The 71,908-nt window shown below is 43.5% G+C and overlaps 2 protein-coding genes across 2 annotated transcripts in view; both read left to right on the top strand.

Annotated features, from left to right (window-relative positions):
- Positions 1-10,055, top strand: part of Arglu1 (arginine and glutamate rich 1) — a 24,258-nt gene extending 14,203 nt beyond the window's left edge. The window contains exon 4 of the mRNA XM_052162056.1: positions 9,221-10,055. Coding sequence (XP_052018016.1) covers positions 9,221-9,385 — 165 coding nt within the window. The 3' untranslated portion in view covers positions 9,386-10,055. The remainder of the gene's footprint in view (positions 1-9,220) is intronic.
- A 6,137-nt stretch (positions 10,056-16,192) lies between these two features.
- Positions 16,193-58,295, top strand: Efnb2 (ephrin B2). The gene is made up of 5 exons (XM_052162273.1): positions 16,193-16,323; positions 37,966-38,249; positions 53,773-53,865; positions 54,575-54,688; positions 56,031-58,295. Exons 1-5 carry the CDS (start codon positions 16,193-16,195, stop codon positions 56,417-56,419), a joined length of 1,011 nt encoding a protein of 336 aa, XP_052018233.1. The 3' UTR covers positions 56,420-58,295.
- The last annotated feature ends 13,613 nt before the right edge of the window (positions 58,296-71,908 follow it).

Here is a 71,908-nt window from a genome sequence, read left to right as displayed (position 1 = left end):
TAGCAAGCTTAGAAAGAAAAAATACAAAAAATACGGCTTGAGTATTAAAGAGGCACCAGGAAGTGACATGGAGCTAAATCCTGTGTTCATGGATATTAAACTGAATTAAAGGTGTGACCTCGAGGCAAGATCTCACCCAGCTAAGTTTAGGCCCAGGTATGATAGGTAGTACTAGCCTTTAATCTCAGGAGGCAAAGCCAAGCAGATCTCTGAGTTCAAAGCTAGCCTGGACAGCAAGTTCTAGGTGAAGAAAAACTTCAAGTACGGGTTCTGTGGGCCACACCTTTAATCCTTTAGAAGACAGGCATGCAGATCTCTGAGTTCAAAGTAAGTCTACAGAGCAATTTCCAGAACAGCCAAGCTTGGGTTGTGAAGGGACTGGAAAACAGAAAGCTGTTGATAATGTCATAAAACAAGAGGCCATGTTCCAGGTCCCGCAAGCAGCAGAACATAGTAACTTTGGCCATGTGACTATGGCCTTGAGTCAAGAATAGAAGGGACTACTGGGACAATTAATGCTAGTTAGTTGGAGCTTAGGAAATTAGTGGTGATTAAGAAGAGACCAGCATCACTGAGGTGAAATCTTCTGGGGACTATTTTCTGAGAGCACAAAGAAGCTGTGTTCCAGAGGTAGCCAAGGTTGTACCTCATGCTGCAGATGAACTTGGTAATGTGTAAGAATCACCCAGGTGGTACTGGTTTTGAAGGTATGAAGGGGTCATGCAGAACAGCTAAGGCTCAGCACTCTGAGAGGCCAGGGAAGGCTTTTGGTGAATATGCAGCATAAGTTGGAATTGATGGTCCAGGACTGAAGGGGTCATGCAAAAGTTTTAGGCTTGGCACCATGAAGAGAGGCGGTGAGAGGGTATTGGTGGAACCTAGTTGCAGCAGAAGACCCCAGTGTATTGGAGATGCCAGTACCATACAGTAATCCTTAAGAAAAGCATCAGTGGAGTGGATTAGTCTGAGCTTAGAGGGCAGGGGTAGAGAAGTGATGCCAGTCCTTTGGAGGAACTCAGATCAAGATTGGAACAAGAAGCTGTAACATTGAAGTTGCCTTGGAGACCCCAAGAATTTCAAGATTCCAGAGCCATGGGCTATCTGCTGAGGAAATCTGCTATTAGGGAGTGGAATCAGCCCAGGAGAAAGAAGTTTGTTGCAGTCAATGAAGATGAAAAAAGAGTTGGAGATCTGAGAACTGCTTTCACAGCATGCTGTAGAGATGCAGAGTTTAGAGTTTGCCTAACTGGTTTCCTCCTGTCTTGCTTTGGGAATTACAGTTAAGTGATTGGATGACTCCCAGAAGAGAACTTGAACTTTGGATTTTTAACATTGTTGAGATTGCTATAGACTAGGGGGGCTTTGGAAGTTGGACTAAATCTATTTTATAATGCTATGAGTAGGTATGGCCTCCATAGACTCATGGGGGCCAGGGAGTGGTACTAGCAGGAGGTATAGCCTTGTTGGAGTAGGTGTGTCACTGTGGGCGTGGACTTTAATACCCTCAGTTCTAGCTGGCTGGAAGACCTTCTCCTGTTTGTCCTTGGAAAAGATATAGAACTCTCAGCTCCTCCTGTTAATGTTGTTGTTGGTCGTAGAATCTGTTTACAGCAGTAAAACCCTGATTAAGACACATGCTGACTTAGACTCCAGAATAAAGCTTTACTTTGAGCCTCCTTTGGAATGAATCATGTAGAAACTGGAAGATTTTGAGGCACATAATAGGAAATGCATAGTTGCTGTTTTTTAAGACTGTAGAAATGTGGATTATTTACAGGTGCTTCATTAGTGTTCAGAAGTGTTAAGAATGTGTTATTGGAAACTGGAGGGAAGACTCTGGTCCTTAACTAGCTAGCTAAATTGTCTCCTACAGCTGTGTGAACGGTAGAACTCATTGGGATTCTAAACCAAGTGTAGAAGGTAAGGCTTCTCAGCCCCACAGGACATAGCAAAAAAGAGGCTGAAGAATAAGATAACTTACTAAGTTATTAAAAGGAACTAGCACACTTGGTTATTTAGGAGAGTATTGGGCTGCCCTGATTGCAAAAGATGATTACGGAAGGGGAAGGGCTGGATAGTTGGCTCAGTGGGCAAGAACAGTTTTTGCATCAAAGAGGATCTAGGTTCCATTCCTGGCCATTACAGTTACAGGGGATCCACTACCTTCTCTGATCTCAGTGGGTACCAAATATTTTGGTGCACACACATGCTTGCAAGCCAAACAAAAACCAAAATATTTCATTTTGCAAAGACAGATGAATTTGCTCTAGAAAGAAGGTTTTGCATCTAGACAGCTTTTTCCATCTCAATGAAACTCAGAAATGAAGATTATCTAGATGGGGAGGGGGTCCCAGTGTGGTAGGCGACTTAATTGGAGAGGAGACTGCTGTTGTTTGAATGCTTGATTTCACTGAATCACTTTATAAAGTGCAATTTACTTTGGTCTTGAGTGTAGGACCTTTAATGAAGTACTTAGGTCTTAAGGCTGTGAGTCCATCTTACTCTTTCTTAGTCAGTGCTGTTTTGTCAAGTAGTGCCATGTAATCACAGGCTCCTCACTGGATAGCCAGAATTTTGAATAATGACCTCCGGAACTGAGAAATAAAATCCTTTTTTACAATCTTCATGGTTCTAGTATAGCTGCAGGAGAGGGCTAGGACACTTAAATTAACAGGAAAATCAGCTAGGTGAGATTGAAAACTGACAGAAGACTGTGGGGGGGGGGGGAATGTTAATGGGAAGGTGAACAGAGATTTGATGATAGTGGTCTTAAAGGTTACTGTTAGAATGGAACAGATTCTTTCTCTAGCCAGAGGCTTTGCTCCAAAAATGCTGGCTGAGGACCTGCTGCTCTCACCCTATACTTCTTTAAACAGTACAGATTGGGGTGATTTTTTTTTTCTTTTAAACAATTTTTTTATACAGTAGACAGGAAATCGCACAACTAGAAAGAGGGCACCTTTAAGGTATAAGCATGCATATATATATATATATATATATATATATATATATATATATATTAAAATGTCACTTCAGACATCTTAGAGTAGGTAATAGTGCTGTGCATACTCCTCAGGAGATGGTTCCAGATGTGTAGTTTAATATGAAGTGACTGAAATCAGGATGGGGGATGGGTTTTCTGTATGTGAAGCCAGGGAAGAAAACACTGATTATCCTTCTGTTAATGTATTTAGAAACACAGTATAAAAAGCAGATGTTTAGCTCTTGGTGTATGTGTTGACATTGCATAGAGTGACTTGAAGAGACACAAAGTGAGAAGATGGCCTTATGTCCACCAAGTAGCAGTTGGATGCTTTAGAGAGAACTAATAAATTGGTAAAACTTGCCATGTGGGGCCCAGAGGGAGCAAGAAGGGGAAAGACCTTCTAAATAATGAGTGTGCCAGGGAGCTCAAGGCCTTAAAGGAAAACTGCAGGCATTTAGAGGGAAATGTATAACAATATACACAAAAAAGTTTCCCCAAGATAAAGAATTTGGGGCATAGAAGATAAAAAGAGACATACAGAGTTTTTTCATTTTAAATGTTTATTTGATTTATTCACATTCTTCTGTATGCATGTATATGTGTGCATCACATGTATGTTTGGTGTCTGGGGTCAGAAGAGGGTTTTATTTAGATCCCAGGAACTGAATTGATAAAGGGTTGTAAGCCACCCATGGTCACTGGGATTTGAACCTAGGTCCTCTGCAAGAGTAACAAATAAGTACTCTTCACTGCTGAGACATCTCTCTAGCCCTTAATGTGAAATGTTAGCACATAAAGTCAAAAGAAAACCCTGAATACATCATTTTTTCTGACAGTGTTACAGAAGCAGAGACTGACTGTTCCTTAAATCCCACACCTAACCCTCATTTTAGGCACTACAAAATATACTGAAGTATTTAGGATTGAAATTTCAAGCTGATTTAGGAGTTTATAAGTAGTTAAATTTGAGGAGAAAAAGTTGTAGAAGCAGTGAGCATGCCTCTTTTAGATGTTATGAGTAATGCTCTAGAGGAGATGGGAACATTTTCCTCAGGAAGATCAGGATCAGCGTAACTGAGGTGCTTGTGTCTTAGCCTGTGTACAGGCTTGGTACCCCATACCCACTTGCATTTTGTTTTGTTTTTGAAGTTCTGTATATGAAAACTTAGGAAAAAAGTGTACAAAAGTTTGACCAGCACATTGCATTTTAAACAGTTTTAGTTTGTGTGCTTTGAGAAACCTGAAGGTGACCTTGAATCCAAGATCCCCTTGTCTTGACCCCCCCATGTACTGATTCCTTTTTTAAAATTCCCTTGTCAAAAATGAGATTTACATTAGTGTACATGTTCCAGGGAGGAAAGTAAACACAGGAATTAGAAGTACAAATGGTAAAGCCAATCAAGTTTTATGCCTTAGAGGTTTTAAAATCTAGAATGCATGGTGCCTATTGGTACAATCTTCAATTCTTTCTCTTTGTCCCTTTAATCACTAAAAAGTCTTTTTTTAGATTGTTATAGAGTTTAGACATTGCAAGAAAGAATGCTAATTATGTTGTGTAGGTAGGCTCTGGTAAACTAGATTGTACAGAAGATGGTGCGAGGAACAACCAGGCCTTACACTAAGACAAATACTTTTAGTTTTGTGACTTCTTTTCACTAGCCACCTTAAGATAGTAGGATGCAGAGTTCTAGGCATACTGACTACAAACAGCGTTTGTAATGACTACAGTGTAGGAGACACTATCCTTGGCCTCTCAGATGTCTACTGAATAATCCTTTGTGGGTAAGGTGGGTATTGTGCTCTTCCTCGTTCAAACACTCTTGTTTGTCACATAGGGAACAAGCAGGGGAGAAGACAAGTTGTGTGGCTAGGCTGGAAAGTTAGAGGAAGTCAGGGCTTAGGAAAATACATAGCAAGTAAGGTATTAGCAAGGCTCACAGATAGATAAGATAGCAAACTAACTTGCCATCACTGGGGAGCCTGGTATTAAAAAAGGTGAGCTAGCCGGGAGGCAGAGGCAGGCAGATTTCTGAGTTCGAGGCCAACCTGGTCTACAAAGTGAGTTCCAGGACAGCCAGGGGTATACAGAGAAACCCTGTCTTGAAAAACAAAACAAAGCAAAATAGGTGAGCTCGCCTAATTTTGTCTTTGAGGATTCCATTTGAGAAGGAATGTGAAGCTAGCTGCGCTAGCATTAAGAAATGTGAATTCGTGGGTGGGGCATTTGCCTGCTTAGCTTATGTCTTAATTCACTGAAAAGGAAACACTTCTAGTTGTGCTTCTTCTAGTGCTGGAGATTAATCCTATTAGGTTATCCTGAGATATGGCAGTCCTCCTTGTACAGTTCATAAGGGCATCTTACACTTGGACTAATTGAAGCTGAGACTTGAGCTCAGTGCAGTATGATTTGCTAAAGCAAAATTTTTGCTACAGAATTTTGGCTTGTGTGATGTGATCACATTTAAAGTCTTGTTTTTTGGTTTGTTATTAAGCAACGTTAAGTACCTCTGTCTAAACCTTACCTGTCCACCTACAAAGAAGACATTTAAGTTGTGATTTTGTTTTTTCCAGAGTTCTTGAAATGCATGTTCAAGCATATATAAATATGTCATGGTTTTATTCTCCCCTGATAACACAAAAATAAGACATAAAAAAGGAGTGTGAGAGTGTTTCTATGTATTTTAAGAAGTAGACACTGAGTGTCTTATGTAAGCCTTTCCTATCATCTTAAGATGAGCTCTCTTAAGATCCTGGTACTAACCATTTCAGGTAGACTATGACTGACCAGTGAGCCTCAGAGAGGCTCCACTCATAGCAGATACTCATATTTGCACAGCAAGCACTTTAGCCTCAGAACAGTCTCCCTAGTTCTGTTTTTTGTTGCTTTTGAATAATATTCTATTTATGTTTGTTTGCCTGAATGTGTGTCTATGTACCACATAGGTTCAGTGTCCAAGGAGAACAGAAGAGGATATTAGATTCCCTGGGACTAGAGTTACAGGTGGTTGTGGGCTATCATAGGTGCTGGGAATTAAACCTGGGTCTCTGGAAATGCCAAGCCATCTCTCCAACCACCACTACCATCCCTGTTTTGTTTTTTAAGTATATATTTAGTATTGTTTTACAGGTGTTTTGTAGATTATTTAGCCTTTATTGTTTTTTTCCAAACTATACAATAAATACTTTTGTAAAATTATGAATCTGGGGTCTTAGGAACATGGCTCAGTCAGAAAAGAGCTTGCTGTGTAAGTGTGAAGATCCAAATGTGAGCCCCAGCACATGCATCCTTCAACATAAGCTTTTAATCTCAACCTGGGTAGATTGGGGACAAGGAATATCCTTGGGCCTGTTAGCTTGGCATGGTAGCGCAACCTTCCAGGCCTAACCAGGCCCATTGAGAGGGAGTCCTAAAAGCAAAGTGACGAAGTCACTGAGGACAACATCAAGTCTGACCTGGCTTATATACATAGAATATTTATAGTTTACACATTTACAGATATATTTATGAAAAATTCCAGAAACTGAAATAGCTGAGTAAATTTTAATAAAGTAGCTTTGAATCTAGCTGCTCTTCAATCAGTCAGCATATCATTGATGGGATCTAAGATTGTGTCAGTGATTTTTAAAGGGTTTTCATGGAATGGCACTGTTCTTTTCTGTTCACTCACAAGATCCTAATGGTTTTATAGGCTCATGCAAGTAGGATTGAGTCTGGGTGTTTAAATTGCCAAAGGTTTCACAAGTGCATACACACATGGGAGGAAACGCCTTTACTACATACACCTTGGCTCAGCCTCTAGCACTGGCACTCCAGATAGGTGATTTATTTGACAAAGCATGAAGGTTTTAGGTCTGAAGTTAACATGGTTGTCTTCTACCTGATGAACTGGGAGCTTACCCGTTTTCAGTTAGATAAAAATTGTTGCAGGTATTGCTGGCACATCTGTTTGGCATTTATGTGTGGTTTCTGAGAACCTAAACTGTAGTCCTCATCAATGGCTTTATTCACAGATCCATCTCTCCAGCCCCATCCTTTTTGTGTTGTGATCATTGGTAAATCTAGGAAAGATAGTGACTTGAATGACTTTCTTGATGTAGTTAAGGTTTTTAGTGACTGTCTTACCACTTACAGGGCATGGTAATTTTGGAAGTTCAGCTAGCTGTATTCTTTTTTTCCATAGAGATCACTGGGAATTTGAAGGCAAAGGGGTCTTTTAGTACTGTGTACCGGGGGAACAGTCTCAGCATTTTAGGTGCTCAGAAAATGTGTACCCTTTAGTGTGGTGACAGTGGAGATGAAAATACACTCAAAGCCAAAGAGAGTAAAAGAGTGGACAGCTTGGTCCTGAGCCAGCTGATGGATTGTTTCAGGGGTCAGCAGGACAGGACAAAGCCTAGGAGTTACCACAGTGCTTTCATGGCATTACCATGAGTTTGTGGTCAGCCTGGGCTACAGTTTGAGACCCTTTTCTCAAGTAAATGAAAAGAAGTGGCCAAAAGATGGGTAAAGGTGCTTGCCAGCAAGCCGGGATGACCTAAGGTTATTTGTTCAGAACCCTGGTGATGGAAAGAAAAAAACAGACTCCTATAAGTTGTCTTCTGACTTCAACAACCATGCTGTGGTATTCTTCTTTGTAATAAACAAACAAACAAATAAATAAGTAAATAAGTAAATGAATAAATGTGATCTTTAAAAATTAGAAAAGGGGATAAAAAGAACTTGACCCTCAAAGGATGGGCTTATTTTAAGGTTGGAATATTTTAAATATTGTCTGTAGAGTTTGGGAGGCTGTTGGATCTCTTCAGTATGTGGTTTACCAGGCTACTGCAAGAGTTACCTAGAAGGGGAGGACAGAGAATGCAGTGGCCACCATTGCTCTGGAGTTTTTAATCCAGCCCACCCTGAGTGCTCCTAAGTTCCTCCCATTTTCCTCTTGTAGCTATGATTGCAGGCCCACAGTGTAACACTACTGACATTTTGATCCATAGGACATAATTTCATTTTCTGTGTTCCATAAAAGGAATTAATAGTCATTTCCATTCTTTGCTAAAGGCCTCTAACGACATTGCATTTTACTTGAAAAATAGTACTGTGAGACCAGAGGAGTGATGATGAGTGGATAAAGTTACTGATTTGTATGGCACCCTGTGGATGAAGATAGTAGATTTGAGTGGACAGAGGTTTATAATCAATTAATGGGAAATCACTGGATTTATTGTTGGTTACCATTGTAAAAACAGCTTTAAGTAAAATAAGGCAGAAGGAATGACTGCAAATGTAACTGAAAGGAAGTGGAAGGAAGGGCTCAAAGGACAGTGCATGTTTTAGGTCACAATCAGATGAGAAAAAAATGGGAGAATGTGCTGGTAACTGATGGAGATAGTCAAGGGTTAAAACAGTCTATCTTTCTAATGACACTGTTGAAATTAAGGGTGCTGATTCTTTGTTGTGCAGGCTGTCATAGCACTGTCTCTGTCCTCTACCTTTTGGGTGTCATTCCACCATAATATCCAGAATTCCCAGCTAGGTGAAGGGGTGAAACCCACAAGAAGTGAGGAGATGGAAGGGTTCTTGGGCAGCTTTCAGTAGGAGAGTCGAGAGAGGAGCTTGACTTGCCATGGTGATGAAGGGAATTGTGTAGAGGTGTGCAATTGGTAAGTCAGCTGCTTGAGATGGAAGGTGCTGTTAACTCTACAGCTGATTTGAAATTAGATAGCATTTTATAATCAGCTAGGTCAAAACCTTTGCTAGTTGTTTTCTCTCCAAGAACCTGGGTCTTAGAACAATTCATTTTATCTTCCAGACAGGGTTTTCCTGTGTAGCCCTGGCTGTCCTGTAGTAACTCTCTGGAGTCGAACTCACTGCCTGGCTAAATTTTTGGTTACGTTGGCTTAATAATATAGAAGCATACAATTCTTGTATATGTTTAATTATAAATGCAGTAATTGAGTAGATACCCTATCTGCGACTAAGTCTGTGTCATGGATTTAGATAACTGTTAATATTGATGGTATATCAAGACAGAATCAAGCTTGTGATCAGGACATGAAGTCCATAAAATATAATTTTTATAAATTAAATAGAAAATATATAGGATTAACTAATTTTTTTCCTGACTTATTGTTCTTCTATTGGTCTCTGTATGTTTAGATAGATTTGTAGGTTATTACCTGGTAGCCGAAAGATACTGAGAGACAGGACTGACGGATCTTGCTTTTACTTTTAACTTTCAGGCTGAAGAACAATTGAGAATTGTTGAAGAACAAAGAAAGATTCATGAGGAAAGGATGAAACTAGAACAAGAACGACAGCGTCAACAAAAAGAAGAACAAAAAATTATCCTGGGCAAGGGGAAGTCCAGGCCAAAACTGTCCTTCTCACTAAAAACCCAGGATTGAATGGCAAACTCTGAACTTTTTGCAAAGAAAAATGAAAAAACTTCGTATTGTAGCTTCATGTTGAAGTGGTTTTTTTGTTTTTGTTTTCTTTTTTTTTTTTTTTTTAATTTGGAAAATCTGGAAAGTTAGCTTGTTCTAATAGGGGCTATGCTCTGCAATCCCTTTATTTTTCCCTCTTTTCCTCCCTTAAGTCAAGTCCTTATCAGATCATTGCTGTCTTCTAGAAGGGGTGTATTTTTGCACCTGTTGGAATTCTGTACTGGTTGGGTCTGCTGAAGAGCAGGTCACTTGGTGACTAGCTGGTCTGGTAAGGTGTTCACTGACCACTGACTTCGGAGTTATACTCTGTTTACTACGTCATAATGCTGGTTTTGCTGACTTTTTGTTTTTTTATGCATTTATAAAAAAAGAAAAAGTTGGTTAATTGCATTGCAAAATTCCCAGGGTTTTACTGGACCTGTGGTGTGTTGTTAGAGCAGTGTCCTTGTGATGCTGTGGCTCTTGAAGTTCCTGACAACAGGTAAGGAAACAGTTGGTCACCTGCTACAGAAATAACCTGCAGTGCAGTATTGTCTCTGTCGAACTTTTGTTTCTTTCATTGACAAAATCAAACCAGCATTCCCCACTGTAAATAAATGATTTTGCTGAATAAAGTAAAGTCTTAAATTCATATGTTTAAGCAATTTTTTTTTTAAGTTCTGTTAAGTCTGAAGGGTGGTTTGCTTTTAGAAGCCTTAGAGCTGTGCTATTTCCTCCGGTTTATACTTTTCGCAGGGTTTCTATGTACATCACATATACTTGTGAATTAGTACTTACTGGCTATTTTTACACACACTACTTTATGCTGATAAAAGAATTATAACATCAAGTATTATCTTCGGAAAACACTAAACCTGTGCCTCTGCTATAGAAATAATACAATTTATACTTAATAAATACTAGAAAGTATGTTTTAAAACTACAGAATATTATTACTTTGAGGGAGGGTGGACCATCAGCTAGAACTTGTCTTTGTACGTTCCAAATAACTACGGTAGTCTTCACTTTAGCATGTTGGGGGATGTTGATAAAACCATTTAAATTTTCTAGTTTTGGGGGCTTGGGCTTTGGGTATTTTTGCATGTGGAAATTTATATATAATCCAGTAGAATCTGCCTCATTTGGTCTTTGATTTGTTGAAGTTTACTAGTGTTAAAACACTCAAGGAAAAGCTATGAAATGCTATCTGAGTTGTGTAGGCATGGCACAGTGGAGAACAAGGATCCCGGAGAGTCATCCTTTTCATGGAAAATGTTGCTTGAGATGAATAATTGGTGGATTATTTTGTGTTTGCATGCTTTGGAAACTGCTGTTGCTTTAGTTTTAACTCTTCACTGTGGTAAAGAAGAATGAAATCATTTTAAATATTTTTAAAGATAAAATTTTAAGTAGCCAGGAAGTATATAGTGTGAAGGTTTTAGTGAACAGGATTAAGTACACGTCTGTTTCATATACCTGAATAGATTATAAAACTATAGCTTAGCATAACTTAGCTCAAATTACCTTCTGATTCCTATACTTTATTATTTTAATGTAACTTCAGTTCAGAGTCATTGTTGCTCTTAGTTGCGTAGCCAATGTTTGGACATGTTATTTAGCACTATCTGAAGAGTAGCCTGGGCTCCAAATACTTGAGATCAGCCTTTTTGTGCCTTTACCCTGTCACTCAGTTTCTTCTGCCACACGTGGAAAGAAATTACAGTTGCTAGGTGATGTCTGCTGTTGGAGACTCTGAGATACTAGATTGTTCCTGTGCTTAGTAACTGATTACTGTTGTGTGCCAGGCTACAGGAGAGAGGATGTCATTGTCAATAATATGCATCCACCTTTTACTGGGCTACAACTACACAATATAGTAGTTTGTTTCTTCATTTGTTCCATTGCTTTTGTGTACATATTATAAAAGTTAATCTTTCCCACTCTTAGCAGTTCAGATGTTCCCTAACTTACTAAATATAACTATGCCTTTAATTCAGTTTTGTTTTCTTGAGTTACTTGAAATTCTTGATGCATTATAGAATTATTGACTGTTTATTTTTATTATAGTACTTAAAATTTGTAGTCATTGCTATTCATATTGTGGAGTTTGCAGAAACCTCAACTGTATAAACTAAACCTTTAAATTAGCTTGGTGTGAGGACTCTTTAATGCTTCAAATAGGGGAAGGGAGCCCTCCATGAGGACTGCTTTAGTTTCACTTGAGTGTAGTAAATGAGCTTGTTGCTCTTCTGAATAATGGCTTGGTCAGTTAATTGTACATGTAGGGGTGTGGGTGTACACACGTGTTCCTGTATGCATGCTTGAGTGTATCTGCCTGCCTCCGTGTGTGTGTGTGTGTGTGTGTGTGTGTGTGTGTGTGTGTGTGTATGTGGCAACCTTTCTTCAATATAGTAGTACTTTAAAGTGTAAGTAAAATAGAATCTAGTACCATTTCACTTAGTGTCTATGAATCATGCTTTATTTAGCATCCTCAGTTTGTTATTGAACATTTCCCAGCTTCAAGCTTCTGGTATTACAGTTGCTTCTCACCTAGAGCTTTTTGTGTAATTTTGCATTACTGGCCGTGAAGATGCTGAAGATAGGACTAGTCCAGATACTAGTCCTGCTCCAGAAGTATTGTAAACACTTGGTATTAGGTTTAAAGGCGAGACATGCAGATGGTTATCTTCCCATTTGTTGGACTGCCTTTATCTGGTCTTGATTCCTTTGCCACCTGTGAAGTGTATGTTGATGGTTTTAGAACTGAGTTGTCCTGGTGAAGGATGCTGTCACCATAATGTAGGGTTGCACTGGCTAGTGCATAGCACCATACATTTGTAGCCAGTTGCCATTTGTTTATGATTGGGTCACTCTCCTTGTATGGTGTACAGTGAAGTTAATGGAGAAAGTGATTTTTGAAACAGCAGCAGAGCAGGTCAGAGTCCAGAAGATTCCAGTGTGGTGAGCATCTCAGCCCCATCTGGTAAAGCAATCCCCAGTGCTTGTGGTTTTTGTTTTTTTTTTTTATTAGAGGGCTCTGCAAAAATGCAGAGATACAACTTTGATATTCCAGACAGCGTTGGATTGACAAGCACTATTTGAAAAGAACATGGCTCCTCCTCCAATCCTCAGATTATTGGAGGATGTGGGAATGATTGGATTTTCCATACTTAAACATTGTTTGAAACCAGTAAATTAAAGAGCAGTGCATGTTGATGACCCAGCAGTTTCATACAATCATATTTTGTTGAATATCTCAGTACCTGCATGCTTAGAATGAAAGATGTTTCTTCACTATATATACATGTGGGTGGTCCTTCGTTCTCCTTGGGCAAATGGCTGTTCACTCTGGATTGATTGGCTGGCACAGAAAGGAATTAAGCATGGCACTAGTTGATTTTAAGTTCTCTTGGGCCTTTTGTAGCATGGAGCTCTCCCTATTACCTACGCATTGCCTCAAGGGTTTCATTTGTAGGTTATAAGCAGTGGCATTTGACTTTGCATGTTCCTAACCAAATACCTAATGAGTTCACAAAGCAGAGGCTTTGTTTTAGAGTAAAGCCAGTTAGTCACTTGGCCTTTGTCCACCACAATACCTAACCCAGTTTGCTGGGTGGCCCTTCATGGGCCTCTAGACCTCTCAGTTCACTTTACAGACCAGGCTTCATTTCCTACTAGCTACACTGGTTACAATATACAAATACAGTACCATTTGAAGCATACTGTTTTTCCATTACTGCAGAAAGGACAAGGTTGCAGTTGACTGCAGCTGGTTCCTAAGGAATGTGATCACACATAGCCTCCAAATCAGACTTTGAGCCTTTGGTGTGGTCAAGGTGCAGAGCATTCTGAAGACCAAACTAGTTAGCATTGGCTTTAAGGCATGCGTATCACCCTTACTGCCTCTGTAAGAAATCATGTATATTTTGTAATAGATTGTGCTTTTAAAATTCTCAAGTCTTTTGACTGAGAAACATCCTTAGCTTTAGAAATCAGTGACTTTGTTGTCCTTTGACATAGAGTTGTGTCCTGTTTTCAAAACAAACCCAAGAATTCATTTGTAAAAGGCAAGAAGTCCCTCTCAGAGGCATTACAGTGTGCTAGGTATGGAGATGCTTTAGAATCTCTTCTCTCATTCCCTTTTGTATATGCCTGGGGCAATGACAAATGTAATATTATAATGGCTTGAGGTTACATTTTAATTTCCAAAATGACTGGATAAACAGTTGAGCACCAAAATGTGAAGTGTCTGTCCAGTTACTGGTCCACAGGTACCTTATACCAAAGGTATCTGAAGTTAACTCCATGTCCCCTTTAAAAGTCACACAGTAGGAATATTATGTGTGTGATTTTTTTTTTATATATATAAAGAATATTTACATTGTCCCCAAAGTAAAATGCTTTGGGTGTTAGAATATCTGGCTTACTGAAAATGGTAATTTTAGAAGCTGGGTTGTTTTCAGACATTACAAGTTTTCTGTAGTTTACCAGGGAGATGATGTATGGGGAATTAAGAGGTCACAACTTAAATTTTATAACACATATTGAGCCACTTTTCAGACCATGACTTAAAAACCTTTTAACTTCACACTAGATTTCTATGAATTCCTTAAGTGAGATCTTTAAAAAACAAGTGCCTTTTTTCACTCCTCACCCGTAAAGGTCAAATTGCAGTGCCTGCCTGTCGGTTTTTCAGTCATGAAGTGTGTGTGTGTGTCCGTCCGTCTGTCCGCGTGTCCCTTGTTTAGCCTAGCATGAATCCCATCTCAGTACCCCACCCCAATCGTATTGCAGACATACTAAAAAAAAAAAAAATAGTAATTACAGAAAAGGTTTTCTTAAAACTGCATTTTTAGTGAGTGTGTTTTAGTGTTTTGGTCTTAGACGAGTTTCTCCAAACCAATTCTTAGTTGCAGTACACAATAACTTACATTAACGTTTTTTAAAGTCAACACTTTTTAAAGCTCGAAATTTGTCTTAAAGAAGGATGAAGGTGTTGGGGGAGGGGGAGTTAGTAACTAAATTGGATGTTCATACAACTATGTGGGACTTGTTTTTAAAGATGTCGGTGTGGAAACTGCTTAGTTCCATTTGAAAAAGTTCTGGTATTAATGGACAGCATTTTAAGAACACACGTGATTAATTTTTGTGATTAATTTTTGTTGGGCCATGCGCTGTACCGGTCTGTGCCTTCCACCTACTGTACTCTCCCTGCTACCGTGCATTTTAAGCAGGTGTTTTTTCGACTTGGGAGTATCTGGATCCTTAAGATCTGATCCAGTAACTGGTAAGCTTGTTCTGAAGTACTGAGCGGCAAAAGTGGGCGCTAGTGGGCGCTGTGGATCCGTAGAAGTCACAGTGGTCGTGCGGTTTCTCAAAATCGGTCTTGGGCAAGCTAGAGAATCACAACTGCCACTTCTGACTGATAGTCGTCCGGGTCACACCTAACTTCCTGGCCACTGTGGGGTCGCGGGGTCTCCCGGGAGCTAGTGAAGAAAAGTCCATCAGACCTTGGGAGTGGAGCTTTGAAGGCGCTGTACTTGCGGGGAGTGGACCGGAAAAGGAGCAGGCGCATAGAGTTGGGGCTCGGGGTCGGGAAGGGCGGCAACCCGGCTCGCACTGCCGGTGGGCTGCTATGGTTAGCAGCCTCGCAGGAGTCCTGCTTTGACTTGCATCGGACCAGGCCGGAACACTTGGTGCCAGAATCAAGCTAGAAGGCCCTCAAGTAGAGGCTCAAAGGAATCCGCGAAGGACCAGGGCACGCGTGGGTGGGTGTGGGGGGGCGGCAGGGAGCGAGCGCCGCACGGCGGAACGCTGCGTTCACCAAGTCTCGCCCTATCCTAGCGAGGGCACCCGCTAGCCCAGGCACTTGCCGGCCGAGGCGACCCTGCCAGTGCGAGTGGCTAAGAGGCGGCCATCCCTGTGCCCTGCGCCTCACCGGACCACTAGTGCGCAGTCCCCAGCGCCCAACGGGGCTCGTCCCGGGGGCGGGGCTCACCTGTCAGGGGCGCCCTACCTCAGGGTGCCTAGTGTGGGGTAGGAGCGGCAGACGGACGGAAGTGCTGCCCAATCAGTGTGCGCTCGCGGCGCGGCGAGCCAATTGGCTGCGTGCGACTGGGCGGGGCCCCGCGTTTATAGTGCTCTGACAGCGCGCTCGGCGCGCTGACTCTCCGCGGCGGGGACAGAGGCACCGGTCGGAACGCGGAGCTGTGCGCAGAGCGGGTCTTGGAGCCCTCCCCGCACACAAAGGCCCGCGCACGTCAGACGCCTGCGGGTGTCCCAGTGCTCTCCTGACTGCCTAGCGGCCGCGAGTTGCAAAAATTCAGGAGGCGCCCTTTCTCTCTGCGCTCCAGGACATGGAACCCCGCCGACGCGGCGCTCGCTTGCCCGGGCCGCTGCCCGCTGTCCTGGATCTATAGTCAGGCGGCCCCTCTCGGGGAGCAGCACCCGCCACCTCACACCGACTCGTCTCTCCGCTGCGGGCCTTTGTCCCGGCCCAGTGCCCTCGCCGCGCCCGCCCTCCGCGGCTGGCCCGGCACCCTGGAGCCGCACGGGAGCCGGCTGTCCCAGCTGCGTCCGACGCGGCGCCCCGGAACCCCGAGTCCGCCGAGCCGCCGCGCCCCGCGCGTTCGACCCCACCCCGCGCGCTGAGGGCCGCGCAGGGTGAACGCACCTGGCCTCGGCGACCGCAGGAGCCGCGCGGCGCGTCCGCCCCGGAGGATTGGGGGTCGCGGCCCGCTGCCGGTCCCATCGCGTCCCGGAGTGCGCAGAACTGGGAGCGGTTTGGCCATGGCCATGGCCCGGTCCAGGAGGGACTCCGTGTGGAAGTACTGTTGGGGACTTTTGATGGTTTTGTGCAGAACTGCGATCTCCAGATCGATAGTTTTAGAGCCTATCTACTGGAATTCCTCGAACTCCAAGTAAGTAGCGTCCACGATTCTTCCCTCTTTTGCGGTGTCCTCGGCCGGCGCCCGGGGGTACGCCGTATAGTCCGGGCGGGAGGAGGCCTTGGACCCTGTTTCTAGAACCTGAGGCTCCTGTGCCCCATTCCCCTCACCCTTCCACATTTCTCTAGGTGGGGACCCGCTGAGCCTGAGAGCGCGGGTTCCAAGAGTACTTTTCTTGGTGCTCCAACCTCAAGTGCTCTAGGGGGTCCCAAAACCCTGGCGACTTGGTGTCATGCCCGGGAAGGTGTCTGATTGCGTTTCCCGGCCCTCCCTTCTTTTTAGAGGACAGAGGACGTTGCCACTAACGGGGCTACAGACGCACACTGGCGGGCTCCGGAGACAGGATGCTGCGCTCGCAAGGAGCGCGGAAGCTACAGGCCGGGGCCCAGCGAGAAGGCAACAAGAACTGAGGGTCTAGGGTAGTGGAGCGTCCCTTTGAGGAAAGGACGCTGGACCCCGGGCGTCCCTGAGCCGGGGTGCCTCGGCGCCTTCTCGCCAGCCCGAATGTGCGCGGGGAGCTCTATGGTTCGGCCAAAGAACTCGGGCGGCGAGCTCTCTGCATGTCGGCCTTTCCCTTCGGGTCGGAACGGGTGGTCTAGCTCTCGTGCGGCGCGGTCCGCTTAGGTGGCTTAATTTTAACTACGCCTTCAGGGCACTACCCAGTCAACGCTACAGCATTTGCACTTGGGGAATCGAGAGTTCCTTGATCAGACTTGCTTTTAGCAAAGCTCACAGTCCGGAGAACACCAGGCCTGAGACTAACTTTCAGGTCTGGGCTCCCAGGGTGCGCTTCGTGTTTCGAAAATGCTAGCCATCTCTTGATATATGCAGCCATGGCCCCGGTAACAGCGCCTGGGTGCTGCCTCTTACCTCATTTTCCAACCACCGCCAGAAAGTGCTGTGCGAAATTCTGGACTCAGCCCTAGGAGAGCGTGGAGACGCGGCTGGCTCCTGGCTGGAGTCAGACCTTTCAGATTAGAAGCAAAATCAATGACCTAATTGGAGTTGAGCGTGTGGTGCACGGCTTCAGAGTAGAGGTGAACGAATTGTTTTTGAAATTACTACGTAAGCAAAGAATTGTACCTACTCTCTTGAAAGTGATAAATTTAAAATTCAGGAACATAATTGATCAAACACGTTTTCCTTCGAAAGGGCCAAAAAATCTACAGTTGTAAATGACCCAAAACATTTTATTTTATTTTATTTATTTATTTTTTGCGTACTGCCAGGAGGCCCTAGTTTTAAAGTTAGTGCGGCCCCCTCTAGGGTAGTCTTGATCTGTTAAAGATTTTTGTTTTGTTTTGTCTTGTCTTTTAAAGCAAGGTGTTGCATTTGCTCTCCTGGCATGGTATCTTTGCAGCCACACGGGATCTACAGGCACCTACTAGTGCCAGAAGGCGCCTGGCTGGGATCTGAGCGCCGCAGCCGTAGCCACTCCGCCTGGGGCCCTGGTGGTGGTGGCTGCTGCTGACGCTCGCGGTGCCTACAGAGGTCACCCTTCCCTGCCGAATGTTAGCTATGGGCGCGCCCATCCCCCCTCCCTTCCCCAGGCTGCCTGCCTCTCTCTACTTTGCACTTTCACTCACAGCCTCATTTTGGGAGGCTGAGTCTTTTTCTCCCTGTCCGGATTTAATATTCATATTTAAATCTAGTTTAAAGAAATTCCCACGAACCCTTTCTGAGCAACATAACCGTCTTTTGTGTTCCTAGTGACCACTATACTTGAGTGTGCAGCCGGAAAGATTAGAAATACTGATTTGTTTAAATACCACCACCACCAAGCACACCTAGTAGCACCTGGAGAATAAAGTCTTTGATTTGAGACGTGTTGTTAGGGGAGGGAGCAGTGACTTAATTTACATTTACTCACTATTTGATCTTAAACAGTATAGTTTTCAGAGCTGTGGCCATAAATGTGTAGAGAGCTGCTAGGGCCCTGGGTTTTGGAGGAGCAGGCCTCCCTGTACGCTGCAGTTGGTGTGGTTACTCCCTGGCCTCCACAATAAAATGTCTTAGAATTTTCCTGAGGATGGCTGGGAGTCTTTGGAAAGCCTGTGGCTGAACGATATCTGTGAGATCAGAAAGATTTCTTCCTAGGAAGAGTAACACAAAAGAGCCTTTTAGTTTTTAATGCCTGGCATTGCCTCCCTTGTTCACTTTTCCAGAGAAAGTTTCTATAGATAAAGTGTGGCAGGTAGGTAATCAGATGCTTGGAAGCTTCACTTCACTTTGCATGAACTGTGGGACAAGTCACTTGTCATGAAACAGGCATTGGTAATTAGATTTGTTTCATTCTGGGCTCAGCCTTTTTAGCAGGTGGTCGACACAGGGAGCATGCAGCAGCTGTAGCTGTGTGCGTATAGAGCCCAGAAAATCCTTTGTAAACTGGAGTCTCCATAACTACTTTAATCCCATTGCCTGCCATCCCATCCTGGAGAGTTTATGTAATAATCAGAAGTTCTGTGTACGCAAAGATTATGTGGCTGCCCGGTCAGATTAGTCACATTGTATCTGAAGATGCTGGTGCTGTTTAGGTCATTTCTCAATTATTTTTTTAAGTTCTGGAAAGAGGAGCAAAGCCTGGCAGCCATTTCTAATTAATGTTTCAGTAGAATCCCCCTCCTCAGTATAGTGTTTTAGCTATAATAAAGTGTCTGTTTGTTGTTGTTTTGATGAATAGTAGTTTCATTTAGGATTAACAACTCTACACTGGCACAGTATTCTAAAATAAATTATACCCTTGAATATTACCTTCCAGTATTAATTTATGTCTGGGATTTTTATTCTATAAGTAATACATACTAGTTAATTTACAAAGCACTGTGCTTTTCCCATGCAATGTTTTTCCACACATAATACTGAATTCCTGAAATTGATTGAGTTGATACAAAAGAATGGCTGGATAATATCCAGATAACCTGCAACACAGGCCTCTCCCTAGTCAGACTCTGAATAAATACAGGCCTGTCAGATTGATAAACTAAACTACAATGGATAGCACTGTTTAAATAACCGGTCAATAACACATATGCACCAGCCTACCTTCTATTGTGTCTGAAACTCCTATTTTTGTGGATAAACAAATGCAGATTCGGCCTTGATTAAATAGCCCCTTGAACTATGCTCCACAGTGTGCATTTGGGCCAATCTTGTTGGTTTTAATATAGAGAGGGAAAAAAAGGCAAACCACAAAGCACCGGGGTTGAAACTGGTACTGTCTCACATCCACACTCCTCACGCTTTGTCAGGACGATAAACTATAGGTTGTACATTGTCCTTGTTTCACAGCAGAGCCAGGCAGAACACAAAGACAAACGCAGATGCTTTTGCAGATGAGAATCTGAGAGTCATGCGTCCCGGGACTGAACTTCTTAACCTCCCGCAATTACAGCTTCCAGCCCCAAAAGGAGGCTTGAGGCTAAGATGATTTGCTGGGCACTTGGTTCTAAATCTTTGACAAAGCTTAGCTCTTGACACTTGTCCTACTAATGCAAAGAAATGCAAATGACCCCAGTGGTTCTGACTATGGAGCTGGAGCTTGAAGATAGGTGAATTAACCACCCCCAGAGACCACCTAAAAACCATGTGTTGGAATGGTTTTCAGTCTGCTGGAGAACTGGCAGATTTATTAGCTTTCCTAGAACCTCTTCTCACTTACTAAGATGAATCCTGTTGGTGGGTCCACAGGATAACCTTCAGACTAGCATTGTGGGCACTGGGGTAACTAAATCCTTGTTGTCTAATCTTCTGCTGAAATATTTTGGGTTGTTCTCAGGAGCTTAATTTGACACCTAACTTGAAGCTGCATTTCAGAAGACATTCTTGGAATAGGAGACTATTCCAGCTCGAAGCATGACTGCAGGGTATCGTCATAGAAGTGGGAGTGGCAGGGAGAGGCGTATGTAGACTGTAGACCCTGGGAAAAGAATTGTTTTAAGGAACAATATTTCTTTGGCATTCTAGTGAAAACTTTATTCTTAAAATATTTAATTACAAATTGGATATTAAGAAGCCCTGGTCTCCAAAAGATTATTAAAATGTCTCTAGTTACTGCCTGTCTTTGCTGCCTGCATAGAGAACCTGTTTTTCAGGTCACTTATACTTCTGCATAAAGAGAAGTGTTGGACTGTTTAAAATATTTTTGATTAAAATATGCAGATCCTGTAGAATTGTAAGCTTCTGGAGAGGAGTGAGCTCCCTCTCTAGGTAGGTCCCCTCCCCCCATAAAGGGGTGGATTAGAAGGGGGCTGGCAAGGAATAAGAACAGCCCAAAAAGAAGGATAGCAAAGGAGACGTGTTCCGAACAGCTTGGAAAAAACTCCTGTGGCTTCATTGTCTCCGTAAAGCCGAAGAATACAAAAGCAAGCGGTCAGCCCTTCTCCCATGACGGGAGATGCAAACCGTTGACGTGGCTCCCCTGTTTAACTTGTTTAATTCTCATTTTAAATTCAGCACTATAGCAGCCGTGTGAACTCTGAAGATTTCTTTAGTAATCCATTTTGTAGTTCGGAATCAAAAACAAAGTGAAAGGGTCTGACACAATTTGCTTTTATTTTTAGGCAAATCAACCCTGGTCATAGTTAATAAGGGGATTACAACCCAGACTACGTCTTTACAGATGTAAAGTAAATCAAGGCCAGAGCATAAAGAAACTGATCCCTTTTGATTGAAGTATGGTAAAAAGGCATAGAGAAGCTAGCGGCAGTAATCTGATTGTATGGCAATAAAACCACCATTTTCTGTCTTTCAGATAAAAATAATGTGGTAAATCCATGCAGTTCATAAGATGTAAAGGCAGATAAAGGGGAAGCCATGGCAACATATAGATTAGCTTGATGTTAGAAATGACACGACCCTGAAAAGGGTTGTGAGGAAGGCCCTTGCTCCAGGCTGTTTGGTATTATGTGAGAGCCACACAGACTTGGGAACCGGGATTAAGCATCATGAAAGCCCCACTTGTGGTCTGGGATGGCTGAAGCCGAGAAGGGGAGCTGTACAGTTCTTGCTCATTGGTGGAAGATAATATGGCCAAGGTAGCTTTCATTGACGGCCTTTTTATAGACCGAGATGGAGGCTGATTAAAACCCACAGCTCGCTGCAGTCCTTGGGGCCTGGAAGGTTTTCCTGCTTAACTCTTGGCCTGACAGAGCCAGCCATTCTGTAGGATTAACTGCCCTTCGACATCCTTGCCTTCATCTATTTGGGCTTCAGGCAGAGACCTGCTGGGCAGCAACAGAGACCAGAAGGAGGATAGGTAGGCCCTGAATTATCTAAAAAGAAAACAGAGGCCTTTTGATTTCAGCTCCCCCCACCCACCCAAGGGGGCATGGGGGCTGTATCTCTGCACTGCCAAGGCAAAGAAAAGCTTGGGCTATTGGCCCTTACCTGGGCCTCTAGCTCTTTCTGTGAGGTTGGTCTTTTCTTCCCCGGGGAAATTTAAGAAAAAAAGAAAAATAACAGGTGACCATATTGAAAAGGGTAAAAGTTTAGTTTAATTCAAATAATCCAACCAGTATGTCAAAACTGCAATTCCAGCGGTTCTGGGCTTCCTTGACTACTGTGATTGGCAACCTGCGAATTGGCTGGGACAGGGTCCCTGGTGGAAGTGACACGATTATAAAATGACGGTGCTGACCCACACTAAAGGCAAGAACAGGAACTCTTGGTGGTATTGACTGTCACTGCCCTCTGTCCCCAACAGCTTGCAAGGGACCTGGACTTTAGTGCTGGTCTTCCACACTACCCATTTTAGTCAATAGACAAAGTGAGCTATTGACTCCTGCTTGGGTTAGGTGCAGAGTGACACCCAGAATTGGTTCAAGCCACCAGAAAGGAAATATTTACTTTATCGCCATCTTTTGGCATTTTAAGAAAGTCTCACTATTTCTTCAGGACAAGGGCTTTCTTCATGGAGTGGGTCTTGGAGGTAATTTACACATGGAATCTGGGAGCTGTTTAGCGAGAACATGAGGGTTGAAAGCCTCTTCTAAACCTGTTTCCATACAGATGATAACAATCTTCATTAAATATTCTCTTTAGACCCGTTTTATTGATTTCCTCCCTAGTCCACACGCTGGATCGTAGTTTGGGGCTATAGATAGGCACCCTCGTTATCTCACTACTCTGAGAATTATAAGACACATTACTGTTACATACCACTTCGAGTACCCAGACATCTGCCACTTTGTGCCTTTCTTTCTATCTTAATTTTGAATCCATACCTAAAAGATCCATTGGATTTGCTGAGATCCGTCAAAGAGGAGGGACACCCCTAATTTACAAGCTGGTCACATCCTAGCACCTTTCATTCTCCATTTGACAATGATTGCTAATGGCCCATTCAACTAAAGTATTTGCTTGTTAGCAGGGAACAGAGAATGATAAATGTCCAGCAAGCTTGCCGCCTCCTTCAGCTTTTCACACACAGACTGGTGCATATTTATGGCAGGCAACCCGACAAAAGGAGAAGCTGAATCGCCTTGGCCTCCAGCTTTCCGTTAGGCAGAGGGTTAAAGTGATTAAAGAGCCCTTCGAGAAATCCCAGCATCTGTATACTAACCATCCACACTAACCATCCATGCGGCAAGCTCTTGGCTACTTTTCTGGGCCCTTCATTCTATGGAGTGTACCTGCGTGATCTGTTTAGAAGTGTCCTCTATCAGAACAGAGGGCCCAGAGAAGTCGAGAGGAAGCGGCGCTGGGTTCCCAGGGCAGCAGCCTTCCAAGGGTTGCAGTATGGAACCAGCAGTGGCTCATTCAAATATTTTCCATGTACAAAGTCAAACATATAATTCTGGTGCAGAGCATTCTGGGTCTGTGATACATACTTGGCTGATTTCAGATTTTAAAACCACAGTGGGGGAAAAGCTTTCAGAGAAAACAGGATCTTTTCTGCCCAGAGTAGTTCTCTAAACAGAACAGGAAGAGCAAATGGGCTTGAAGGAAGGAGGTAAGAGTTCATGCCTTCCATTCTCTTCAGCTGGCCTGGGGAAGAGTTGGAAATGTCCAGGTATACTCTCCAAGTGCTGTGGATGGGCCACTGGCAAGCTACACACTCAGAAGAGACATCCTTTTCATCGGCATTGTAAATAGATTCTATGCAGAATGGTTAAAAAAAAATCCAGCTCATTTTTCTCTGTTGAAATTCAGCTGTGTCAAATTTTAATTACAGTATTTGTAGCACTTGTCTAATGGTGAAGTCCATCTTGGTTCCAAGACATTCATCTGTACTTTTCATGGACACTCATCCTGAATCTCCCTAGAATACGTGTGAGTGCTGCTCCTAAGTTCTGCTCTTGTGTGTTCAGGGAGCGATGAGGTATGTGCTTTGTGGGGCAGCTTGCTGGCTGGGCTGTCCCCTTGCCGCTATGTATTTCATGGAGTTTCTATCCTTCCATCCACTCATGGGGTAGTTAGTAGATGAGCCCCAGGCACAGCATGGTTGGTCATACCACCTGATAAAACCCTTCAGTCCTTGCCTCCCCCACCCCCTCCACTTATGTTACCTTACTGAGTCCCTAGCACACTCATCCCCAGTTAGAATTGTCTAATGACTGAATGGAGCAGGATAAAACAGGTAAATTTCCAACTCAAAATGTATCCAACTGAAGAAGTTAGAAAATGTAATTTTTCCATGTAACCATTGTTTGGATACTTTTAGGTTTCAAATAAGCTCTTGTAGGCCTTGAATCTCCTCTTTCTGTGAGAAAACAGATCATGAGGGAAGACCATGGCTGTTCCTCTTCTGTAGGATCTCTACCAAACCATCTTTTTCCAGCCTCCCTTTGCATTCCTATAGGCTTGGTTGGCAGTTAACCCCAGGTCTGTACAGGGCAGCTTCCAGGCATGCTCTGGTGCTTACCACCTGCCGAATCTGTAAGGCAAGGGCAGACTCTGCTTCATTTTAACAGTTCATTCACTTCTGACCCTTGTGGGCATCCAGTAAGTATTTATGGGATGGGCAGGCACAACCCAGATTTATGTTGGTGGCTGCCCGAGTTTTTATCACCTGCTGTCAGAGATCCAAGATCCACCCTCCAGATCCAAGGCTCTTGAACTCAAGGGTACCAAAGTCAGTTGCCTTCAGGGATTGAGAAAGCTGGTTTCTGGACCCACCTTAGAGTTTCTGATTCCTGAGGGCTAAGGTGGGGCTGGGAGATATACACTTTCATTGCAAGCTCCCAGATGCTACCAACTACTGATGGTAGTGAGAAACCATATGGGAGAACGACCTTGGGTCAGCCTTTTCTGGAAGAGAATCTAGCCATCTTTCTACTTTCAAAGGCTGTTTAGGACTCAGGAGGAAATCTGGCCTTTACCCTGGCCTCTGTTCTTCCTTTTAGAGGTTACAAGGGCCCAAGACAATTGGCAGTGGTAACTTGGTTAATTAATTCCATAAGGCTCTACACTGAGAATAAAGTCAAGGCAGAAAAATCTCTTTACTTGATATTTTTGTTTTCGAGATTTCTCTGTGTAGCCCTGGCTGTCCTGGAACTCATTCTGTAGACCAGGATGGCCTTGAACTCAGATATCTGCCTGCTTCTGTCTCCCTGGTGCTGGGATTAAAGTCATGTGCAACCATTACCTGGCTTGCTCCTTGAGATTTGAAACCCAAGTAGAAACAGAAACATTCCATGCTGGGATACCATGGTGTTATATGTAGAGAGGGGGGACAGGAGGTGAGGGGAAAGGTGGCTATAGGGAAGCAGGCCAGGTGAGAAGAAAGTTGAGTTTTTAATGAGAGCAATATCTCTAACCAATGTCATGGCAGATTGCTGAAAAACAGTAGTGCGCAAGCCAGGACAGGGTCAGCCTAGAATAGCGTCTGTAATGTGTTTTGTGCCTCTGAAAACCATAGCACAGAGTCAAATCCCATGCGTGGAAAAAACAGATCCTGTGAGACAGCAACTCATTCAACAGTCCTTTGATGTGGAATTTATCAATACCCATTGTTTTAAAAGTGAGTGTCATTATGGGCAAGTCAGGCAATTGATTCACCAGGATGGTGGCTGATCAAGAGCAAGGGCTTTGGAGTTCACCTGTGTGAGCCAATCCTTGCTTAGCCATTTATTGGCTGTGCAGTTTAGAACAATATGCTCTGTGTTGTTCATTCACCCACCTTTAAATTAGAGACAATCACATAGTAGTGGTGAGAGAGGGTAATAAAACAGTGGTCAGGATTAAATGTGTTAAGGGCCTGGCTCTGAGCTTTACACAGGAAACCAGGAAACATCAGCTACTGTTAATCAAATTTACTGATGACTACTGACTACCATCCACATGCAAGGAAAAAAATGAAAACACTTTGATGAAGACTAACACTAGTATTTTAAGCTCTCTAATAATGCTTAGTTTTGTTCACTTGTCATTCCTACTGATTCTTTAAGACTTTCTGTTCTACAAAGCACCTTTTAATTCTCTTGTCTATAACCAGGCTGGACCCTCTCTCTCTGCTTTACCCCACCAGTACAGTCTTAGAACTCAAGTACATGAACAAGCCATGAGCAGTCTGGTTCAACTGTTCAGCTTCTTTGTACAAAACCATTTTGTGTATTCTGATAAGAGACGGCTGTCCATGAGTGAATACATGAATCCAACCTGGGTTCAGGGATGGGCAGAGTGACTCCCCCCAAGCCCTGCATTTAGAACCCTTGCTTCCTGTTGATCTGAATTTTATATAACAGCAATTGTATACAGCACTTTCCAAATACCAACCAGTCACTGCTCCAAGTGTCGGATATGTATTCATTAAACTTTCTTGCAGCTACCAATGGGAAATAGTCTTAATACTGGTTGAGGACACTGGGACCAAATTGGTTAACTGAGTCTTTCAAGGTCGTAGGAAGCTAAGATGCAGATCTGGCTGAAGTACTCTGGTGTCTGGCTATTCGGTTATCTTACACTGACACAAGAAGTTGGCTATGCATAAGTTGAGTATGTATTTGCTCAAAGTAATCTGCCCAAGGTAGAGAAAAGACAAGTGTTGAATGTGGTCTTCTACTGTTCTTCTGAACACCGAGTAACTCTTCTTTATCCTGGTGTACAGTTCCAAAGGGAGCCTTTGAAAGCGCTCACATCTAACAAGGTCATACTGATGGAAGCAGAGTCATTGTCAGTCCAACTAAAGGATGGCTGTTTTTATGGCATATCATATTAATTCATTTGTTGTGTATGACTCCTTTGACTATCAACATTTTCCTTTTAAGAATTTAAGTGATTGGTCAGTTCCCCCCTGGGAGAAAGTCTGGCTTCCAGAGTCATCGCCAGTTCGCTGCTGAGTGTGTGTCAAACTAAGGAGATAGTATGACATCTTTTTTAGAGTCTAGTCACAATTAAATGCCATTTTATTTTGGATTTTGGGAACTGTGCCAGCTTCCAGCTTGTCAGAGCTGAGAAGACTCAAATCAAGTCCAGGCCTATTTCTACAGCAAACGGGGAGTCTGGCTTCTTGCCTGTGGATTCATTCAGTTCAGCCCATCTGGCTTTTGATGTTCTGCAAGTTTGGAGCAGTTTGTTTAAGGAAGCCAGGCGGTGAATATTGGTGGGCCTGGGGTTCTCTGGACTCCACGGTGGCGCCTCTGGAGCTGCATTTTCTTCACTCTGAATCTGCCTACTACCAGAACAAACTGCCCGCCTGACAAAGTAACCGAATCTTCACTTCTAAGGCTTCCTCTGAGCTCCACCTGGCCCAGCTCGCGCGCGCGCTCTCTCTCTCTCTCTCTCCCTCCCTCCCTCCCTCCCTCCCTCCCCTCTTTCCCTCTCTCTCCCTCCCTCCCTCTCTCTCTTCCTCCCTCCCTCTCTCTCTTCCTCCCTCCCTCCCCTCTTCTTCCCTCCCTCCCCTCTTCCTCCCTCCTTCCCCTCTTCCTCCCTCCTTCCCCTCTTCCTCCCTCCCTCTCTCTCCCTCTCTCTCCCTCTCTCTTTCTCTCTCTCTCTCTCTCTCTGCCTCTCCTGGCCCAGTTCTCTTGCTCAATGGGACCCTGCTGCAGTGGCTCTGCAGTGCCCTGTGTTTGGGCAAAGGAAGAGAGCTGCCAAAAAGCCCCATTTGTTCATGTTTCCACCATGTGACGTGGCGCTGGGTAATCTGTATCAGTCAGGAACCAATTCCACTCATTCCTGTTACACACTGGGGTTCTCTTCCCCTCTCTTCTTTCCCTTCTCCACTGGACGTGACAGGAGGAAGATAAAACTCCTGCCACACCAAGGGGACCTGTGCCTGACCCCTCTCCTGGAGCCTGGGAAGGAGGAGGCTCTGGGAAGCCGCCATTTAGGGCCTGTAAAGCCCCTGCATACAACCTTGTAAACTGTTGTTGCTAGGCTTCTTAAGCTCGCCTGTCAAGGGGGTTCCCTCTGAGACTCACAGAGCTGAGTCCCACGCTCCCTTCTGTCTTTCCTAGACTTAACCCTTCTGTTGTGGAAGGCACTGTCTGAGTACCTCTCTCTGGGGGAAGACATGAGGGGCAGGTACACGGTAGGGAAGGGTTTCTGTCTGGACACCTCACAAAAGGGATGGGCTTCCTTAGATGAGAGTGGATTGATTTCCACAGAGGCAGAACACTTCGAAATGAAGAAAGAAATGTATGCTGGTGGGGATGAGGTGGGGAGAGGGATGAAGGGACAGTGTGCACAGCAGCACTACTCCTGGATGCCTGGTCTTGAGTGGCAAACCACTCACTCCTTGTTAAATTTACACGTGGCTTTTTATCCCTGTGACTTCACCACTGAGGTAAATGTCTCTGAAACAACAGAGAACCAGCTGGAGGTGCCCTCTGAACCTTTCCTCTGTGAGAGCCATCTTTCCCTCTAGGGCCTGCCCTATAAATAACATGGGGTCCACCTTTCTTTATAGACTCTTGCTAAAAGCACGGCTGGAAACATGACCGTACAGGTGCTAACAAATTACAGTTGGGAAAGAAGGCTGCAATGCCTCTTGTCACGGGCGTTATGAAATCTCAGTTTCAATCATGGAGCCGGCCTGGTTGGCTTGCCAGCAGGCCAGTCTGGCACATAACTTACCCCTCTGGCTTTTTCAGTGCACAGCCCCAGCACTCCAGCTTTGTGGTTTGGCCCTCGAGGCTTGCCTTAGCGGGCCACAGAATTTTTGTGAATTTTTCTTTTCTTAATTGAAGGGAAGTGGTATAGAATACGCAGGTAATACCCTTTGGTCAATTACATAAGTGAAGACCTGGATCTGTTCTTAATTCCATAGCAGATTTAAACACTAGTTCCTGTTAACTTGCGAAAAGAGAGAGAGGGAGAGGGAGAGGGAGAGAGGAGAGAAACAGCTGTGGTATCTGTATCACACAGCTGAAGTCTGACTTGGAGATGATGAGCAGAAACTACATTTTCAACCTCTGCCTGTTACAGGTGTGCTTCTCTGTGGAATGAAGGTGTTTAGACAGTTAAAAAAAAAAAAAACCCACATTGCACAGAGAGAATTGAAGCAAATACCTGTACTATTTTCCTGGGAGAGGAAAAGAAACTGTTTAAATGGCGAGAATACCATCTTTGAGTGTTTCAAGATAAAGTTTACTTTAGTTACCAGTATTTTGTTCGGCATCATATCACAAACAGAAGATTAACACAAAAAGGCATCAGTTTTCATGCAGTTGTTACAGCGCTGTGAGCTGTGGCATTTAATGTCACTGTGGCTCATTGGTGTAACTTTGGAGGGAAGTATCCCCCATGATATGACTGTGGGATGCAATGTGAGTACACCACGCCACACCAGCCACACCATCGGGAGAAGGAAAGCCCTCTCCTAGCGCTGGGTAACTAGCTTGGTCCCTTCCTCCTGTGCTCTGTCAGCTCCTCACCTGCTGGAGCTGCTGAACTGGTTCTGGGGCTGTGTGCTTGCTCCCGGGGTGCTTGGATTTCTTCTCTTCTCATCTTTCTGCTCCTGAAAAGGTTTGGCTTGTGGTTGGTGAGAGGTTTGAAACGCACACCCCACCCCTCGCTGGCTCCCATTTGGAACACTCTAATGGTCCCCAATTGTACAGCCGGCTTTCAGGCCCCTGTTCTTATCCTTGAATAAATCGGGCTCAAGTTCCACAGGGCATTTGTTTTAGAAAACCAAAAGAAAAGGGGCACCTGTGAAAACAGGCCACTGTTCCAACACACATGCACATTCGAATTAAAGCAGAAAATGTCAGTTAAAGCCTCCAATTACTACCTACTTCTTGAAGGTTTGGAGCCACTAAGAACATAGGGGTGTGCTTGCTGGAAGTTTCAGGGTAATTACTTGTTACTCTAAGCATGGTATCTGGTAACCTAGTTCTGTGTGAACCTGACACCTTAGAGCTAGCTATACACCCCACTATTTCTCTGGTTTCAGAATAAGTCTGTGTAGAAACTTGTTCTGATGTTAAAGTGCCAAAGGGGGCAGTAAAGTGCTATTCACTAAAAAGGGGAGGGGGACGATGTTTCCCAGGACTTTCTTCTGGAAGCTATTGCAGTGTCTTTCTTGGGCGTTATGTTTTTACTTATTCATCTTATAACAAACCCTTCTGTTGAAGGCATTTCTAGAACAGCTGATTAATCTGCAGCAGCACTCTAGCAGCAAATGGAACTAACACGCCACTGAATATTCTGCCTGTTTGTATCAAGTTCACACACTCACGACTCGAAGCAGTCATTCTTGGGGGATATTTATATTCTCGACTGCATGGGACATTCCTGAGAAGAATCTTCATCTGCTGTCATGCTGGCCTAACTGCATACGGAAATCACAGACACTGCAGAGTTGAGGCAAGAGACTGGCCTGATCCTTAAAGGCTCTAGGGTCCATACTTGGTGGAGGATGAGGCAGCTTACATCCTGCCATCTCCTCTTTCTTGTAGCCTTTACCACTGAGATAAAAAAAAGAACCACAGGCATTTTATAAAGAAAATATGTTTGCTAAAATGTGACAAATTCCAAATATCTTTGATATACAATGGTGGCTTAAGAATAATCTAGTGTATTAGCATGATTGGGGTTTTCTTCCTTCTAGGATGACCCAGTTTGCAAAACTGGTTCCTTAAAAATGTCAGCTCAATTCCCAATTTTATCAGTGATGAAATCTAATTGTGTTTATCTCTTATTTTTTGTTTGGATAAATGTCTGTTCTAAATTTGTGGGCTATAGGCCCACAGTGTCACCTTGTGCTTTCTAAGGCGTTGCATCAGAAAGTTAAAATATCTATAAGCCTTAAACATTTAAAACACTTTCCAAAATCAGAGCTAAGACAGCTAGCTCAAAAATATACTTCATGTTTTTACGTTTGCTTATTGTTTGAAGTTTTTGAGTCCTGGGAGTTAAACTTAACCTTCCACACGCTGGGCAAGCACTACCACAGTAAGCAATCTTCTCAGCTCTTTCTTCGCTTCCTTTTTTTGAGATATCGTCTCACCAAGTTGCCCGGTATGTACTCTGTAGTATAGGCAGACCTCAGGACTGTGACCCTTCTGCCCTAGTCCCCTGAGCAGCTGGGATTACAGACCTGTGTCTCTAGGCCTAGTAAGTTTAGTTTTTGAAGCTGTCCATTTAAAAGTAATGTCCAGTCCGTTCACGAAATCACTGATTACTGAGGAGAATTTGGAAATCCACAGATATCCAAAAATCACCATAGTCCCAGATGGTTATAGGTAACTGTCAGTGATGCAGCTGTCTCTGTATGTTGGTCTCTGTGGTCTGTCCAGTGCAGGGCATGTGGTTCACAGATGTGCCTATCTGCAGCTGGAGTAAGTCATCTATGTGCAATGGTCATACACAGTCCTGGGTTGCCTAACAGTGGGGTATCTTCAAGGACTATTTCTTTAAGTGGATCTGATACTATGGCTTGATGTTCAGACTATGATAATTGTGGTAGGAACCTTTCCATATGCAGTCCATGATTGACCAAACTGATGTTGCAAACTGTGGTTATAGTAGATGTCACTTCAAATGAAAAGAAGGCTAGAATGTTTTAGTAGGTACTATATATGATTTATGAATCTGACTTTGCAGTGTTCTGCACATAGGAAAACTTACAGTTTTCTGAGGCTATAACCTGGTTGCTTTATCTGCTCTGTGAACTCTGGGGCCAGAGTTCAGATGGCCTAATGGTGCAGAAATAGGAAACACTTAAATCTATTTGTCTGGTGAATTGTGTTAGGTACTGACTAACATTTTGTCATCAGAAGCTGTTGCTTGGCATTTTCTAAGACTTACAGCCCTGTCTGGAGGAGGAGTCCCACCTGGCCCGATTCACCACCAGACACGGAGACTGCCCATGTCTGTGTATCCTTGCTTTACCTGTGTGGCCACGGACACCATCAGCATTGAGTAGCTATGTTGTAGCTTCTACATTAGCCTTTGTGATTTGCCAGTGTGAGGTAACACATATGAAGTCATGGGGTGTCTGTACTGAGGTCCCTAATGTAGACACTAAGAGAGGAGTAGGAAAAATTGGGGTTTTCCTGGTGAGGGGGGAGCCTCAAAGTATCTCATCTCCTATGGCGCAGGGTCAAGGTCAGAGACAAAGTTGGCAATAGTTGCCTCCATCTGGCCCCAGGCTCCTGGTGGCATGGTTTGTTATGCCCACAGAAGTCACATGATTCAGCCTTCCATCCCCATCCCTATGTGTTCCAGCATTTAAAACCAGCCTGTTTCACACAAAGACTTGTGCATTCTCCACTACTTCTCATTATTAATTCTGCTACGTTCTCTGCTACAAACATCAAGGAATATTAAGTTATGTGATGTTAATAAAGGTACTTTTTTAACAATGAAAAGTATGAAGTTGAAATGTCTAAATTATTAGGGATCTAACTTAGATGACTGAATATTAATGTTTAACGTAGATCATTTGGGTAGAGTTACCCAAAGTATTCTGTGTAGGACACTTTGTCAGAGTCTAGTTTAGCAAAGCACTTTTTCAAACTTGAGTTAAATCAATAGGCAACCCACAGGTAAAAATAGATTCTGGAGTCATATCATTTTATACCAGGCCTCTGGCTCTGGAAAGTCAACTTCAGAGTTGCCTGTTTTATCCCGGTTCCCTTCTTTCCCTATCGGAGACAAAGTCATGGAATCTATTGTCTGACTGGAAATGATTCACTGGGGAAAACCATAGGAGTGACCTGTTTCTGTTCAGTGTTCCCCATAAGCCCTAAGGGACTCCCCAGGACAGTGAATGGGATGGTTGCGGAGGTTGCCTGGGTGGTGTGTGCTCTTGGCAGGCCGGCAGCTCAGCACTGATGCTCAGCGGCCAACACAGAGAGGAAAGTTTTGCTCTGTTCTCCTAGCTAGGCCAGAACCATCATCCAGGTCCTTGTACCCACATCCCTCTGCACAAGACGTCTGGTTTTGGTTGCAAGGTGATCCATACCCCGATTTGCCAAAACAAGTCAGAGTGTGACTCTCGCCTGTGGAGAAGGTTGACTAGCTTGATTTTAATGGGTTTTATGGCCTCGTGTTTAAGTATGATTGAGAAACGAATAGTATCTGCCTGAGTCGTTTGGAGTCAGCTGTAAGTTTACATCTAAAACTCAGATTCTAGGTGGTTGACTCATTTATTACCTTTCAGTTCTTGGCAAGGGATGCATGCCAGGAGGCCACCTCAGAAAGTGCTGCGCATCCCAGCCACTGCTTGCAGGGATGCTGGATGCCCGTAGTTCTCTGTGGGATTCTTGCAGGCCTGAGTGCATATTGACTTTCCCTCCATTCCCCTTAACTTCATAGCTTATCAATGAAAAGCTTGATTTAGAAAAACATGTATTTCACAAAAGCAGACTTAGATACTACTGTGAACACAATGGGAACTGAGACAGGCAGGGAAGGGGCTTTTCCTGTTGGATTTCTTCACTGTCCCCTATGGGATTTACCGCTTATACAGGTATACACTTTTGGCTTAGACTCTGGGGTGAGAGGCGCAGGGAGCAAGGCTCAGTTCTGCTTCAGACTGGCTCCATCGCCAGTGATTTGCAGCCCTGGTGTAAATGGTAGCTGCCTTGTATTTTAGACAAAGCAGGCTTGATGAAAGCTATGGACTCAGAGGTCTAGGGCAAGAAACTGCCTGAGGACAGTCGAGGAATGGCACCTTGGCTTGACTCCTCTATGTATTGGCCCTGGTGAAATGGCTTGGCTTCAGAGCTCCAGTCTTACCTGTGTCCTATCTTCACTTTGGGGCACTTTGACTTCAGCATGTATCGCTGTTAGCTTCTATTTGTTCACTCATGTTTTTCCTCTAGGACATTAATTTATTCAGCATTATTGTGATATGGTAACCATTGAGCATTGGACCCTCACTGTGGAATCACACATATATGGGAGCAGCCCAACTCAGCCCTGAACTGAGTTGTTAGCCCCTAAAAACTCAATCATCATCTGTTAAAGTCCCTCAGAACATCTGGAACAATATGCACCTTGATTCTTGTTTTATAATCCCAGCATTTGGGCCGTCGAGGCAGGACCATCAGGCTAGCCTGATGTACATAGTAAGTTCCAGGCCGGCCTGGGTGGACTCTTTCCTTGGGAAGATGTAAGCAAATGTCTTCTTGCTCCTCATAGGACACCAATGAACCAAAGTACGATTTTATCAAGCCTAGCTTGGGGGACCAACGAGGTTTTATGGGCTCATTTACAGACCAGGGAAAGGGATTGCCTACATGAGGATGACCCCAAAGCAGCCACACCATAAACAGTCTCACCTCAGCATGGACGGCTACTTCTCCATAGCTGCATTAATGGCATTTGCCTTTAGTAACCGTTCATAGTTTATAAACAGTAACTAGTACCTCTGGTGAGTACGAGGCCATAGAAAAGAGCGACACGCAGCTAGCTGGCAGGTGAAGGAGCATCCAGAGTCCAAAGGTGCATTGACCCTCAATGTCAGCAAGCAACAGGCCTGATCCAGGGACTCTTGCAAGTAGTCAAAGCTGTCTTGATGAAAACACTGGACATGCTTGGAGGACCACACTCTACAACACCCTGTCTCACACCAAAAGCCCCAATTTGGTCATTTAAGTTCTCTAGCTCTGGGAAGGCGAGGGTTCTCCAGAGGTCTGTGTTGGGAGATCTGTGATGGCTTCTTTTCTGCCCAGCTGCACTCCCTGTTTTACCAGTTGAAGAGATGGTGTGCTGATCTTCCACAGATAGACTTCAGATACATTTGTCCAGCACTTCAGTGCTGGGATCTTCCTTGTGGATTACCATGCAGACCTCCCCCCCAATACCCCTTCCCACCTTAATGAATACTTGGAACAGAAACTTGTTAGAGACAAAAGATCAAATTCTGTTTCAATGTTACTATATATTTTATCTTCCTTGAAGCTTTATGAAGAGTAGGTTGGACAAGTACCACACCATACGTGTGTACTAAAACTGTAAGGTCCCGCCCTTCCACCTGTCCATTCACAGGTTACCATGACACTCCATCATCAAACTGTGCACACTGAATCAAAACTAAACATCAAGGCTGATTTGCAAGGTAAATAAAAAACTCATTAAATTATTTATGTGATTTGTTCCTGCTGAAAACATCATCAAAAGCACAGCAATTTGTGAAGCCACACAGACTGATGCGCGATGTGCTCTTGCCCTCAGCTCATCGGCACCAGTGTTGGGTCTGGGGTATGGTGACCTGGCGATTAAAGAGGCTTATCTGAGTAAGGGGAGCCAGCTACCTGTGATGCCTTGGTTAAGCAGTGTGTGTGTGTGTGTGTGTGTGTGTGTGTGTGTGTGTGTGTGACAGAGAGAGAGAGAGAGAGAGAGAGAGAGAGAGAGAGAGAGAGAGAGAGAGAGTCAGACAGAACAATCCTCATAGAGACCTAGGGGAAATTTGAATGAAGAGAGAGCTTAATGAGCCAGATTTCAGACATAAGGAATGCTATGGCAGGAGTATGGGAGTATCCCCAAGACTCGAACAAAGACACTGGTCAGGTGGTCATGGAGTACCACTCACAAAGAACTGAATGGGTAGGTAAGATACACCTCAGTTAGAAAGAACCCTGACTATGAAAGCCTGGAAACTACTCCCTTCCACTGTAAGATGGTGAAAGGACTGTAGATCAGACTTCTGTTTTTATATAGGAGACATGTACCAAGCCTAGCTAGCACTTACATGGTTTCCCACTGTGTCTGCTACAAAAGGAGCCATTTCAGGAGAGGGCACATATGACACAGGATGGTAAGCCTTAGGGAGGAATTGGCCCTTGTGCTTATCTGTTAGTTTGTATAAGTCTTAAGGTTTTCCTTTAAAGGTTGAGGAATAAGAATCAAGAAGGTGAGCAATTTAATGTTCCTGAAATTAGTTTAATACCTGTTGATGCCCTCCTCCCCAGTTTGTCCTGCTAAAGCCACAGAATATTCAGAATCATTTTGGGGAGAAGGGGAGTGGGGTCATGTTCAGGCCTGGTGGAACTGAGTTGAATTTTATCTCTCAAGAAGAACCTACATAGAGAGAATGGCCTTTAGAAGTTTCCCGGGGAAGCTCTTGAGACCCTGGGGTTTTTTTTGTTGTTTTTTTTTGTTTTTTGTTTTTTGTTTTTTGTTTTTTTTTTTTTTTTACAAAGTCGCCTGAGAATTGTGGAAAATGCCAGGCAGGCCCTCAGTAATCACCTGAGTTTGTCAAAAGTCCTAGGGAATTCTTCAGCAATATACACATGGATGTTTTAAATTGTCACAAATTTATAAATTCGTTTTGAGTTCTGCTTAACAGAAAGAGTTCAATATTGATGGATCCTGTTCCTCACTCAAAAAAGTTTTCTTCATATTTCCAGAGGAGGGCTAGTACACATGACGGTGTACTCTAAAGTCAGAGGATGACTTGGTGATGTTTCCTCTCTCCTTCTACCATGTGGGCTTCTGGGATTACACTCAGGTCCCCAGTCTTGGTATCAAGCACCTTTATACTCACTGAGCCATCTTGCCTGTTCCACTGTTGTTTTTAAGTGAGTGAACAGTAAATATCATATGTTCTTGCTAAAGGGACTAATTTAGCTAAACAAACAGCAAAACACCGATGTCAGTAGACTACCCTCTTTTTGCCATTGTACAATAACACCCAAGGAGGTAACAAGCAATTTTGTGTGCATGTATTTGTGTGTGTGTTCACCTTAAAAAGTTTCAGCAAATTGTCATCATCGTCGTCATCATCATCATCATCATCATCATAATCATCGTCATCGTCATCATCATCCTCGTCATCATCAGTAGTTGCAGTAGTGGTTTTTGGAGACAGAGTTTCTCTGTGTAGTCCTGGGTGTGCCACTGCTGTATTTTGTTTATTTGTTTTGCTTTTAAGATATGAAGTTGGGGGGGGGAAAGGAACGTATATTGGGGGGAGGGGAGTACAGTGGGACCTGGAGGGAGGGAGTAGAACATGGGTAAGACCAAGATACATTGTATACATATATAAAATTAAAAAACAAAATTTAAAGTATCATTTTTGAATATGAGTCTACAGTGTGAACTAGGTTTTCTGCTACTTTGTAACCATGTAATACACTGGCTGAAAACTGGCTGCTGAAAACTGAAAACTGGTTACATAAATCACCTTAGTTGGTGTGGATTTGAACTTTGGGAGCCCTATCATCCTTTTCTCATCTGTTGCTTCATCCTGGCTCCAAGGGTCATCATGGCTGGTGGGCCTCTCTGGCTAAATAATGCCAGAGCCCAGGCTGGGAGCACTGGGAGGCCTTGCTTTGTTCCGGAGCTTTAATATTTTAATGAGCCTGCAGGCTTGGGCTTTCTCTGAGTGTGTTGTTAGTGTTAGCACTTGCAGAAGGATGTTCATTAGGAAGTTCTTGTTTCAGTGGCTCAGAGAAACTCCCCATTAAGGAAGATCTTTCAGCAACGTGGCCAGCAAGAGAGGAAAGGAGGAGAGCTTTTAGCTGGGAACATCCAAGGGATTTTGTATCAGTTGTCTTAGTTCTAAAGATTTACTTCGAAGAATTAATTGGAGCAAATACATCTCAAGGGAGAGGAAAAGGGAAGATTTGTAGAGCAAGGAGGGTACTTGTTGTCCTCACAAGGAGAGGGCTCTTCATCTTGCAGCTGAATCAATACGACACTAATTATTTCTGGTTATCTTTTATGGGTTTGTAAGACATTTCTTTTGTTCTGTGTAATAAAAAACCCATTGTTTGATCAGTGACTGACTAATTATGATAAGTAATTTGAAACATTCTTGATGAAACTTGTCTGTTAATTAACATCAACAGCACATGGAAACTACCAGGACAACAAAGGCTCCGTGCATGCTCTGTTCCTGGAATTGATGGGATCTCTCTGGCATGCCCAATAAACCGAGATGCCAATGGTTAAAAAATAACAAACAGGTGGGAAGGTCTGACTCACCACCGGGGGGAAGAGTTGCTGTAAAGTTGCACAAAAGAATATTGGAATATTACAAGGGTGGGGTGAAAATGGAGAATCTAGTTCTAATGCCTCAAAGGAAGAAGAGTTCATCCTTTTGTTTTTGGGGTTAATCCTAAGAGACCCAGGAAAGCTCTTTGTCCTAGAAAGACACCTTTGGTTAATCAGAGCGCAGTACTGAGCTGTCCTGGTTGGGGTGATTGGTAACACCTGGCTCTTTAATGATTGTCCTTAAGATGTTCACTTTTATCAACTCAGTGGCTTTTCTTTTATGCTTTTTAGATTTCTACCCGGACAAGGCCTGGTACTATACCCACAGATAGGAGACAAATTGGATATTATTTGCCCCAAAGTGGACTCTAAAACTGTTGGCCAGTATGAATATTATAAAGTTTATATGGTTGATAAAGACCAAGCAGACAGATGCACTATTAAGAAGGAAAATACCCCACTGCTCAACTGTGCCAGACCAGACCAAGATGTGAAATTCACCATCAAATTTCAAGAATTCAGCCCTAACCTCTGGGGTCTAGAATTTCAGAAGAACAAAGATTACTACATTATATGTAAGTATAGTTCTCTCTCTCTTTATTTTGTAGGAATTAGGATAAGCTAAGTGGTTTGTATTCATTTCTGTTTCCTTTAAATCACCACGGTAAATAATTTGTTGAGAAGCTTTTTTCATTTATTTTTCTTTTAAATAATTGAAATTTGGGACCCTGTAGTAACAGTATTAATTAAATGTAACTACTCAGCAGGGGTGAACCTGCCAGGATTCTTACAGTGTTAAAATAAGTAAATTACATGAAGGGACTCAGCATCTCCACTAACAAAACCATCTTTAAGGACCTTGGGTGAGGTTTTGATAGGTAAATCTGTGTAATGCTTTTTCTCGCCATCCATCCATCTGTCCATCCATCCACTCACTCATTCATTACTGTGCATTCTGTTCTAAGGACCGTGTTTCAGAGCCAGGACTCGAAAGAGCAAAGAGTAATAGTGGGACAATTTGCCATGACTGTCAGTCCAGACAAGCAGAGCTCAGAGCTTAAAAGCATGGGGCTTACAGAGAAGCGCCAGTGTGAGTGGTCACATTGAGTCCTGATGAGAGGGAGTGAAGCGGGCGTGCTGCCGGAATGACACCCCAGTGTCTGTCATAACACTGTAGGATTATCTCAGGAAGAGAGGTTAGATATCAATGGAGATATATCTGGAGTGTATTTGTGAGCTGTGTCCATCACGACACATGCCTACTGTGTGTACATTACAGCTAGTGCCAAGGAGCCTTGTTCACAGTGTCAGTGATCTTTGTACAGTGGAATCTAGCACACAGAGACAGCTGCTCACAAGATTTAAACAATGGATTCCGGTTAATTTGTTTGGGTTCAAGGACTATTCTTTGTGGACTTTTTGTTGTTGTTTTAAATTGAGGTGTTGAGGATGAATATTCTGATGCATGCTGGCAAGTACTTGACCGCTGAGCTACATCTGTAGCCCTCCAATTACACTCTTTGCTCTTTCCTTCAGTTCCTTGAGGTGCAGTTGGCCCCAGGTTGGATGCCTTACCAGTATCATTAGATTGAAAATCTGCCTTTCTCCTCTCTTTACAACATAGAGGCAGCAGTTCACTGTAAATTCATCTAGTGTTCCCTTGGTATGATTAGTGATTAAAGCAAAGGTGGTCACGGGCAGTAATTATCTTGTCTGTTGCTTCAAATACCACATAGACTACGAAACAATTTTTGAAGCTAACATGATACATAGAGAATAGATTTCTAAGAATAACAAAAAAGAGAAAGGAGAAAGTAGTAAGTTAGATATTTAATGGAATAATTACCATAAAATGAAAATAAAAGCATTCTGAGATGAAACGAGGCAGATGGGGTAGTAAGATAATAGGGCCATCTCTGAAGATATAAAGTAGTTACAAAGTAAAATAAATGGAAGCTAAACTTTTGAAACACACACACACACACACACACACACACGAGACTTATAATGGGTGCTATGATCTAGCGTGACATTTATAGAGAACGAAACTGTCCTCTTCAGAATCTTTGAATTGTACCTGCTCCAGGTGAGTGGAGAAAGAAAGGTTTAAAGAGTTCAGCCCTTCCCAAGCTGCCAAAGGAACTCCAAGGGAACCCACATTCAGAATGTTGTTGTTGAAAATCTTAGCTTCCTACCTAGGGCAAGTGGAAGCTTGGTAAACATTAAAGGTTTAACCTTCCATTTGAAATAATATACACAAAATGCGGCTAAATGAGTGGTTTACCAGCATCCCTCAGTGCATCATAGTGTGCCTGAGCCTGTCATAACTGCTCTTCATCAATGTGCAGGAGGTTTAGACTTGTGCATACAGTTTGATTTGTAGTTAAAATACAGTTTTGCTCACTTGTTTTTAGAGAACTCATTCGGACACACTAGCAGGTTTGTATATGCCTCTCACTACTCTGGCCCTGAGAACTGGCCTCTCAGAGTCAGGATCTTCCATATCCACGTGTGGGGTGGGCGGCTTGTCCCCCATGCTGAAGAGGCTGAAGCAAGAAGATCTCAGCTGGAAAGCCACTGCTCTACACACAAGATTCCTCTGTACTTTCGATAGCTAGAAACCATCTTTAAGAGCACTTGGCTGCCCTGTTGCGAGCAGTAAAGCACTGTGGGAATGTTTCTTGTGACCGTGTATTCCCAGGCCTATGAGTGGTTCAGGACTTTTCCAGGAAGCCAGTGCTGCTTACAGCAAAGTTGAAAGGCTTCCCCTACGTCACAGGCAGAAGAGAGCATTCAAATACTTAGCAACATGTAGAAGCCAGTTTCTCACCCACACCAGAGCAGCGTCCATGGCCATACAAGTTCCCTTGAGAGGAGGGAAATGATAAGATCAAATTTTAAAATAGTACCACAACAGCCACATGAAAAAGTCTTCAGTTTCCCTATCAAACAGATATGTGCAGGATGCACACACACACACACACACACACACACGAGTCACATTCTTTTTTTTTTTTTTCCAGAAGAAAAGTGTGTTCAGGCAATAATCTTTATACTAGTTTTATACTAGTACATTCATAAAGATGGTAGGTAGCACAACAGGAAAAGCTCAGATTTACAAGTATATTTTTAATATCGCAAGTGATTGATTTACTTTGAGATAGGAAATAATGTCAGTATTTGAGTTTCTGGCTCCAAGTCTTAGCATTCAGTTGGCTGGCACTTTGACCCCAGACAATGTCAGGAGCATCATGTGGTAGTCTCCATTAGGGGTGGTGGTGTAAAAGCAGTCATGGTTGGAGGCGTGCTTGGCATACCCCAGTGGGGAAGTACACACGGCTCTGCTGGTATTGGGCTGTCTCCCACGAGTGCAGAGCCTCAAGTCTGTTGCCTGAGCTTGATGGAAGTCACTTCTATTTCCATCTCTAAAACATTTTTTATCACTGTTGTCTGAACTGTGGTGGTCAGACCTACAGACTTCTGCCTGGTCACCAATACTCCCCAGTTACAGCTGACAAGATCTGGTCCCAGTTTTTTAATAATGATTTTTCATTTGAAGAATGTCACTTCATTTTTGTGTTTTATAATAAACACGTGTGTAATTGGAATGTATTCTATACTCTCACCATCTCTCCGCTGGGCTGCCTTAAAAAGTGACATGATGGAACTCCAGGCCTCTTCATTAACCTTCCTGCACACAATTGTTTGCTTTGACAAGTGGCAAAGTGACATATATGGGGTTCTTTGGTGTTTAGAATTGACTTCTCAAACGACCTATTTCAGTAATCAGCCTTGGGCTTAATTTACATAATAAACTCTTCTAATCATACACGATCCAGAGATGGGGATGTTATGGCCGCACGGTCTGAAAATCCCCCCTGCTCTTCATTACATTCAGATCTTTAATGGCCTGAAAAACAGAGCTTGGGTTTATATAACCTGTAGTTATTTTTACCACGTCTTTCACTTGTTTATGAAGTAACCACATCTTCTGATATTATCCGCTTGTAATAGACATTCCCAGTTGGATATATTATTTTAAGCAAAGTGTATGGTCTTTATTGGGAAGGCATATCTACTCACTGAGTGTCCAGCCTTCACCACTGAAGCTTTTATAGAGAAAATGTCCAGGTTTCTGTAGAGCTAGCTAATAGAGTCAGCAGGTTCCTCCTGTTGGCCCTGAAACCCTGAGGCAGGTGCTGTGTGACAGGGCCCAGCCTGAGACGAAGTCTTACAGATCCTATGTAGATTGGTAACAGGAGTGAAGATGGACGCTAGTGAATCATGCTCAGACTTCAGGTGCACAAGGGCCACCACAATGCTATTGGCTGACCTCATACTGCTCCTTGCCTTTGGTTCTATGTGGTTTATATGTTGTTTTATTGTATACCAATAGACAGATCATAGTCTCTTAGTATCATCTAGAAGTCACTATTTCCGACTTACTGTTACTGAAGTCACTGAGGGCCTTATCGAAGTCAGCTCTCCATGTCCAGCCTGCCTTGCTGAGCCAAGTCTCAGGGATCCTCCATTTCTTAGGCCTCTTTACTGAGAGAGTGCAAAACTGGAAGGCTCTGCATGCACTGCTGGAAATTTTTTAAGCATATATTCCATTTTAGGAGGGGAAAACACAAAATAAAGAAATATTTGCACAAGTGAAAACAAAAAGCAATATTAAAGAGTCAGTATAAGTTTGCTCCTCATTCTGATGGAGCATATGTTGCATATCTTTGTTTCTGGCTTTGATTTGCTCGTCTTGGGTGATGACTGTGGCAAGTTACATTAACATACTGAGTCTCTGTACTGTCTCAGAGCAGCTTTTTTAGATACCCCTTGCCATAAAGATAGCTTTTAGAACATGTAAGAGCACATGGCGGCCCTAAAGAGATTATGGAGTTTCCTCAGTGGATTATTTATGCATGGGAGATGTCCAGCAGCCTCGCTCCTTCATTGGATACTGGATGGCTTTAGTGACACAGAAACTACATCCTGTCTTCCTGTCTCCTGCCTTAGGGGCGAAAACTTGTGTTTGATAATGTCAGTGCGCCCAGTTGCTGAGTGGAGGCATTTAAGCACATTCCCAGTTTCCTCCATGGCTCTTCTTCTTGTAATGGAACTTTGCCAGAGGCCATACTATAGAAGGAACAAAAGAAGAGTACACGCCATGCTTAGAAACACAGTTGGTCCAGGAGCTGTGAGTCTGAATCTGGCCACCCCGGGCTTTATGTATCAATATATCTTCTCTTCCTTAAAAATCATCATGCGTGCCCTCGCTCACGAGGGCAGTAAAAACACTTCCTATGAGGACAGATTTGTCAGGTTGCTGGTATCTGCCTGTAGCTACCAACCAAGAGTAAGTTAACAGTAGAACTGAGAGGCAGCGAGAGACCGAGGGCTGAAGGCAGAAGTGGGCTTCGTTGAGAGAGGGGTAGCCTGGGAAGGATGGGTATAGAAAGCATCCTTGGTTTGTAGTCTGGGCAGCAACAAAAGCACAGAACATTGCCCAGCCTCAGTCACTCTGGACATCTCTACTCATTAGCACTTCCCACTTGGTGTCATTAGAGTCCTTTTGTTTCTGTTGACCAAGAAGCACACACTTAAGTGTGGTTTGTTCCGGAATCTCCTGGGCTCGCCAGCAGGTTCTCTGACAGACCCTGAAGGCTCAGACAGGAAGGAGTGTTGACACACCTACAGTTGGGGCTCTTTCTTTTCAGTTCACCAGTCTCTCACATGCTCTGGTTCCCTAGGACACAGGAAATATCAACCATCATGCCAGGGTAGCCCCTTGGGTTCCATCTGTAGCAAGCCTATCCCAAAGGTCAGAAGGGTCCATGTTGAATTTAATCTAAAGAAAGCTCAGTTTTGCACTAGCCTATCTTGAGACTGTACCAAGATACTTGGGGTTCCCAAGTCTAGCAGAGTCATGGCCACCTGGATGCTAGCCTGGGTGGTACAGAGGATCAGAGGATAAGGCCGCCCTAGGTGGGATTCCGGTCACAGCCATTGTCATCTCCTGGGAAACAGGGACCACACACTCACGTAAACCAGACCAGATATAGGCCTGCCATTACCACCCCCTGCTCGGAAAGTAACGACTGATCCCAGCATGAGGAGCAAAAATGGAGGAGGGCTAAACACTGTGAATACAAAATAAATAAGATGAGAAATAAAGGACTTAACATAGCCAAAAAAATTATTCAGAATAAAACTGTCTTTATTATTTCATAAAACTCATCTTTATATCTCTACCCTTGTATTTATAGCTTGTTAACGGTTCACATAGATTTATAAATAATTGAACAATGCTAGAGACCTAGTGCATAAAAGAGGACACGTTTCTTTCTTAACAGCCCTTAAATATTCATCACGAAGATAAAATTTTCAAGCAAAATAAAACACTTAAAAAAAATAGCCAAGAGGCATAGACAGACATTTTGGAGGGGGAAAAAGATTACTTTGAGAGAAACTGATTTATATAGTTCTTAAGAGGCTCGAATTTATTCCTAAAGCACTAACTCTGAGTCTGCATGTGTTTGATCCTTGGGGGAGTACTGTGGCCTTCATGCCCGTTTCACTTTCAAGTCTAGCAGCACAGGAGATAGAAATTTTTTACTGCTGTGAAGAAACCCAAACAGTGTTAGTGGCTTAGAACACTTTATGTGCCATGAAACATCAGGGCCAAAACTCAATGCGGGGGCCTTCAAACTCTTAGGTCTCCATTTTAAGTATGTAACTGTGGCTACTGGGCCATGATGTGTGCACCGTAAAGGGAACATATAGATATGCATGATATATGTGCAGGAGTAGCCAAGAAAGTACACATAGAAAATAATAGTGATGATGGTATACAGTCATGCAAAGCACACACATGACAGTGCAGCATGCATACTTACACATATATAGAGAGGGTAAAGACAAGAGACAGGCATAATACATGTGGAACTGTGTTAAGCTCCTACAATATAAGTAACAAACTCTGCTTCTATCAAACATGTTGGCAGTGATGCTCTGTCATACATTATATAACATATAACCAACTCAGTCATACATCCCGAGCTAAACTAAGAAAATCCTACAAGCTGGATGCTACAGGTCCCAGCTACCCAGAAGACCAAGTCCAGGAGTCAAAAACTAACTGGGCAACATGATACCGACAGGGTAGAAAGATGGCAGAAACTCCTTTGTTCACACTTCAAATTTTTCTCTCTATTTTTAAACCTACTAATAGATCTAAAATCTTTATGGCCTTTCTCCCCCCCCCCCCCCCATTAAGGTTATACTAGATTTATTTTATGGCATTACCAAGTACTTTGAGCCCATCAACAGAAGTTGCTAAATAATAATGTAATTAAAATCAAGTTAGTTCAGTATAAGGCCAGAGACATTAAGACATGTTAAAAAGCTTCCTTGGCTAAATGCACACTGCCTCTGTGTGTGTGTGTGTGTGTGTGTGTGTGTGTGTGTGTGTGGTAGATGGTGAGTGATGGTAGATATATGGATGGTGGGTGGTAGATGAGAAGATAGGTGGATGGTGGGTGTATGTGTGGATGGCTGGGTGGATAGCAGGATGGACTGATAGACAGCCCAGTACTGGGCAAGAGCATAATCAATCTGATATAGAGAAACTAGACTATGTGTTACTGAATGCTAACTCTGCTTAAAAGTCACTTTGCATTAGTGAATCAACCTAGCTTTATTAAACTATGGAATGAAGTTAATCCTTTCATTGACATAAATGTCTGAGAAATTGCCCCAGATTCTTTGAATAGAGAACATGTGTCCTGCATGTACCAGTAAGGCTCACACAAAGGACAGATTTAAACAGGGGTACTTTATCAGGGTTACTGCTGGCCTCTCAATGGGCAAAGCAAATAATCTTATGACCATCTAAGCACTGCGTGCCACAAGGGTAATGCTGCCTCTTCTGAAGCGTCCCGTCCTGAGCTGTCAGCAGGCATCAGTTCAGCCACTGCACAAGTTGCTACCACCAAGCCATGGACTCTCCTCAGATGGATGTTTTCTACTTCACTGCTGCTCTTTCTGTAATTACCGGTCATTAATATCATTGCCTGCAATTAGTGACAGTTGGGCAAACAAGAGGATCGGGGGATGTCCTTCCCTGTCGTGGGATGTCCATGGGTAGCGGGGACAGGGAAGGACATCCCACACTAACCCGTTCCTAGATAGATATCTCCATAGGACCACAAAAATATTTTAAAAATGAAGAATGTTAAAAAAAGAAAAAAAAAAAGGACCCACAAACCAGAGAGCAGAGAATGGGTTATGTGCTACAAATAATCCACTGAGCTGCTATGGCTCATAATTCAGGGTATTTTCATGAGATGTTATCACTGTCTTGAATAGGAAGTGTGCATTTTAAAAACCTGGGGTTTTAAGTTAATAAACAATGAGAATTATGTCTTATCTTTAGAACTATTATATCATTCTTTTTTTTTTTAATGTGACTTTAGTCATTACTATTGAAATGGTCATCTGGCAACCTATTTTTAAAACACAATTCTCTTAGTAGTTGTAGGGGTAATTGTTACTGTACTGTAGGTTTTACTATCCTCATTCTAATGACTGTCTCTGGATTGTGGCAATAAACACCCTAGAGTATGTAAAATAAGAAGAGTACTTTTTAAATGATGTTATTTTTAAAATTTATTATTATTATTAATTTTTGCTTAATGAGAAGTCCTTGTCTATGCAAGTCACCACAGAGTTAGTAAGAAGTTAGAGTTATACTAGAAGGCAGCATTTTTTTTAACCGAATTCATTTAAAAAAAAATCAAGAGACTGAATTAGTGGGAACAATATTTTGAGTAAAAAATACATAGTTTCGTAAATGCTGAAGCATCTCCCAATTAAAACAGGACCAGGGGCCCTTTATGGCCAGCACTGTTTTCACTTTTCTCAGGATAGTGTCCGGGGCCGAGATGGTGCAGGCTGAGTAGCCCTGGCCTGAAACTCAAAGCCCCAAATCCAAAACTTTTGGTGCTGACAACTCTATACAAACATCCAAAATTCCAGAAGATTCCACAGTCTGAAAGGTTTTGGGTACTGAGCATTGAGACTTCTTTCTCAGCCCATAGCACAGACTAGCCTAAAAGTCACCATGTAGACCAGGCTAACTCACAGAGATCTGTCAGTTTCTGCCTCCTGAGTGCTGGTATTAAAGGCTTGTGTTGCCTGGCCCTCAACCTGTTTTCTTGATGTACTTTCATATATGTATATATGCACACACACATGCACATGTGGGCGGACGCACACATTCTCGCACATGCGATATAGATACATGGGGCACAACGCATATGTCTGCTATGTATTCCTGTTTCCTCTTTTGTGAACCGTTCTCTTTTGAGGACTACTTATCAAAGGTAACTGACTCATCCAGAATAGGCACATACTTAATCTTCGTATAGTTTTCCGTGGTTGGAAGGTTTTAGGAGTAACCTGTGATAAATTATAGTTTCAGCTATGGCTCTCATAATTAGATATTGCAGCTGTTCTCCCAACTGATTGTTACCCCTTGGGGGTCCAAGCCTTGTTTACTAGGCTGACTCTTGCACACAGGACTGTGTAATGTCCTCAGCTCCTGAAAATGGCCAAGCAACTGATGGCCATTAAAGTCTTTCCAGTGTACATTCACATAAGAACAGCTTGCTAGAAGACATGTCCAAGTGGGTACATTTTTAAAGACTTCTGTTTCTGAACTGTCAGTGAACTATCCCATCATAGTTTATATAGAGTGCTCAGACAATAAAATCAAGACAACACTCCAAACACACACAGGAAACCCTATCTATTTGCACTTAATGCACAGCTTCAGTCATCATTCCTTAATGCTGGAAGAGAAGAGGGGATGCCTAACTTTTGACTTTTTGGGTTGGCTTTTTCCAACTCATTTTGCCCAGTGCACAAGCCAAGAGATTGTGTCATATGTTGTGGAAGCTGCTGAGCCAGTTTTTCTCTATGTGTGATTGGAGATTTTGAAATACAGTAACAATGACACAGTTTTGATGGGAGCAATTGATTCTTCCCATGAGTTGGGCGTGTGTTCCCTGGGATGAGAAACACGCATGTCTTCCGTCCCTGCTGGTGTATGATGTTTAGGGCTGGACAGTTTCCTACCTGCTAAGAAAGTTCGTCAAGTGGGAGTGGAAGCCCAGCACAGAGCCACACTGTGTGCTTTCTTATTGTGTGTGTGTTTTTTGTGTTTTGGTCAAATGAATGTTTCTCTTTGAAGATGTTTTGCTTTGTGTTCTTGTTTCTTCATGGGGCACTTTGAGGGACTGTGCATGGTGCTTCTGCTCAAGGTCAAGGCTTGGTATGACGGAATGAGATACTCTGAGACAAGGATGGCTGGACTCCTCCTGTTTAGCCAGATTCCTGTTATCTCTTTGGAAATCAAGGAGATACATTCCACATTTTCCCTCAGCAGCCACAGTGGAAAACATAGTAGAAAGAAAGAAAGAAAGAAAGAAAGAAAGAAAGAAAGAAAGAAAGAAAGAAAGAAAGAAAGAAAGAAAGAAAGAAAGAAAGAAAGAAAGAAAGAGAAAAGAAAAGAAAAGTTCCTCTTCTTCCCAGTGCTTTTAACTGATGTTTGTTTCAGACATTGTCTCATTGTCCTTTTTAAAAACAGGCATTGATTTTTGGCTTTTCCTGGACATTATTAGTTCTGTGTTTAGGACTTTTTCTCCTTCTGTGTCAGTTATTTCAGAGAATGACCTTGCTAACCGAGCCATGAAAATGCATTAACTTGGGCTCTAAAGACTGAATCCTGTCTCTGTGGTATATACTCTGAATCCGTATTGTCTTTTTTTGGAATTTAAACTGATACTGGACTAAGTAGAAAGAGCTTAGCTTCCCCAGCTTATGCGTTGACATTAAATAACTGCATCTTGTCCAGCATCTGTGTTTCTCGACTTATATGTCTCATGCTTTTGTTTTATTTTGTTGGCACTCAGAGATGTGACCCTGGCAGGAGGATGCAGCAGTCTGGGTCTATGTGTTGGGGTGACATTAAAGTCTTGTGTCTCTCTGGGTGATGCTTTTTCAGTTTGCCAGTTAGGCCCCTGCTAGTTTTTTCAGATGCCTGTGCTGAACTTGGGAGAGGGGCAAGTAGAAAGTCTCACCCAAGAAATTGTAGTTCGCATGTGGTATAGAGTGAGCGGACAAGGGCAGTACAGATAGAATTGGTGTTGACAGAGATTCTTATAAAATGCTGACCGTTAGCTAATCAAATCGTCAAGGTCAGCCCTATGTAAGGACACAGTCTCTGTAGTTTTCCTGACTTCATGATCATCATGTCTCTCTTTGGTGAACTTGCTTTGATTAGTTTACATATTTACTTTCAAATGTCTGCCAATCTACAAGTCCCTCTTGGCCACTTGAAATAGTGTGACCAGCTCTCCATAGTGTGAACACCCATTCATATACTATTTTTCCCATAGGACCCAAAGATGTGTCCTTTAATGGGATTGTCCTGGATCATAGAATGTCTCTTTGAGATCAAGGCCCACATGTGAGCTATCTAACCCTCCATCTGAGGATCTCACTCTTTTCTACTGGACTTACTACACCTACAGCTGTAGCTTGGCTTTGGAGCAGAGCAGATACATCCACACAGAGACACACTGACATGCAGTACTCATCTCTGTGGGGATGGTCCAAGACTCAGGCATCTTTTTCTCTGTGTGGTCTATTTACCAGCTCTCACCTCTCTAGCACTCTGTGTGCTCGTATAGCAAGCATCACTGCCCAGAAGATCTGCAGATAATTGGGAACTCAGGCATCTCAAACTCTGTAGAGTTGGTTTGTTGTTTTTTATGTTTTGAGACTGAGTCTTCTTATGTTTCCTGCACTGGCCTCAAACCCTCAATCCTCATGTCTTAGCCTTCTGATGGCCAGGATTACAGACATGGAAACTGTGCCCAGTTCAGGGTGCTTTTCTGCTGAGCAGTGGTCTTTGCTCCTTCCAGAGGAGACAGGAAGGCGTAGTGATGCTCTGAGTTAGACCCAAAAATCAAGGGCTTTTAAAAACCAGCTAGCTATAAAATGCCCAAGTATCTTTATTCGGCCCACCTCCCAACTGGATAAAGTTTTCAAGTAATTTTCAATCTTCTAAAGTCTATTTTCCTCCCAACTAGGCCAGGGTAGAAAAATGTCTAGGCACTAAATAAAAGCTTGGATATAACAATGTTATTTTTCCTGTCCCTTGGTGATTAGATGTGATTTTATCCATTTGGTAATACAATGATTATGGCCACATTAGATAATGCTGGTGGATTGATACAAAGGAAAACTAAGCATAATGAAGTAACGTTTATTTTTACTCTTTAAGTTAAAAATTCCCAGGGACATTCAAATGAAAGCTATAAATAGTCGTGAAACTATCTAGTGAAATGGAAATAGATTTTATTGCCAAGTATTAGCAATTTTCTTGTGCTTCAAAATCAGTGCTGAGCCTTTTAAAGCTTCTAGGTTCCAGGTCGATGGGGGTGAGGATAAGGGACATCAGAACACTAATCTTGTGATGTGCTTCAGTAGCTCATAGCCAGGAACACAGGGCCATCATTCTTGTAGGGGCAGGCCCACTAGACTTAGAATTATTCTAACTCTTGGGGACATGTAGAAAATCACACTTATAGCAGATCTAAGGCTTATATCTCATATAAATAAGGCTTTTATTACTGTGTTACACTCAAAGATTTCTGTTGGTAGGAACATCTGAAAATGAATTTTCCGTGACACGTTGTCAGATGGCAGTCTAGCAACCGAAGTAACTAATATGGCTTGCAGTTTATGGGGATACGAACAGACAGTCCCATGCCATTTGAAGGATGAAACTGCTTGCTCACCTCTAGAGGGTCTGGAGGTAATGAGAGGCCCTGGCCTCAGCTGGATTTCTCATTGTGCTCATCATCCTGTCAGGGACCCCACCCCAGGCACTGAATAGTCCACTCACACACGTATAGGACACCTCAGGGATCTCTGTCTGGGAGGAGAATCTGACACGCTCAAAGACACAAGAGTCACAAGTGCCCTACACAGTTCCTGATCCTATCAAGATGACATCAGAATTAGACCTCACACTTCCCTGTGACCATGACCTTTTGTAGAGGCATGTGGAACTGTACCATACAATTCACTCATTTAACAACAGTTGATCATGAGTTCTTCCCAGGCTCGACTTCCGACTTTCATAAGTCCTAAGTTAACTTAAAAGGCTCCACCCCTCCCCAACCCCCCATTTCTATTCTCTCTCTCTCTCTCTCTCTCTCTCTCTCTCTCTCTCTCTCTCTCTCTCTCTCTCTCTGGTTAATCAAGGGGAAAAAAGTTTCAGCTTTTAAAGCTGTGAAGTGGTTCCCATTTTACACAACCTCTCTCCCATACTTCTGTGGTCTCTAGCTTCTAAGGCACAGACTGAAATTTGATTTGAATTTCTTTAGAGATCCTTACAACTGGGGGGTGGGGGGATGGTTTGTTCATCTTTTGGGGTAAATCTGGGGAACTCAGCCCAGATGTTCTGATTTAGAAGAGGCACTGACCTGCAAATTTAAAAGTGTTTATTCTCCCCTTCTGTGCTTGGAATTCATCAGTGGCCCTGAAGGTACAGGCACTTGCAGGTGGTGGAGGTTCCTTGCCTGCCTTCTTTCTGGTATTCAGTCTTTTTCTTGATCTGAAACTGATTTTTCCCATCAAGATTAAACCAAAGAGGTCTGTTATCTTCCCTGCCTCCCCTCTAGTTCACCTTCCCCCCATATACCCCACACTCACTATCCTTCTTGACTGCTTGTAATCCTCCCTGCTCCTGTAGTTCTCCCCCTTCCTGTAGTCCTCCTTGCCCCTATAGTCCTCCCCATCCCCTGTAGTCTTCTCCCTCTGTATTCCTCTCTGCCCCCAGTAATCCTCCCTTATCCCCTGTAGTCTTCCCTGCCGCTATAGTCCGCTCCATCCCCTGTACTCTTCTCCCTCTGTAGTCCTCTCCCTAGTAGTCCTTCCTGACCCTGTACTCCTCCCCCTCAGTAGTCCTTCCTGTTCCCTGTACTCCTCCACCCTGTAGTCCTCCCTGCCCCAGTACTCCTCCCTCCCCCCTGCTTAGCTTTTAGTTATTACTGTCCTTTGTCAGATGGGTGTTGAGACTTTTAGCAAGAAAAGAAAAATTGTTTATTTAACTTTCAATAGGAGACACTTTAGCATGAAGCACCTTATGTATTTGTAAGTCTACAACTTGGCATTCTCCTCCAATTAAGCAAACTAGACATTTGATAGGTGATTTAACAAACCAGATCACTTTTCTACTTTTTTTTCTCTGTGGAGACTTATCCTGTCTCCCAAGAAATGGCATGAAAGAACTCTAATCAATAATTGAAGATTCAGCATTGCCCTAGATCACTTTAGAAACAGCGCTCAGAGGAGCCCACACACATTGTGAGAAGCCTTAGGAGAGAGGCTCTGAGGCTGAGCTACTGTTTTTGCAGAAGGGAAAGAGAAAGAATAGGAAAATAGTAACAATAACAACAAAGGCCCTTTTTAGATGCTCAGAACCATTCTCTCTAGACCGATATTTTGTTTTCTCTGCAGTCTGCGAGTGAATAGATACTGTGTAGCTTACTGCAACTCCCCAACAAAGTTCTTATGGCTACTATTAGGTATTTTCCCAGGAAAAACTTAAGTGTCAGCAACAGCAGAAGAATGAATTGCAATTGTGAGAGCTGACTTAGGCTCATTCTCAGTTAAGCGCAAGATACTTATTCGCAGAAAAGGTTGCTTTTAGGGAAAATATGAGCATAGAAGTCGATAATTCTAGAACACAGAAGGAAATTTGTGTGTACTTTTTTTCAATTACCCAGTAAGTGCGAACTTTTGCTCTGGAGGCATTTGGAATTGTTAGGTGATGATGATACTCTTGGAAAAGCCGAAACAGCCAAATCAAGGAGTTGCAAGCACACCTGTCCGGTTTTCATTCTCTGAGTGTGGTGTTTGTAGACAGGACTTTGATAGCCAAAGTGGAAGGTGATTGAAGTTACAGACGTGTATATGAAACACTTCTGTTCCTTGCCCCTTGAACTCAAGGGGAAGCAGTGTCCAGCGCATTCCACCCTCTCTTCCTACTCAAACTTGAACTGTAATTGAAAGCCTGCTCCTCATTACATGGATTGACAGCCCATCTCTTTACAGCTTTAGTTACAAAGCCATTTAGAGATTTCACAGGCCTAAGGACAAATAGCTACGAGTAGAGGTAGAACATGGCTGCTTAGAAAGACAGAAAGACAGTGGTAGAACGGAAGTCTTTCCTCTGGCCCCTCACTGTTAAGGTGGAAAGGGAATCCACTTGGCGAATGTGGGACAAGGTGGTTCCCTCACCTGGTTGTAGCCAAGTTGTCACAGGGCCCGGACAGGGAAGGGAGTATGCTAGCCCTCTGTCCAGCTAGAGCTTTCTCCAGCAGAAAGCCTGGCTGAAGAGGCTCATGGGGGTTGCGGATAACAGGTGCTTGCTGGCATTTACGCAGTGAGGAGGCAGACTTGGAAGACCTGAGTTCTAGGATGGTTCTTCAGTACATTTCAGGCTGGAGAAAGGAGCGAGGGGGTGTGAGAAGGCTTCCCTGCCAGTGTTTGCAGAACTTGGACGCTTGACAAGCAGAGAGCATCAAGTTAATTGTTCTTGAAGCAGGAAGTCTGGAGTGGAGGAAGCAGGTGTTGGGAGATGATTGCCGAGTTTCGAAATTACCGGGTTCGCTCTTTTGTGCTTTCTGGTGTGGCCCCCTCTCAGTCCGTGGGCATTTGGAGCATGCTGTCCTTTTTACCTGTAGAGCAATACGAAATCAGATGTGTACGGGAGGGAGTGTTTAAGCACATTTAGAAGCAGGTAGCATACAGAGGATGCAACAATGATTCCAGGATCCATTTCCCTTCATTTCTGTTTCTGTTTCTTTTTGGCTTTCAGCATTCCATACATTCAGAGAACTTGTGACAAAGAGTGAATTCTTATTTTTCAAATTGGTTTCAGACATTTCATGTTCATGTAATCTTGCCTATTGATTTCCTGATTTTTCTTTATTTTTTTGTTTTGTCCATTTTATTTTTAATCAGCTACATCAAATGGGTCTTTGGAGGGCCTGGATAACCAGGAGGGAGGGGTGTGCCAGACAAGAGCCATGAAGATCCTCATGAAAGTTGGACAAGGTAAAGATCATCTGCTTCTTTGTGAAGCCACTGTGACCTGGTGTATCCCCAGCTAGTGTGGCACCAGGTGATGCTCACTGTCACCCCTCTTTTTAGTTTTGAAGGCAGACCCTTCTCTGCACTTTGAACCACTGGCAGAATATCCCCCAAGACAATAGATATGCTCAGCTTTTCTTATTGGAGATCTCTCTAAAGGTTCAGGTCAGCAAGACAGAGTATCTCTGTTACCACAGAAATGCATGTTTCTCCTTACAATGCAGAACACCTCTTTGATTGAAAAATCAGAGTATCCAGTATGTAAACAGTGGTTCTGCAGCTTTGTTTCATTTTCAAATCCGGACAACCAAAGAGCCGTGTTTTCATGTAGAATAACCTATTGTGCAGGAAGAAAGAATTATTCTTCTAATTAGAAACCGGTATAGTAGTCAATCAACTTGCTCAGTTAAATTGAAATGTCATCTGCAATGCTTTGACTGCCAAATGCAAGGATCCCTATAGTTTCCACAGATGGCCTCCCAATCTAAACCTCCGAAATAACTAGGATAACTGTTCTGATTAAAAAGGAAGATTATATTCTTGTATTTCACAGTGCTTTGCATAAAGAGTCTTATGTTCGTTGCTATTCATGCCTCTTGAGATATCTGTGCAGCTCTGAAGCTAGCTATAGTCAGATGTCTGTGCCATGATTAATCACTCGTTCTTCATATAGATGCAAGTTCTGCTGGATCAACCAGGAATCATGATCCAACAAGACGCCCAGAGCTAGAAGCTGGTACAAATGGGAGAAGTTCAACAACAAGTCCCTTTGTGAAGCCAAATCCAGGTACGGTAGTGTGGTTATATGTGTGTGAGTCTGTGGGGGTGCATTTGTTAGACCCCAGAGAGGTGGAGAATCCTCAGAGCACTTCTGCACTGGTGGGATTCACTACAGGCGTGGTGCCTGTGAGCTGCATTCAGCAGGCCAGTATTAACTTGGCCAGTAAGACAGACTAATTTATCCCCATCAAAGTCTTACAGTTACGATAACAGAGCTCACCAGATGTGTCAGTTACCAGTGATGCTCCACCAGATGGGTTTTCATTGGCTGATGCTGTCTCCTGCTCACCGCCGACACCATCCCAAAGCTGATTTAATGTATATATAATTTGTGCCCTAATCCCTGTCTAATTACATCTAATCCACAAAGAGCCTCAACGATTCTTTTCTGAATCTTAGAAATCGCCGCCTAATGGCATACCTTCCAGGTGGCTGTTCTTAATGTTTTTCACATTCTGTGTGTAAAGATAAAATATTAAAGGGCCCACTGACCAAAGTACACCATGCTCTGTAAAATAGGCTCATTTTCTCAACAGCCCTGCTTCAGTGTGCTGATGCTATTGTACGGAATAGCTGGCACACACACACACACACACACACACATCAGCACTTTTGCACTAGGGATCCTTGTGCTGGTTTGGAGGTGATAAGAATTTGGATTTATGGTAATATTCTGTCTCTTTCCAAGAGTCAAGAAAGGAAATTTTCCCCCCTCTCTCTCTAACTTTCTATGACAAGATGTGTCAAATTCTTGTGACAAATTGATAAATGGATAGTATAATGGTGCCAGGCAATTCTTTAGTGCTAACATTTGGGTTAGCAGTCTGTTCGGTGCCAGAGCGTCTGCTGCCTTCCAAATATATTGTAAGTGTAAATCAAATAATACAACCGAGTTATGAGTTGAAGCCTTTCCCGGGTCCCATCACTCCTTCCTCTCTGGCGCATCTCTGCTGGTAGGCAGGGCTCTCTGTGGAAGGCGGGCATTTGAAGACGCATATAACACCAGGTTTCTAGCATGAGGGAAGAGCAGACCAGGGCAGGGCTGTGCTGTGCTCTGGAGTAGCTGCATGTGCCTTTCTTCCAGCCCGGCCTGGTGCATTACCATGAAGTGCGGAGGCTAGGGCGGCCCAGGCCTGTCTGTCTGTCTTGCCATTCTGCTGCACGTGACACAGACGAGGAAGCAGTTGGGGATTGTATGAGCTTTGGACCTTGAGGCTCCTTTGCCCTGTCTGTCAAGTTTGCCCTGAGGGTTGAGCATTGGACACGCTTAATTAACATATTTCAAGGGTTCTGCAAGCAACAGGACAGACCCAGGACTGTGGTAACCGGCTCTTCTTGCTCCTGGGCAGGTTCTAGCACCGATGGCAACAGTGCGGGGCATTCCGGGAACAATCTCCTGGGTTCCGAAGTGGCCTTATTCGCAGGGATTGCATCAGGATGCATCATCTTCATCGTCATCATCATCACTTTGGTGGTGCTGCTGCTCAAGTACCGCAGGAGACACCGCAAACACTCTCCACAGCACACGACCACGCTGTCTCTCAGCACACTGGCCACGCCCAAGCGAGGTGGTAACAACAATGGCTCGGAGCCCAGTGACGTTATCATACCGCTAAGGACTGCAGACAGCGTCTTCTGCCCGCACTATGAGAAGGTCAGCGGGGACTATGGGCATCCGGTGTACATCGTGCAGGAGATGCCCCCACAGAGTCCTGCCAACATTTACTACAAGGTCTGAGGCCTGAGACCTGCGCCTCCCAAGGGAACTTGCACCTTGTTCTTGGGCACGCAGGGACTGCCTGAGCCTGGCTGCGGGGACAGGATGCCTCCTGGAAGAGCCTGGATCTGGACAGTTTTGTAGTCTGTAGCTTTTCGACCCTGGGGACCACAGACCCTCCCCGGAAGCTGGAAGACTGCTAGGAGATTCCCACTTGGACTGCCACGTCCCCACGCGGACCTCCAAGCCATGCACCCAGCCGCTACTCAGGCCTCTGCAGAGCCCGGGGAGGACACGGTAGGCTATGGATGGCACAGCAGCATCTTAGAAGGTTGCGCACCAGGTCGGCCCCGGCCTCCACGTTTCCTGCCGTGCACACTGGACTTATCACTCGGACCTCGGGTTCAGTAAGGTTTTCAAAGATCTCTAGTGTTTAGTCCTCACTCACTCACTCACTCCTTCTCTTGCCAGGGCTCTGCAGCACCTCCCCAGACCCCTCACTCCACGTTTTGCATCATTACGGGACGCTCACCACATAGTCCCAACTCCACCCTTTTACACCAAGATCAGATTAGATGGGTATTAGGTACAGAACCCTGCTTGCCTGGAGGCTGGGTCAGCCGGGAAGCATGGAGGTGTGGAGGAGTGAGAAGGTGCTGGCTGCCACCGCAGGTCAAGGCTGCTGCCCCTGGATCATAGTAGGGACACAAGAAGGAAACAATAGATAGTGCTTTAGTTTTTCTGAGAGGACAGAGACAGGTGGGAGATGACTGACTGGTGAGTGGTGGGGAGCCAAGTCGCTCACTACCACACAGCTATGCAGCAGGGAATCAAAGCCCTCTCCTACAGGGGAACAAAGGGGCCATTGTGGTGGAAGGACCAGCTAGCACGGAGGGAGAGGGCAAGCTTCTGGTAAAGTGCCGGAGCAGGACTGTTGAGGTACTGGCAATAAAAAGAGCAGCCGTGGAGCTGTGGGAGAGTCGTCTGCTTTGGGAGATGTTTTAAGCAGACTCAGCTGCTATATTACCACATTTTATTAAAAACACAGGGAAAGCATTTAGGAGAAGAGCAGAGAGCCAAATCTGACCTAGAAGTTGAAAAGCCAAAGGTCAAACAGGCTGTAAGTCCATCACCACTGAGGTTATTAGAGAATTCTCATTAGGAAAAGGTAGGTCAGATCCCCAGTCCCCATAAGTGCCCCCTTCCCCCTCCCCGACTGAGCCTTACACGTTGGTTTTTGGTTGATGGCCGTGCTGTCTGGGCTCCAAGGCTATACCCAGGCTCTATGTCAAAGCAAAGCACACATGGCCCACCTCTTAGAGTCCTTAAGATGGAAGTAAGTTATGATGTGGAAGGGAAGGAGGAAGATAGGACATATTTATAATAGGTGTATAGAACACAAGGGATATAAAATGAAAGATTTTTTTACTAATATATATTTTAAGATTACACACAATACACACCAGGAGATTTGGAGTTCATTGGTAGTGGTGATCCAAGCGATCCCAGTGCTTTAGTTCTTTAAAAAGTAAAAGATTGGATAGCTATTCCCCAAAAGTACCAATAACAAGGAAAATATCAATAATGAGAGCAAACAGCAAACATAACAAGGTCCTGTGGAAATCTCGAGGAACCGTAGACTAGGAGTGCCAGCCCCCCAAACCCCAGGAAACTGATGTGACCGGCGCCCCAGGTTAGACAGTGAGATGTGCTGGCCTTTATTTTCTGTGTTGGGTTTTCCCTTGCCTTATGGGCTGAAGTGTTCTCTAGAATTTAGCAGGTCACACTGAGGGGGTTACAGTTGACTGTTTAGCTGTGGGTCCCTCCTCTCCTATCCCTATCCCTGCCCTTCCAGAGAATAACAGGAAGCAGGAAGCTTTCCTTTTTTTTTTTTTAAGTGCTATGCAAAATAGACATCTTTAACAGAGTCCTGTTACTATGGTAACATTTTGCTTTCTGAATTGGGAGGAAAAAAAAATTCTAACGACAGCGTTTGAAGGTTCTCAGACCTCCAGTGAGTACCTGCAAAAATGAGTTGTCACAGAAATTATTCCCTACTTCCCAAACCTGAAAACGATGTTGGTTCGATGTGTGTGTGTATGAGTGGGTGTGTGGTACATGTGTGTACATATATGTATAATATATATCTCCAATATATATTATATATATCTATATCATATTTCTGTGGAGGGTTGCCATGGCGATCAACCACAGTACATATGTAATTCTTTCCATCACCCCAACCTCTCCTGTGCATTCATACAAGATTTTCTTGTAAGCCATCAAAGTTAGTTCTAGGAAGGGGGAGAGGGACGAGGAGGGGAGACATGGGAAACCGTCTGATTTTAATGAAATCAAATGTCTGTGTCACCGGTTGGCTACGTTTTGGTTCTATGCTAAACTGTGAAGAATCAGATGAATTGATGAAGAGTTGAGTTACCTGCAACCCATTGAGAAGTGTCCTGTGCGTCTGTTTTGTGTCTGGTGCAGAAAATGACAATCTACCAACTGTCCCCTTATTTGGAGTTGGTTCAGCTTTGGAAAGTTACTGTAAATGCCTTGCTTGTATTATCATCCCTAGTCGCCTGACTTCGGAGCTTGCACCACCATGTTTTAAGTGAAGACGCTGTAAATAGGTTCAGATCTTACCGTCTATGGATTCGGGTGTTACAGTAGCCTTATTCACCTTTTTAATAAAAATACACATGAAAACAAGACAGTAATGGCTTTTCTTACCCAGATTGTGTACATAGAGCAATGTTGGTTTTTTATAAAGTCTAAGCAAGATGTTTTGTATAAAATCTGAATTTTGCAATGTATTTAGCTACAGCTTGTTTAACGGCAGTGTCATCCCCTTTGCACTGTAATGAGGAAAAAAAAAAGGTATAAAAGGTTGCCAAATTGCTGCATATTTGTGCCGTAATTATGTACCATGAATATTTATTTAATTTCGTTGTCCAATTTGTAAGTAACACAGTATTATGCTTGAGTTATAAATATTTTTTTCTTTGTTTTATTTTAATAGCCTGTCATAGGTTTTTTTAATCTGCTTTAGTTCCACATGACAGTTAAGCCCCAGAAATGAGATCCGAGCAGTCACATTCCACGTCTGTTTCAAAATGAATTTGTTCTTAAAAAAATAAAATATTTTTTTCCTATGGAAAAAGCGCCTTCAAAGTATTTTCCTTTCCTTTTTGTTTTTTTTCTTTTGATTTTCTTTCTTTTTCTGTTTTGTATTATGATTTCCTTCCTTTTGTTATTTCCGAAGTCACAATTACCCAGAGACTTCTGCTCCTGGATCCTTTTAGGCCCATCACAACAAGACAAGTTGTGCATGTGTTATAAATAAAGCTTGATTAGAGCCCTGACATCCATGCAGGAAATGCCTCTGGTTACACCTGTATTGCACAGTAAGAGCGGTCAGCCACACCATGAACCCTGAAAGAAGAGGGAAATAATGTATTTGGATTGCATTTCTGTGTCAGCCAACCACTTTGGCAGGTTAACCCCCAAGGTAATGTAGGAAGTCAGATGGTCTTCATAAAAGTTTACCTTGAGGAAAACGTGTTGTAAAGCTGGATTAAGGCAAGCCAGAGGCCAGCAATGAGATTAAACACGTGAGGCTAGGGAGATGCCTCAGCCAGTGACGGAGGTGACCGTGCAAACATGAGATCTGATACCCTGTACTCCAGGACCCCATGTAACAGCTGACTGTGTTGGCCTGTAACCTCCTGGGGAAAGACTAGCCAATCAGATTTAAATATGAACTGGTGGTGAGTCAGGAAAGGGAAACAGCTGATGTCAACCTGCATGGGCACCAGCACAGTATGCATATGCCCACGTCTATGCTTGTAAGTGCATATAACATACTTTAGAAAATGAAACACATCTCTAACATGCTCCTTTGACTGCTCTGAGGTGTGGGAGTATTTTCTGGGCTTATTGTAGACTTTAGGGTCTTGATCTTCTTTGTACTCCATGAAAAAAAATTGTAAACAGCAGGAGTCCAACCCACAGGGGGTTAGCATCATTGGTAAATCAGTTGATAACCAACTAACTTCAGTTAATCCTTGGACCAAAGAGTGACAAAACTTGGTGGGGGTGGGGGTGGGGGCCTGGGGGAGGATTTCCCAGACCTGACTGCTGTACCCCAGCAGGTGGAATAAAAGTCCAGTGCTCTGAAAGCCCCTGCAAGAGGTAGCAATGAAACCCTGAACCCCAGTATGGAAATCTGTGAAGCTTCCAGCTAGCCAGTACTCACAGCAGTGAGTGTTTGGTATGTAAATCAGTCACAGACAAGCAGATAGCCCTGGGAGGCACAAGGTTTTAGTCAATTCTTGAAAGTGTTATTCCCAGCATTCCCTGTGGCTCCAGAGTTGCAATTGGTTGCAAGCTTCATGACACCATGTATAACCAAGTTACTAACTGGGACCCTCAGTCCTGCATACCAAGCTCAGTTTGGCTTAATGTGGGCAGACAAAGACACGTTTGGACTATGGCTTCTGTGCCCATGTAAAAGTCTTCACAATTATTAATTGCTTCCCACCTTTCTTCTGAGACAACTCTCCACACGGAGTTAGCCAGGGCAAGTGAGGAGAGAACTGAGGTGTGTTTACGTGGTTTTTCTTTTCTACTTGAAGGATTGCACTAAGAAGCATCTTGCAGAATGGTATAAGCAAGTGTTCTTCATCCTGTTTGTAAGCCCCCAACTCTGTCAGCCATCTCGCAGCCCACAGCTTCTATTATCAACTCTTTTTCCCTTCTTTTAACCTGAAAGTTTCACATTCAGACACTGGTAAGGTTTGCAGTGGAAAGGAGAAAAGTTCTTGAAAATGCTGCCCACTGAGGAAGTGATGGTGAGTTCTGTTAGATTCCAGAACCAGCGGAGAGAAACTAGGAGAAGAGTTAGCAATTGAAAAAACGACAATGATGGTGATATCCAGAGTTGTCACTTCAGCTGAGTATAAAAATGAACAACTGGCTTACTCATTGGTTAGGTTAGGAAAAGCATTCAGGTGGCTTACAAGAGATAAAACTTGAGAACTTTTGTGAGCTTGGAAATGCTCTACCGCTAACCTACATCTCTCTCTCTCTCTCTCTCTCTCTCTCTCTCTCTCTCTCTCTCTCTCTCTCTCTCTCTCATGGTAAGTGCTGAAGTGCTGCTGGGTTTATCTCCACCAGCCCTCATTGCCCAGCTCCTCCTTGCCATCTTTGCAGACTTGAACTTAACCCATTCTGTGTTTCTTCTCATGATGAATCTGGAACACAGCTTTTACCTCTTGTTATTTATACTTGTGAGTCTTCGGTCTGCAAGAGAAAAGAGCCACTGACAATTTATTTGCTAATAGAGCTATTATTGTCTATGTACATTTCATTCCTAATGAAGAGATTAGAAGGTCTGGAAATATGTGTGTTGTTACTGTTAGAGGCATAAGAATTCTGATTTTGTTTTTTAAGTCCAAGAATAGTAGAGAGGTGGATATCTTCAAAGAGAATTGATTCAAACCAATTGGGATCTTTAAATTTCACAAAATTCCTCTTTAGGCATGTCATTTTTGTGCCCTGGCTTTATTAAGACACCATTAAAGGAAGCTAACAATTTGGAATGAAGTTATAACTCTAGGATCCATGGTGTAGAGAAAGAAAAATCAAGGAAGAACTTCTAGCTTTGCATGTGTGCATCCTATCTGGGTCCTGAGGAACAGTGTTTGCTCTCTTCAGTTTTCTGCTATCTATCAATCTGTGTGTTCATTGAGATCCAAGAGATGAGATGGCTCATCAGGTAAAGGTACTTGCCAAATTGAGGACCCAAATATGATCCCCAGGCCCCATGTGGTGGAAGGCCTACAAGTTGTCTTCTGACCTACACACACACACACACACACACTTATTATATACTTGTAATAATGTTGTACAACGATGTGAGGTTTCTATGACCATAACCCCACATTCCTCTGGTTCATACAGGTCATGCTTAGACGAAGCCTAGCTAGACACTGAAGAAGGAAAACTTTCTGAGGCTGGAGCACCAATGATGTCTGAAGCCACTGCCCTGTCATGTGACCTGGACTATGACCGCTCTTATACTTAGGCTGGCTGTCTCTATCATAAACTCTTATGCACACTGAGACTCCCTAGGGGAGGGCCTAATTTGAAGGATAATTGATGAAACAAGAAGCCAATGCAGCTTTTCTAGCTCACAGGCAGAAACACTTGCAGGTTAGTAGAGAACATGGGCTTTGGCCATCCTCAGATGAATACTTAAGTGGCCCAAGACATGGAAATTAACCCACCCATGTAAGTGAACTTTTTGATTATCTACAAGTCTAGAAGCCTCTGTATGAAGATCTCTCTCTCTGTCTCTCTCTCTCTCTCTCTCTCTCACACACACACACACACACACACACACACACACCAATCTGTTCACTTATACAGCATGCATTCATTATCCCTTATTATATGCTAGGCAGTGTGCAAAATATTGGCTATTGCAACATGAAAGACAGGCATCCTCCTATTAGGCAATTCAGAGTTCAGTCAGCAATTCAGAAACTTCCATGAATATCAATTAGGTCTCTCAGATGCTGGTAAGGAAGGAAATGATAAGGCTGGTAACCACAGTGTTTACATTCCTTCAGCATCTTTTTAAAAATGTATTTGTCTATTAGTACTCCTCTTGTCATCCATCTCTGCCTTCTCTGTCTGCGGCTGAGTTTCTTTCCTTTTAAATCTTTCATTACCTATATACCAAATGGCTGCTAAGATGCTAAATTTAGTCCAACTGTTCTGTTCTTTCAAAGGTCTTAGGAGCACTCCTTAAGAACCTGCCTCTGGCCTTAAAGGGCAAATAAGAAAGTTTACAGTTGGTTTCCAGCCCACGCTAAATGTGGATATGTATCTGAAAGAGTGTTTCTTGGCTACACGTGATAGTTTCCTTGGTTCTGGGGAAAGAACTACAGAGAGTGTTCTCCCTGCTACTGATAGTAGTGAGCTCAAAAAAGAATGGGGTGGGGAGAAAAATGGATAGATAAATATATAGGTAGATGATAGATACATAGATACATAGATACATACATAGATAGATAGATAGATAGATAGATACATAGATAGATACATAGATAGATACATCATACATACATACATACATACATACATACATACATACATGAATCTGGAACGAATGCCAGTGACACTGCCTTGGTACTATGCAGCCTTTCAGCTCAGTGCATGGGTGCCTCCTACTGAGCCCCACACTGTGCTACTCTCCTTCTGTTAAACAGGGCTGGAAAGACCAGGGTTTCCTACCAATTTCTAAAATGCTAATCACACCTTCACTCACACACTGTTGGCTCGGTGTGAGAAGACAAGCTCATCCCTTTTCCAGGGGCACGTAGTTGGGGCTGAAGGTGTTTATTATAGTTATTATACTGTGGATTTATAGTGGATTTATATAGAATGTCTCCTGGAGGGGAGAGGAGCCCTAACCACCACCTCCAAAGAGGAAGGTACACTGGATTCTGGAAGACAGAGCTTCCTGGTGCTGTGTTTTACCTGTCTCTTGCGCCATACTCCAGAGACAGAATCTCCCTGCACGACTTGCTGAAAGAATGGTAGACTTTAAGTGTTTGTGAACAACCTGGTAGACAGGCTCATAAATGCCCCAGCCTTGATCATTGTCAAACAGGAGTGACCATTGTTCCCTAGAGGGTCTTCCGGGAGAGTGACCCGGCAGCAACATACTTTGGCCTTGAATCACCCACCTCCTCAGGGTCCTAGAGAGAGTGGGTAAGACACATGGCTTTGTGCTGTAATGTTTCTAGGATTCATTTTAGCTCTAAGAAAAGATTCTGGAAAAATAAATGTTTGAGATACCACCTGTTTAAGTGGCACCTCTAGCAATGCAGATACGGTGATGACTGGAGATGGAACCTTGAGAGAGGCCTGCCCTGGTGGTACTCCGTCAGGCCTCCTACCTACCTTTGCTCATACTTTATGAGTTCTTTGAGAATTACATACAGTGTATTCTGATCCACTCTCATCACCTCTCCCTACTTTGTGTCTCTCTCTTTTTTAAAATAACCTACTGAGCTCAACTTGTGCTCCAGATACACTTGTTGGGGGAGGGGCATCCATTGGAGTGCAGTTGATTTCCTGCCCCAAAGTCATCAGCTGTCAACAGCTCCTCAGTTAAGAGGTCGGGGCACATGAGTCTCTTCCCTGTTAGGGTGCTGACTGACTTCATCCTGTGCAAGTCTTATGTAGGCAATTACAGCTGCTTCAAGGTCAAGAATGTGAAGTCCTGTCATGGTAACCAGAAGCCACTGGTTAGCCACTGTTCCCTCCAACCTCTGGCTCTTGTCCTCCTTCTGCCCCATCTTCCTCATGGTGGTTGAGACTTGTAGATACAGATGTTCCATTTGTGGCTGAGATGACAAGGATTCTTTGCATTTTGACCAGTTGTGTCTCCCACCTTCTTAAAGCAAAGAGAAGACACCCTCCTCAAAGACTTCTCCAGTAACCTCAAAGACTGTCACCAAGGTATGCTGGGATATTTATGGATTTCAGATGTGGACGTCTGAATTTGGTTGGGACGTCAGCATTGGAATATGGCTGTTTCTGAACTCTTCCCCCATAGCACGGTAGAAAGACACTGTGTCCCTAATTCTGTCATCTTTTATCCTTTGTTTCTCTAGTCTTTTACCTTGAAAACTTTCAACGAAAAGTAAAAAAAAAAAAAGTCTAGAATCCAATTTACTGTGTTTTAATCACAAACGCATAGCCTGTGTTCTAGCATACTTACACAGGTGTGTGTGTGTGTGTGTGTGTGTGTGTGTGTGCTTATGCATTTTACATGTAAAGCTTGACCCTTCCTTCATCCTCGCATCTCAGAAGGAAGAAAGTTCCCATATGACCTCAAAGTCATTTATAGCTGGCAGACACCCAAAAGCAACTCATAATATGACCAACTACTGTGTCTATGAAACTCATCTTTGTAGTGAAATTTTTTTTTTCAGTAAAGATCTGCTATGAGACTATGTTTTCTAGAAATGACAGGGAAGCTACACCAATATACGTAGCCAACATGACTTCCTAAACAAGACCCAAGCAATGACAACACCAATAGGCAGGTAACATGGAAGGAGGATATCACTGGGTCCTACTCCTAGATAAAGAATTCCAGGCAACCAAATTCTGCTAAGGAAGAGAGAACCAGTCTTACCCAGGGATTTTCTAATACCAAATGGTTAAGTCCTGAAATCCTATATATACAAGCAACACTAAACAGTACCTCCTCTCTGTGGGAACTCTACCCTTGTGGACCCACATCTGGAACCAGAAAAAGAAATTAATGGCTGGACACATAAGCCTAGAGACGCACACATGGCCATATGGTTCAATTGTATCTTCACTGTGTGTCTCTATGTCTCTCTGCCACACACACACATGGTCATATGGTTCTACTGTGTCTTCACTGGGTGTGTCTCTCTCTGCCACATACTTCAGGAATCATAGAAAAAGTTTCAGGGACATAGAGCGAGCTGAACTGTAAGCAGGAATCATGCTATAGAGTGTGAGGGATATTTTCTAAAAGGAACATGCATCTAAAATCATTCTGCCATTTGGATTTAGAAACAATGCTTCAGACTGAAGGAAACCCAGGATGACTTAGAACTTACTGTGTAGCCCAGGCTGACCTTGAACTTATGCAATCCCCCTGCCTCAGCTTTCTGAGTACTGAGATTATAGGTACAAGCCATCAAGCCTAACGCTAAATTTTCTTTAGTAGGAAAAAATTTAATTTTAGAAAAATAAGTGATGGAGAATTATAACTGAGTATTATAAAAGCAGTTCCATTAACTAGAAGAGGCAGAGAAGGAGAGACAGACACAGAGATCCCTGTACTTGAAACCAGGTCCTGGTTCATAGCTCTGGGAGTGGCACAGCATTTTTTTTTTTCCCCAGCAACCGTATAAACCACCCATAACAGTTTGGAGATTTTTCTCCCATGAGAATAGTTTCCTTTTTAATAAGGCTCAATCTCTTCAATTAAAGGATTAAAGAGCTAGCGTAATTTCACTTAGCAGCTAGGGAGATGAGCAGGACTAAGGATACATGTGTGTTTGCACATTCCTTCAGTCTTTCCAAGTAGTTCAGATCTGAGGGCTGAACTTGAATTTTACCCTTCTTAGACCCTGCACCCACCCACCCACTTTGTCAGGGAAAAAAACCGACTTTGCACAAGCACATCCTCTGAGCTTCACCATCCTCCTGGGTCTGCTTATGCATTCAGACTTCAAACAGCCTGAGAAGACTGCAACAGGCAGACCAGCAGAGGCTCTGCCTGAGGAAGCATGGTGCTGGCTTCTTTCTGCCTCCCAGCCTCACAGCATTTGGGGGCCTAAGCATCTGGGAACTTCTATTCCTCCCGACTCCTTGACCACTCATTACCACACCATGTTTTGCTTTGGTGTGGAGCACAGGCCCTAGTTGAAATCTCAGGTCCCCTGTCTCTGAATTCCAATTGTCTAAAAGGATGAAAGGCTCTCCAGGGTGACTCAGGAAACTCGTGACCTCCTGGAGTTCAATACTCTGTTTTTCCTGTTCTTTCCAATGCTGCTGCAGCTAGCTTATAGCAAGTTAATACAGAAATATGCCTTTTGGCCTAGAAAATATCTCTAACATTTGGGCTGTGCCTCATCTGTCCAGATGTTCATAGTTCCCAAGAACAGAAAGTAAAAGCAAACTTTTTAAAAATTCTTTTCCACACTATGAACATCACCCCACTTCTCTTTCCTTTATAGGAATTGAGAAGGTGGATGCAGCTTTTGATTACTTTTGCCAAACACAGGCCATCAACAGCTCCTGATAAGGGAGGAGAGACCAGAGTGCATCTGTTTGCTCTCAGATTCTCTTCCTTTCTTTCTTGCCAGTTTGCACCAGTAGGGAGATAGCTGAACAGGGCTGGTTCGCTGTGGTGTGAGCTGCAGGAGGTTTCCACAACGCACTGTGCAAACACATTAGGGGAAAATCCCGTCGTGAGGAAGAGCAGCCTTGGCTGGTCAGCTCCATCTCCCCCAGTGTTAGGCATCTAGAGGTATGCAGCCCCCTGAAGAGCTACACAACCCCACCCCTCTCAGGCATCCCTCACAGGGAGTGGTCTGCAGGCAAGATGTCTCCAAGGCAATGCATCTGACACAGGAAGGGCTTCTTTAAGGAATGTAATGCCACCCTGAGCCAGCTTTCATGACAGACACACAAGATGATTGTGTCTGTCTTTGTGTTTGTGTTTATGTGTGTGTGTGTGTGTGTATGCAGCACGGTGTGGTACAGACATGTGTGAGTGTTCACATGTCTTTAGATGTGTCTGTACATGTGTGTGAAGACCCTGGTCTATCTATCACCTATCTACCATTTTTCTTTAATTTTTGAGATAGGGTCTCCCACTAAACTTGGAGCTCACTGATCGGCTAGGCTGGGCAGCTAATATGCTCCAGGAATCTACCTGTCTAGTCCGCCCCAGTACTAGGATTATGGGTACATTTTGCCACATACTGTTTTTACATGGGTCCTGGGCACCTAAACTCAAGGCTTCGTGTAATACAACATCCCTTTACTCACACAGCCACCTCCTCAGTCTCTTAAGGTGGTTTTCTGTTGATGGTGATCCGGAGAGAGGCTCTGGCCTCCCACTCACCATCTCTTGAAAGCCATTTTATCTGTTGAAGCTTTGCTTTCTTCATGAAGGAGAATAGGTCTATTAATACCCCCTTGAAGAGCTACTGGGGGCAGCGAGGTCAGTATCAACAGCATGTGCAGACTGCAAGGCATGAGGGCACCCCATGAGGACCCCTGACCAGAGGCAAACCCAAGGCCAGGCTTCACAAAGGACCTTACTCTTGACCACCAGTTATTGCCAGTGGGTTCTTATAGCTGCATGTCTCTAGTGGACATGTAGACATTACTGATAACATTATAATTTCCCCCACAGAATCTTCTGATATCCCTAAATGACCAGGAAACCATTCTCACTTTTCTTTCCCAGGATGGAAAGGGCAAGTGTTTTATACTTCTGACTGCTGGCCCCAATATACCCTTTATACTAATATGCCTCTGACTCACACCCAAGCTGAGATCTGGTTTTTCCTGATTTGTACAATAAAAACCAATAGGTACAGTAGCTATGACGATGTAAAAACATACACCTCTGTATGCAGGTACTTCTGGGAAATATAGAGACCAGGTCAGCAAGAAAGGAGTACTCTTGCAAGGCTTGTAAGGGCTGAGGGAAGGGCTTGAGTTGTCTACCAACAGCCGCTTGCCTCCAGCCTCAGTAGATGTCAATGTATCTGTTTTGGTTATAGCCATAGAAGCGTAGTCCTGTAGGGGAGTAGCGGGTGGAGCACCTTCACAGATTATTATACGAGTATGCAAATCCCCCCATATCCATGGGCTGGGTCGTGTACCCCAAATGAAGATGTTCAAATCCAGACCCTGGGTGCTTTCAGAGTGTAGTTATTCAGAGTATTTCCAGAGAAACTAAGATGAAATGAAGATCCTAGAGTAGAGTCTAACACAGCGTGACTGAGTCAGGATGCAGGAAGGCAGCCCAGAAGAGGGAAAGGTGGCTCCTGCTTCTAATTCTAACACTGTAGGAGGGGCAGCCATCCTTTTGGCTCCTCTGGATCATAGTAGATGAAAAAGAATGTCTCGTGCAGTATGTTGAGACCAAGGCTGGAGGACTGTTAACAAATTTGAGGTTCTTCTGGGGCTTCCAGTGAGTTCCAAGCTAGCTTGAGTTGCAGAGTGGGACCTTGTATAGAAAAAGAATAATAACAAAACATGAAACACAAAAATGGAGGAAAAGGTCTTGTATAAGCCAGGGAAAGACTCTCCCTCAACTCTATCCAAGACACCTTGACCTTGGACCTTTGACCTCCAAGGCTGTGGCCTGTGAGAGAGTAAGGCCCTGTTGTTAAGCCACTCTGGTAGTTGGGAGCATGGCAAGCTCATGCTCTCAATGTCACCTCCATTAAGTATTCTAAAAGGGGTTCCTCTCTTGTGTCCTTCACCTGTTTGCTCAGCAGACAAAACTCCAAGCAGTTTTCCTGGTATAAAGAGAATTCTGTGCTTCTATAGAAAATTGGGTGCTAGCCAGTACAGGGATAACAGAGATCTTCATCCAGGGCCAGGTGGGATGTGGGTGAGTTTTGAGGTCCACAAGACCCTAGTGCTCACTCTGCCTTGGTGTCACTGAGCAGGGTAGGGAAAGGGTAGGGGCAGACTGACAAAGGCCACAAGTAAAATGGCTTGGAGCAGGGTCCCATGCTTTCCTGACAGAAACTCAGGGGCCATGTTGGTAAATCCCAGACCCTATGTTCCAGGTTATATGACTCATGCATTCTATGAATTTTTTGATTGAGAACTCTAAAATCTATAAACCACTGAGAGCAATATCAGAAGATAGCAGTGAACATTCAGTGGACTTAGCACCCACTGTGGATAAAGATGGGTGTTCGAACTTTCATTTCTATATTCCTAGTATAACAATATGACAGGCTTCTATCATTTATTTATGTATTTGTTTATTTATCTATTTGACCTCAAATCACAGCAATCCTTCTGCTTCAGCCTCCTCAGTGTCAGGATTACAGGCATATACCTGGTTGTATCTTCCTTTAAACTGGTTGTTGCATTTAACTAGTTCCTTCATTGAAGAGTTAGGCAGAGCTGGAGCCATTTCCAAGTGTGCACATAAGGCCCTAGGTTCTATCTCCAGGACCACAAACTAAATAAAGCTAAGTAAAATCTATAGGATGTGTCCATTTCCTCACTCACAAGACAGACACAATTTGCCCTGTTTGGGGAAATGATCTTTTAGCCCTATCCAAAAGAATGATGCCCTGGGTAGAATAAAACAGCAACTAGCATGTCATGTAAAAACTAAAAGCCTATGTGTGGGGCTGGGGACAGTCTGCTCTGAAGTAGGACAGACAGCCGGGGTCTTTGCTTTGGATTTCTGGGTGATCGTGGAGCTTGCACAGCCCGAAAGCTCTGAGGCAAGGGTCTCAGATTAAACAGCTTTTGATTTGCATTTCTGACCTGACTATCCTGCTATGTGACCTTGGACTTTCTCCCAAATTATGGAACCTAAATATTTTCTGTGCAAAGTGGGGTTGGTGGTAGTTTCTGCCTCCTGAGATAGAACTTAAGAGTATCTGTGCTTCACTGTGTCTCTGTTTGTGTTTCCTTAATCTGCCCATTGGGGAGAGTGAGGAATATCAAATGGCTGAGAAGCACCTAAAGAAATGTTCAGCATCCTTAGTCATCAGGGAAATGCAAATCAAAACAACCCTGAGATTTCACCTCACACCAGTCAGAATAGCTAAGATCAAAAACTCAGGAGAAAACAGGTGCTGGCGAGGATGTGGAGAAAGAGGAACACTTCTTCACTGTTGGTGGGGTTGCAAGTTGGTACAACCACTCTGGAAATCAGTCTGGCAGTTCCTCAGAAAACTGGACATGATACTACTGGAAGACCCCACTATACCACTCCTGGGCATATACCCAGAGGATTCCCCAGCATGAAATAAGGACACATGCTCCACTATGTTCATAACAGCCCTATTTTTAATAGCCAAAAGCTAGAAAGAACCCAGATGTCCCTCAATGGAGGAATAGATACAGAAAATGTGGTATATTTACACTATGGAATTCTACTCAGCTATTAAAAACAATGAATTCATGAAATTCTTAGGCAAGTGGGTGGAACTAGAGAATGTCATCCTTAGTGAGGTGACCCAATCACAAAAGAACACATATGGTATGCACTCACTGATAAACGGATATTAGCCCAGAAGCTCGGACTACCCAAGAAACAATTCACATATCAAATGACGCCCAAGAAGAAGGAAGGAGAGGCCCCTGGTCCTAGAAAGGCTCAGTGTAGCAGTGTAGGGGAATACCAGGACAGGGAAGTGGGAAGGGGCTGATTGGGGAACAGGGGAAGGGACGAGGGTTTATGGCACTTTCAGGGAGGGGGGATCCAGGAAAGGGGAAATCATTTGAAATGTAAATAAAGACTATATCAAATAAAAAAAGCAAACAAAACAAAACAAACAAAAAAACAAATAAAAAAGAGTAGCTGTGCTATAGATGTGCCATGGGGCGCCCACCACTCACAAGAGCACTGGTTGATTAGATGAGAGTAGCTATTCATGTGAAGGCAGAGCTTTGGTGAGAGTGAGTGAGACAGTAAAGAGGAAATAATCGTCCACAGGGACTGTTGAGTCCCATCAGCAATTTGGTTTTAGAGAGAACTCTAAGTTGTCAGTGGTACTGTAGCCAGGAGTGAAACTTGTATCTCCCAGCTTCACAATACAGGGACGTTTCCTTGAACATTTTTTGCCAATGATTCATGATTCCAAACTGTATGATAAATAGGTAACAAAACCACACAGTCATAAAACTATTTGCACAGAGGGTTGGGGCTGGAGATCAGTCAACCACCTG

The sequence above is a fragment of the Apodemus sylvaticus genome, chromosome 18, assembly GCF_947179515.1.
Source record: "Apodemus sylvaticus chromosome 18, mApoSyl1.1, whole genome shotgun sequence".
In the NCBI taxonomy this organism is placed as follows: Eukaryota; Metazoa; Chordata; class Mammalia; order Rodentia; family Muridae; genus Apodemus; species Apodemus sylvaticus.
Note: the sequence above shows the minus strand (reverse complement) of the source record. Positions and strands in the feature narration are given on the sequence as shown.

What these genes read in the sequence shown, in the direction of transcription:
- Efnb2 (XM_052162273.1), top strand. Translation starts at nt 16,193, where the DNA reads ATGGCCATGGCCCGGTCCAGGAGGGACTCCGTGTGGAAGTACTGTTGG. An exon ending in CAAAGATTACTACATTATAT is followed by an intron (nt 38,250 to 53,772) that starts GTAAGTATAGTT and finishes ATTTTTAATCAG; the next exon opens with CTACATCAAATGGGTCTTTG. An exon ending in CTTTGTGAAGCCAAATCCAG is followed by an intron (nt 54,689 to 56,030) that starts GTACGGTAGTGT and finishes GCTCCTGGGCAG; the next exon opens with GTTCTAGCACCGATGGCAAC.